This window comes from Crinia signifera, chromosome 6 (genome assembly GCF_055691185.1).
Source record: "Crinia signifera chromosome 6, ASM5569118v1, whole genome shotgun sequence".
NCBI lineage: Eukaryota > Metazoa > Chordata > Amphibia > Anura > Myobatrachidae > Crinia > Crinia signifera.
The window spans coordinates 12,463,776-12,529,492 of record NC_139222.1 but is presented as its reverse complement, the minus strand read 5'-3'; the positions used below and the strand labels follow the sequence as shown (position 1 = coordinate 12,529,492).

The window sequence follows — 65,717 nt, the reverse complement described above, 5'->3', positions numbered from 1 at the left end:
TGACAGTTTTTAATGATTTCAAATAAAATATTGGAATTTTATTATAAACACAATTCTCTTACTCATTTCTGTGCGCCAACAAAGAAACACGTTCTTCTCTATCCTCTTCTTTCCACAGAGCCATGTACAGATCAGTGAGATATGTGCAGTTAAGCCCAAAAAAGTGTGTACAAGTGAAAGGAAAAAACAAAAACAAACGACAGACCCCTATATTCATGAAATCAGCACAGACTCTTGAACCAGTCCTGGTTCCAAAAATACGGGGAGAAAAAGACTGGGGGTGCCCCATATTTTGGAACCAGCACCAGGCTCCAACAGCCAGCAGTGTCATGCCACAGCTGGGGGACACTTTTTATGCACCGTAGCTGGTCAGCCCTGGACAGAGCAACTGGGGGGAGTGGGGACCCCCCCCCCCAATAAAAGGGTCCCCTCAGGCTTCACCCATACAGGGCTGAAGCCCGGGGCTGTCCTCCCCACCCCTGGGCTGTGGGTGGTGGGCTGATTTTCGTGATGTATAAAAAAACTAAGATTTAAAAAACACATTGGTTTTCACAGTAGAACTACAAATCCCAGAAGGCCTCCCCGCAGTGGTGTAACAATAGCCCCGCAGTCGCAGGGAGGTGCTGAGTAAGTGTGGGCGCTGGGGGTCTGCGGGGCTACCGATGCGTCCGTCACATGCACACCCCCTTCCCACTCAACGTTGAGCAAACCCCCCGGCAAGTGTGAAGCTCGACAAAGGGAAATATCAGCACTCACCTATTCAATGCCGATATTTTTCTTGGCAGTTGGAGCATTGAATTCCGCCTGTCGAGTTCCTGTTGGATCAGACGAAAAACAGGGCGGGATTCCGACTGTTGGGGCATTCCGACAGTCGGAATCCAAGATAATATACCCCCATTATATATAAACAAGCTGCCTTAACAGGTTTAGGTGACATACAGTAAAGGGTCTTACCCAGGGCCGGATTTCCCACTAGGCCCCTAGGTTCCATCCACTTTGCACCAGGAATGGACATGGGGAAGGGGGGGACACTTCTTGTGCACCAGTGACCAGCAGCCGCGATCGTAGCCCGGCGGGTGGACCACAAACATAAGAAATCAGAGCAGACATCACTTCTGCCTGCGCCTGAATCAATCCCCGCCCCTGTGGCCCTCAGTGTGCCCACCCGCAGTGTAGACGGAGGCGGCGCTTGGAGATTACATCATCTCCAAGCGCCGGGACCGCGGTGATCCCCGCCGGATACACCGAGCGCCGTTCTGGGGGCAGCCCAGCACCAAGGTAAGCTGCTGGGCTACCCCCAGCCGCTGTCCGGGAGGTGAATGCATGCCACACACAGCCATCGATTCACCTTCTCCCCTGCCGCCACTGCTGTCTGCAGAGTATAGCAGACAGCAGCGCAGGCTGTGTGTGTGTCCCCGTCCAACCTGCGGATGCTGCAGTCCACAGGTTGGACGTCCCCATTCATGTAAATGGGAGCTGGGTCATCCGACCCAGCGTACCCATTTACACCACCCTCTACCCAGGTCCTAGCCGTGTTCGGTAGAAGTCCCGTGTAAAGGGACACGGCATGACAGATTTACACCGCCTCTGACCCGCCGAAGACCCGGAGTTTTGAGGTGGTGTAAAAGGGGTATAAGACACATGGGACTATATTATAGCATGTATAAGTGTGTCACGGCATAGTGACAGCTGAGTGCACAGCTCTTCGTCCACATTGCATGGGGGGTGCATGGGGTGGACCAACCTGAGCCAGGAGGAACACTGGGGGCTGCTCTCCCCTGGCCAATCTGACTGTGCTACAGAGCCGCTCTCGTGCACAGTCCTCAACCTCCTCTCTCTCTCTTGCTCCCTTTCTCTCTCTCTTTTATCTCCCTCCTTATAATAGGTCGGGGGGAGGGGCGGCGGCAAAAAATGTGGTGCCTATGGGCGGTCAGACACTTAAATCCGGCACTGGTCTTACCTGTGTGGTGGGTGTAAAATGTGTAGTACTTGTGTATTTTGGCGGCGCCCATCGCATCGCAAACCATAAGGCATGCAATGGTATGCGATGTGACGCGATATTGCACGATATTGTACAATGCCATACAATTTTAAAATTGTATGACATTGTATATGGCATACAATGGGGCGCTTACAATGTTAAATGCACCCCCACGCCACCCCCCCCCCCCCCCCCACACTATAAACGTGAACCCAAAGCGTGGCGAGCGCAGCGAGCCTGCGAGGGGCGGCTGTACGCGTCCTCCGACCTTTTCATACCCCCACTATCCACGTCGGCGTGGAGTTGAGAATAGAAAGTGTGGCGAGCGCAGCGAGCCACCGAGCCCGAAGCGTGGCGAGCGCACGCGGATACCTGTGAAGCGCGCGAGGGGACGCCGATACCTGTGAAGGCATCCGCGTTCCCTCGCGGGGCTCGCTGCGCTCGCCACACTTTCTATTCTCAACTCCATGCCGACGTGGATAGTGGGGGTATGAAAAGGTCGGAGGACACGTACCGCCGCCCCTCGTGGGCTTGCTGCGCTCGCCACGCTTCGGGTTCACGTTTATAGTGGGGGGGTGGCGTGGGGGTGCATTTAACATTGTAAGCACCCATTAGGGTGCTTATACAATGTTTCATCGCATAGGGGGCAAAAATCGCGTCGCATCGCATGCCATCGGGTGCATGGCATGCGATGCGATGCGCTTAAAACATTGCGCGATGGAGATCGCGGGCACCGCCAAAATACACAAGTACCAAATGTGTCCCTTAATTCAAAATATACAGTAGGGACAATAGCGGCGGTGAGCAATATAAAATTAAAAACCGGATTAGCTCTTGTTAGGGCTTAATACATCTGCCCCAGTGTGTGAAGAAGAGGATTTACACACTGATGGAAGTGAGGAATCGGAGGTCGAGGATTACTAGATCTTGCTTCTGTAGAGCCAGTTTGTACTGAGAGAAATCATTGAGAAAACGTGGCAAATCCTGCCACAGAAATGAATGATTTGTTAAACTATGCCATGTCATGTTTAATGTATACAAGATATGGGTGATAAATGTATTTTTTATTTTGTACTGTTTGGAATATTGATTTATAGTTTATTAAACACCTAGTTACCCTTATCGACACACTCAGGATACTAGTCCTGGGTTTTCTTTCTTCTTGTTCACACAGGACATTATCACTGACATATCTTGTCACGAATTCACAATGAATGTCGACAGCACTATATCGAATCAAGATGTCGACATTGCTACTTGTTTCACCATTCACTGTGTGTTAACTTTTTTCTTTTACATCGTGTGTATGCTCACAGATTTTTTCTTGTATTCATATGTATGTATTTATTTATATATTTCCAGTCCATTTTGTGTAAGGGTCACTTCATCCCAATCCGCACTTCTTCCATCTTGGATCCCTTATGGGTCCATTTCTCTTTATTTGTGTATTATTCAACTACTTTCATAACTACTACAGACTGGTGATTCCTCACCTCACGATATCACCAGGACACCAGCCAATACAGCATTTTTATATGCCATACACTGACATGAAAATTGGGTATTACTTCACTCAATTATATTATATTTTTTTCTTTTATCAGAGGATGTATGATGTAGGATTCTCACAAGCGGTAATTTTTACCTAACCATCCCCGCTTTCCAGACTGCTGGTACCCCTTAATTATAGGGATATAAATATTCTGCAGGAATGCAGGAATGTATACCGATGCAGGCGTAATGATAACCCCGACTTACGTCGACATTTTTACTGTTGACACACGGGTTACCACATTACGGAGATAAACATGTATGCGTACATGCACTGATACAATACCCACGGATACACATATGGGGGATGCACCGGGAACTACTGGTCGACGCATGTATGATAACCGCAACAGACTTTGATATACCTACAGTTGACACACTGGTCGACATATGACTAGGTCTGTCATATGCATGGACATCTCACTGATGCAACATCTGTGGACACATCTATTGGTGAATATAACCACCGATACTCAGAATGATGCTGTGTGCAAACACACTGAGACAGTAACCATTAGCACCAATACGAGGTCCCTAATCAATCCTATGAGAGATTGTTAACAAAATACTTACCCTCCTTGGCAGAATACACCTACAATAAACCTACAGATTTGCGCAGACAAGGAATGATCTTCCCCAGTGGCGTAAATTGCGCAAGGCAGCCCCCGCAACTGCTTGGGGGAGCGGGGGCTGCGTGGGCGCCTGCTCCCGCCTGGGGCACTGAGCAAAGCGAGGTGGCTGGTTTGTGCTGCTGGTGACCGTGCGCCGCGCCGCACAGGAGAGTCGGCCGGGGCACGGGCGCAGCCATGACAGTCTGACAGACTCAGTGTCAGACTGTCCAATGGGAGGGTAGGCGTCAGGCGGCTGTCCAATGAGCAGGCGGGGGTAAGGCAGCAGCAGTGACTGCTGGTTACGCTGCCCCCTCCCGCTTGCCGCTGCACTGAGCACTTAGCTGATGAAAAAACCTCCCTTTGTAGTCGCCGCCCCGCGCACACTTACGCGTCACTCTCTCTGCCTGGCGCCATCGCCGACGCCAACCCCCTCCCTCTCCTCCGCATGCCATTAGTCCGCAGCGCGCGCCATTACACACACAGCGCGCCTGCCACGCCACCTGCGGCGAGCTTGCACAAAGAGGCCTGGACCTAGGGATGCCAATCCCGGGGCATTTTTTCAATCCCGGATTCCGGGATTGAAAAGTGCTCAATCCCGGGATTCTCGGGATCCCGGGATTGGCATCCCTAAAAGAAAAACACACCCTGTCCACCCCTATATGGGCGGGCAGGTGCGTGGCAGCCGGGAGCGGGGCAGAGCAGCGCTGCGGGGGTGCAGATTTACTTACAGGCTGGCGGGAGCGGGGCAGACAGCGGCGCTGCGGTGATGCTTGCCTCCCTCCGGGCAGGTAGCGGCGGCACCAGAAGCAGGAGGGGAGGCTAGGAGTCGTCCGGGAGCGGTCCTCTCCTCTGTAGCAGGATGCTGGCCTGCGCAGCGTGACGGTCAGAGGTCACGCTGCGCAGGCCGCACGCCGGGGTCGGGAACAGCCGGGCAGCTTCTGAGCGGGTGCTCAGAAGCTGCCCGGCATTAGACTGCGCATGCGCAGTCTAATCCCAAAATCCCGGGATTGGATACTCCAATCCCGGGATTGAAATCCCGGACATTTTGGGGCCAAATCCCGGTATCCCGCCGATCCCGATCCCGGGATTGGCCACTCTACCTGGACCGTGTCAGAGTGAGGGGAGGCAGCTTACCCCGTCCCTGTTCCAGTCCGACTCCCAGTCCCCAACAAACGGAGACAGATGACAGACTACTGGCACAGGCACTGCGGGACCGCCCAGCATCTAATTAGTGAGTATCTGTTAGTGACTCTGTGACAGTGGCCTGCCAAGACCCCTGGAAAGGTGCTGCTCGCTTCTGGCAGGCATGGCAGTGTGGGCATCAAAGATTGGGCTGAGCATCTTATCGTGCCCAGGTACAAGGTTTCACTGAGTGTGCGGCTGACAGTCTGCTGCTAAGAGCAGGGGTGGAACGGGACTGGCTGGGATGCACCTGACTGCCCCCCAGGGAAAAGTGCATAAAATTCCCCCTTTGCAACCAGCATGAAATGCCCTCTGGGCAACCAGCATACAAACACCCACCCCACAGTGGCAACCAGCATGTAACTCCTGCAACCAGCATGTAGGTAAGCAGCACTTATCTGGTTTAATGTGTACTGGGCATTACGGTGTGTGCTATAATGTGTACTGGGCATAACGGTGTGTGCTAAAAGGTGTACTGGGTATAGCGGTGTGTGCTATAATGTTTACTGGGTATAGCGGTGTGTGCTATAATGTTTTCTGGGTATAGCAGTGTGTGCTATTGTGTTTACTGGGTATAGCGGTGTGTGCTATAATGTTTACTGGGTATAACGCTGTGTTCTATAATGTGTACTCGACATAAGTGTGCCATAATGTGTACTGGGCATAACGGTGTGTGCTGTAATGTGTACTGGGCATAACGGTGTGTGCTATAATGTGTACTGGGCATAACGGTGTGTGCTATAATGTGTACTGGGCATAACGGTGTGTGCTATAATGTGTACTGGGCATAACGGTGTGTGCTATAATGTGTACTGGGCATAACGGTGTGTGCTATAATGTGTACTGGGCATAACGGTGTGTGCTATAATGTGTACTGGGCATAACGGTGTGTGCTATAATGTGTACTGGGCATAACGGTGTGTGCTATAATGTGTACTGGGCATAACGGTGTGTGCTATAATGTGTACTGGGCATAACGGTGTGTGCTATAATGTGTACTGGGCATAACGGTGTGTGCTATAATGTGTACTGGGCATAACGGTGTGTGCTATAATGTGTACTGGGTATAGCGGTGAGTGCTATAATGTGTACTGGGCATAACGGTGTGTGCTGTAATGTGTACTGGGCATTACGGTGTGTGCTGTAATGTGTACTGGGTATAGCGGTGAGTGCTATAATGTGTACTGAACATTATGGTGTGTGCTATAATTTGTACTGGGCATAACGGTGTGTGCTGTAATGTGTACTGGGCATAACTGTGTGTGCTGTATTGTGTATGGGCATAACGGTGTGTGCTGGAATGTGTACTGGGCATTACGGTGTGTGCTGGAATGTGTACTGGGCATAACGGTGTGTGCTGGAATGTGTACTGGGCATAACGGTGCGTGCTGGAATGTGTACTGGGCATAACGGTGCGTGCTGGAATGTGTACTGGGCATAACGGTGTGTGCTGGAATGTGTACTGGGCATAACGGTGTGTGCTGGAATGTGTACTGGGCATAACGGTGTGTGCTGGAATGTGTACTGGGCATAACGGTGTATGCTGGAATGTGAATTGGTACTACTATGTGACCACACCACTTCCCCCCCCAAAAAATGCCCTAAATTTTTAGCGCGCGCCTTCGGCGCGCACTGTCCCTGTTTTCCGGTTTATATTGTTTTTAGTATATATGTATCTTTATGCGAGTGGGCCAATTCATACTTCCCCCCCGACCCACATATGCCATGCTGGGAAGAAGGGGAGAGGAGGCTTTATTCCGTTGGGACCCAGAAAAGGTCAGGTAGGACCCCAATTTTAAGAAGTGAAGAGTCCCCGGGACCCACTTTTTTGGGTGGTTTTCGCAAAATATATTATAAAATATATATATAGGGGGCGCAATAAATTTTTTGGCAGGGGGGAGCAAAATTTATAGTTACGCCACTGATCTTCCCGCATCTCGCAACAAGCCGCAGAATAGAATCTCGGATTTAACATATATGCGGACGCATAATAAATTACTTATGACACCCTTAATAGGGAACGGATATTCACAATTGGATAGGGCACCTGTTATATTTGGTACAACAGTTCTTTATTTCAAAGACATGGCGATTTGACTTACACAGAAATTGAACTTCCCGCACTCCGTAGCCAGCCTCTCCGAGTGAGAGGATTCTGATTGGCGGACATTAACACAGAGGGGTATATAACTCCTGTCAAAGCTGGTGTCTGGTTGGCCCTGAAGAAGCTGACCTGCGAAGCGCGTGCCGGCTAGCGGTGCGCAAGCAGATTTAGCTCTCTCCTACTTTATTACTTTTCATATTAGGATGTATTTTGATTGTGTTTTTCACGCTGTGCCACAGCCCTTTTGAGGGTAGTGGTCAGTAGCAGGTACCTGTACCGACACCACCGCCCACCAATGTGCTTAGCCACTGAGCATAATTGACAGCACACGAGAGAGGCGGGCGGCCGTCCACAGTAACTCTGCCAGTATTAACCGGCTTGAGAGCAGTGTCCAGTAGCCAGCACGCGATCTACAGGCACTGTGTAATCACAGTTGTCTGGGGCTCCGGTCATTGGCAATACCTCTGCCGTGTAATATACCATATCCAGGTTCTAACTGGCATCATACCGTTGGTGGCATACAAACACCGACGGTGAGCGACGGTGAACCGGTGTACAGGCTAAGGTGATAGTCCATTTGCGGGCCCGCAGTGGACTCTGTACCAACCACGCGGAGACGATACCCAATACTGACCCCTAGATATATCCCATTAATATTTGGGTAACTGGAAACAGTCAGTTACATAGGAATATCGTCTGCAGCGTCATGCACGTACCTGATAAAGGGCATTTTTACAAGTGATTAACCCATTAAAGGTTGCATTTACATTAATCACTTGCCCTAATAACGTATAAACACACCCACTGATTTAGATTATCCGGAACATCTGTGAGAGAGCGATCTACTTGCCACCTTTATTTTAATTACGTGTGATTTCCTACTATTATTGTTGTTTGTCCCTACTATACTTTTTAAATGTATTTCGCAGATTATTTTACAATTGTTTATTAAAAGTTACTTTTTATTAGCACTAGGTGCACCCATATTATAGGACATTCTTCTTCTCTCTCTATCTAGTTTATTAAACTTCCACCCTGTCTGGAGGAAAACAATATTATTGTAAGCTGTGAGGTCATCCAAATTGACTAGAAATTAGTGGAAATTATTAATAATATGTTATTGACGTCAATAATTCCATAGGAACAAAAGCAGGCACAAACTCTGTTTTTTATGAGGTTTTTTTAAATACAGATCCAAAACCAATTACAGAGGCCCGGCTCACATCCCTAGTATTTTAGAAACATCAGTGGTTCAAAGAGTTTTCAGCCGGTTCTGCAGTTTTTATTTATTTGTATTTTTTCGTTGACTTTTAGACACAGAAGCACTGCATGGATGTGACTGAGACGTGCGATGCTTCATGTTGTACAGTGTTTGGCAGCCAAACACGAATCAATGCACCATCAGAAAATACAAATACTGAAAACATGGAAGGATATTCAAACACCAGAATGTTTTTTTTGTTTTTTTTTTAAATAGACCCATGTACTTTTGTAGCCAGCCAAGTTGCAACTCGGCATAAACACAAGAGCTTAGTAAATTTACCCACTATTGTGAACATTATTAATAAATCTACCCTGTGTGTCTATGAGAAAATCTTATGTGTCCAAAGTACATATTATTCCATCTCTTTGGCAGATATTTATCAAAATTGGAAAAGAGAAAATGTAGAGATTACATACCAACCAATCAACTTCTAACTTTCATTTTCCAAGCGCAACAGGTAAAATGAAAGTTAAAAGCTAATTGGTTGGAAGATTATTTCTCTCCAAGGTTGTATATAAATAATTACCTTTATCCTGTAGTAAACATTCTTGTCAGCCGTCTTGTCTGCACCTTCATCTGGACTCCTAGGTAAGACTGACATTGACCCTCAGCGTATAGTGTATATGACAGTATCTCTCTCAGGGTATAGTATATACTGTATATGACAGTATCTCTCTCAGCGTACAGTGTATATGACAGTATCTCTCTCAGCGTATAGTGTATATGACCGTATCTCTTTCAGGGTATAGTATATACTGTATATGACAGTATCTCTCTCAGCGTACAGTGTATATGACAGTATCTCTCTCAGGGTATAGTATATACTGTATATGACAGTATCTCTCTCAGTGTATAGTGTAAATGACCGTATCTCTCTCAGCGTATAATGTATATGACCGTATCTCTCAGTGTATATGACAGTATCTCTCTCAGGGTATAGTATATACTGTATATGACAGTATCTCTCTCAGCGTACAGTGTATATGACAGTATCTCTCTCAGGGTATAGTATATACTGTATATGACAGTATCTCTCTCAGTGTATAGTATATATGGGAGTAACTCTCAGTGTATAGTATATATGACAGTATCTCTCTCAGTGTATAGTATATATGACAGTATCTCTCTCAGTGTATAATATATATGACAATAACTCTCTCAGGGTATAATATATATGACAGTATCTCTCTCAGTGTATAGTATATATGACAGTATCTCTCTCAGTGTATAGTATATATGGGAGTAACTCTCTCAGTGTATAGTATATATGGGAGTAACTCTCTCAGTGTATAGTATATATGACAGTATCTCTCAGTGTATAGTATATATGGGAGTAACTCTCTCAGTGTATAGTATGTATGACAGTATCTCAGTGTATAGTATATATGACAGTCACTCTCTCAGTGTATAGTATATATGGGGGTAACACTCTCAGTGTATAGTATATATGGGAGAAACTCTCTCAGTGTATAGTATATATGACAGTAACTCTCAGTGTATAGTATATATGAGAGTAACTCTCAGTGTATAGTATATATGACAGTATCTCTCTCAGTGTATAGTATATATGAGAGTAACTCTCAGTGTATAGTATATATATGACAGTATCTCTCTCAGTGTATAGTGTATATGACAGTAACTCTCTCAGTGTATTATATATATGACAGTATCTCTCTCAGTGTATAGTGTATATGACAGTATCTCTCTCAGGGTATAGTATATACTGTATATGACAGTATCTCTCTCAGCGTACAGTGTATATGACAGTATCTCTCTCAGGGTATACAGCCTACCAGCTCTTTCTACCCGGCTGTCATTTCTTTAAATTGTTTGTGCGGCAGCGGCCTGCAGTCTAATTTGTGTTCCGGGGCACTCCCGGACCACCCCTTAGATTGTACCGATTTTCGGGTCCTGTCCCGCTGTCCCACCCGCGGCAGGCATTGTCCCGCTGCGGGGGATGGCAGTTGGGAGACCCCCCAATCTAATAGCATAGACGCTGTGCTCATGCACACAGCGTCTATTCTCGTATGAAAATGAGGTCGCGGCTAATTAGCATAAGCCGTGCCCTCAATTGCATACGCCCCGCCCCCTTTCCGGATGCTCGCGCGGCTTCGCCGCGTGAGTGCCCCTATTTCATCAGCACAGAAGTTTGGAGGTATGGTATTGTTTCGTTGACTTTTAGACACAGATTTAGTTTTTTTTGTAAATAGACCCATATAATTTTGTAGCCAACCAAGTTGCAACTCGGCATAAACACAAGAGCTTAGTAAATTTACCCACTATTGTGAACATTATTAATAAATCTACCCTGTGTGTCTATGAGAAAATCTTATGGGTCCAAAGTACATATTATTCCATCTCTTTGGCAGATATTTATCAAAATTGGAAGAGAGAAAATGTAGAGATTACATACCAACCAATCAACTTCTAACTTTCATTTTCCAAGCGCAACCGGTAAAATGAAAGTTAAAAGCTAATTGGTTGGAAGATTATCTCTCTCCAAGGTTGTATATAAATAATTACCTTTATCCTGTAGTAAACATTCTTGTCAGCCGTCTTGTCTGAACCTTCATCTGGACTCCTAGGTAAGACTGACATTGACCCTCAGCGTATGACAGTATCTCTCTCAGGGTATAGTATATACTGTATATGACAGTATCTCTCTCAGGGTATAGTATATACTGTATATGACAGTATCTCTCTCAGCGTACAGTGTATATGACAGTATCTCTCTCAGGGTATAGTATATACTGTATATGACAGTATCTCTCTCAGTGTACAGTGTATATGACAGTATCTCTCTCAGCGTATAGTGTATATGACCGTATCTCTCTCAGCGTATAGTGTATATGACCGTATCTCTCTCAGGGTATAGTATATACTGTATATGACAGTATCTCTCTCAGCGTACAGTGTATATGACAGTATCTCTCTCAGGGTATAGTATATATGACAGTATCTCTCTCAGCGTACAGTGTATATGACAGTATCTCTCTCAGCGTATAGTGTATATAACAGTATTTCTCTCAGGGTATAGTATATACTGTATATGACAGTATCTCTCTCAGTGTATAGTATATACTGTATATGACAGTATCTCTCTCAGCGTACAGTGTATATGACAGTATCTCTCTCAGCGTATAGTGTATATGACAGTATCTCTCTCAGGGTATAGTATATACTGTATATGACAGTATCTCTCTCAGCGTACAGTGTATATGACAGTATCTCTCTCAGGGTATACAGCCTACCAGCTCTTTCTACCCGGCTGTCATTTCTTTAAATTGTTTGTGCAGCAGCGGCCGTCAGTCTAATGTGTGTTCCGGTGCACCCCCGGACCACCCCTTAGATTCGCCTATGGTGGCCGTGGGGATGCTGCCTCCTCCTGGGTGTGTGACAATGAGGATCTGTATGCACCTGGTTGTTGCCCCTGTGCAGTGGGTGGTGGGGAGAGCACTCGCTGCTCTGGGCATCTCTGTGGCCCTCTGTTTGCTGCCACTTGCTGTGTACATGGGTGTGCAGCCCAGCTGTGATGTTTTCAGTAACCCCATTTGCATAGTGCATGCTGATTGGTTGATTATGATGAACTCCATATGGGATTGGGCGATGGTGAATATAAGTAACCCTCCCAGGAGACCTGCACTAACTAATAGTGACAACTGCAGAAGAATTTGGCCAGCGGTTGATGGGATTAGCGCGCGACAGACAGACAGATGCACCTCAAGGACTTTGCTTTATATTACTGTATGTAAGGAAAGATACGCCGCATACATACACTGAGTATACTAAGGGGGTGATTCAACACCATTCGGATTGTTCTGATGGTGGGGGCTTGCACATCCGCAAGGGCGTATTTGTGCATGTGCAGTCCCGGCAACGTACAGCTTCACGTAACATGTAACTCGCTGGCCAATTCGTTGCGGGGATGGAGAGTCGGGTGCGGACGGCGGCAGGAAAGGGGCTCCTCCATGGGCACACCCAGCATTTTCTGGGCATCCCCATGAAACCACTGAGTGTTCCCACAGGAGCGCACATGGGCTGAAGCCTGCCACGCCCGCCTGCGGACAATGAAGGAAATAAAAGTCAGTTGCGACTGGCTTTTATCTCTGAAGGGTTAAGAAATTATTCGTTGGCCGCTGACCACGGGGGCAGAGCAAGGCGCCGTCACAAGGACTCTGTAAGCCGCGAGCTTCGCAGTGCTGTGCATCTCAAACATGCACTGATAATAACAGCTGTCGGTGCTGCTTTGCAGCTTGGAACAGGGACAGACCGAGGCTGGGGGCCCGGCACTGCCTGGCAGCTGTGCGGAGGGATCCAGATTGCAGGAACCGATTTGGCCCCCGGGTGAGATTGTGGGGGGATTGGACCCGGGTTTGATGTTGCTTTGTAGATGCTGCCCAGTTTGGGGGGGGGGGTTGGGGCAGCGAGGGGGACCGGTGGCGACAGCGGGGGAAGCAGTGGGGACCCTCGAATATCTGCTGGAAGTAATAATTGGCCCCCCAGCTGAAATAATTGCCCACCCCTGTTAGATCATCCCATGCACATATAACAAACCATTATTCTAGATCAGTCTACAAAGATTTCTTATGATATGTCCATATAATGCTTTCCTCTGTATATCTTTGACATTTAGGTGCCTGGCTTCTAGAAATGGCCATGAATCCGAGTACCATTCAATCGATGTCTTTAGGTTCTGAACACTCAGACAGAACAATAGATACACGGGCCATGGAGATTACGGCTCTTGGACGTCCGTTCTCCCTCGGGATGCTGTATGACTGCCGTGATGATAAGCTCATCCCAGGTAAATATATATATATGTATATATTGTTTTACACCTAGTATTCAGGAATAAATAACCCCAAATACATCATAGGAACGTAGAGTAGGCTAGGCATATACTATAACAAGAGTCATAAAGAATGTGTACAACACCATATACAAGAAATTAGGTGGGAGCAATAGTGTCAGGAAACGTGGCACTTGCATTGGTCAGTACTGTGTCACAGATCTGTTGCTGGCATCAGCACTGCCACAGACTGGCATGATGTATACCGTCACCTCATCGCTGTATTCTGGGTTGCGGCCTGTCATCCCATGCTGCCGTGCTGCCGCATGGGCGCCGCCATGACACCCGGGGTCAGCTGACCCCTGTGCTTCATTGCCCAAAGCCCAGTGTATGTCACATGATGCGGGTACATTGTAACCTGTGTGAACCTTGCTGTCCAATCCCAGACCAATCTGCAATCACATGACAGCCCTCCTATCAGCTGCCACTGGATAATGCTGCCATAAGGAATGAGTTTAGAACAGCTCAGGGCCTTGAACAATTGTCTATCTCCTGAGAGAGATCCCAGAGTCTGATTCCACATTACCTGACTGGAATCAGCTGACTCCAGAGTTACCTTGTCCTGCTGCTGATTATCTCTGGCCTTCCATCACCTGCCTGGTAATCTGCGATTACCACCTTCCGCTACCAGAGTTACCATCAGTTACCAGATAGCAGCACAGGATCCTGAACCATCGGTTCCCAGACCGACTTAAAACCATCGGTTTCCAGACCGACCCAGAACCATCAGTTCTCACACTGATCCAGAACCAACGATATCCAGACTTACACACATAGAAATCTGAATCATGCACCAGTCCAGAATATTATACCAATGATCCTCTTTTCTCCAAATGATGATGGTTTCTGTGGAACAATGCCTTTCAAGTAAGATTTGGAGGTGCTACCCACTGCTTATATATAAACCTGAAACACCCATACAAGAAAAAGTAAGCAGTAGTATGGGTGCACTAAGAGTAGTATATTAAAATAAAATATAACTTTTATTGTTTTTGATAAAAATTGTGAAAAAAAAAAAAAAGTGTGGCAAAATCAGTGGCCACTGCCTACATTCAGTGTATTAGGGATGATATGTTCCCTATATGTGCTTAATGTATGTTAATAAACCCTGCCCAATTAAACACTGTATCACATTGTGTGACTGTGTCAAAAAGTTGTTTCAGTTTCTTCCACTATTAGTATAGTTACATTGGATGTATATCATTATAGTATTGACAATAACTATGTCATCCAATTATACGCATTCATACCACACATTTGCATCGCTTTTATTTCTACATACTTTATTTGTCAGTGTGTTCACAAATTATTAGGTACAGGCTGGAGCTAGAGGAATGGGTACATCAGCCTTAGAGGGATATTCAATCTCCCACAGCCATCTCCGATGGGGGAGATGGCCGCCGGGCCCTATTCAAGGCTGTCTTCCCCGACAGCATTGAGCAGGGGATCTCGGCAGAATGAGCCTGACTTCACAAGCAGTCGGGCTCGTTCTGCAGAGAACGGCAGGGAAGTGACAAGCTGCTGGCTGCAGCTCGCCTCTTCCCGGCCGCAGCTCACGGCCACTCCCACTTCTCATTTTGCTGCAGATGGGACATTGAATCCCGCCTACAAATTCTCAGTCGAGCAGACCAAGAACGGGACAGGGTCATGGCTGTCGGGCCAGCTTGACAGCCGTGACCCAAGATTGAATCACAATGTTTATCTCTGTACCATTTATAGTGCTGTTTTACTGCCTTCAATGCTATTCCCAGCACGTCAGGATGCAGCACTATTACAGGGGCAGAGGATATTAGCATGTTGGCTAAGCTCTCAGCCACCAAGTAAATTCTGCGCTCTCTGTGTCCCTCCCTGTTATATAATATGTTGCTGATATAATAACTGTGCAGTGGTTTCAATAGCTCCAGTGCTGGCTTCGATGCTGCCGGGTAGGCTAAGTGCTGCTGCACTGATTTCCCCTGCTAGTATGATGTAGTGTAAGGGCACTTGATAAAGCTTATGTGAAACGGTCGTTGTCTCGGTGTAGCCACTGCCCTAACAGAATAAAAAAGCTATAAAAAAAATGAACTTGTGATTATGTGAATTTTAAATGTGATTGCACCAGAGATATAAGCGGTGTAACTCCGGTAATTAATTGGTTACCAAAGCACAATGTAGCTCTTTAGTAGTGATTTATGTTGATAGCTGGAGGATTAGTGTAAAGGCCCATACACGCTCATTGTTAAAGATACTGACATCTTCTGGACATACAGGTCAATCTGCCAATATTGCTCGTGCACCCATCGTTCAGTGTGGATGCACAACATCTTTCATGATCAGCTCAAGGGAAATTGTTCGCCAATATCTGTTGTCTTTCATATCTTCTAGTGTGTATGACCAATTTGTCTGTAGGACCAATTTGTGTATTTTATCCATGTTTAGGAGCAAATGGTCAATTGTCATTCGAGCCAAACATTTCCAGATTTTCCTTCCAACCCGCCAGATTGGAAAGATAATTTTCTAGTGTGTATGGGGCTTTAGTTAGCAGAAAAAGTGCTTAATACTGTATACCCGGTGGCAGTAAGCCGTAACGATGCACTGACAGTCTCCAGCTGCAGACTAGACATTGCATGTACCGGGCAGCAGGGAGAAATGTAGAACTAACAGGGACAAACAGGGGGGTGCGAAGACGGCATACTACATAACAGGCAGTATCGCTGATAAACAGGGAACCTCTGCCCCGACATTTATAGTTGTGCCTGCAGTAATAAAGCAATTGTAATCAGGGAATACAGATAGCGCACTGTAAACTCGGCAGTACACGACATCATACTACAGCAGCACTTAGCCCACGTGGCAGCTTCCAAGCCAGCACTGGAGCCTTTGAAACCACTGCACAGTTATAATAGCAGCAACATATTATAAAACAGGGAGGGAGACAGAGAGCGCAGAATATACTTGGTGGCTGAGAGCTTAGCCAACGTGCTGATAACCTCTGCCCCTGGAATAGTGCTGCGTCCTGACATGTGCTGGGAATAGCATTAAACTTATGAGCATCTGAGACTAATAAACCCAACCCTTAAAGCTCCCCCCTCCCTTCCCCTTCACGTGAAATAATCAAACTGAGTCATTTATTTATGGTGAACTAAAGGTCACATTTATTAATCAGATTACAAATATAATCTTACTTTCTTAGGTGGCGGAGATAGCACTGCGGTCCACCAGCCCTCTAACGCAACTGAAAGTAAAAACCGCAAAAACCTCACCGGGTTCACGGCTAGACCTGGCCCTTTATGAAGGAGGAAAAAACAGGGATCCCCTTCCGTCCCCCAAATTCAATGTTGGCAAGAAGTCTATCTTGGGAGACCCCCTGCGCAAGAAGGGTGTTTTTGAGAGAAGATGTATTTTTTGTAGCTAGCTAAGCACCACCTGCCGATGCTCTTTATCACTCTCTCCGAGCACCCTGCTTCGAATGCCGCAGTGGCTGCGCCAATTCTAAGAGTGCATGCCAAACTCCCTTTCCTGCCAATCGTTTGCACCCACACATCACTTAAACAGGGTTTTAAATTGGTATACTGTGAGCGGGGACTCTGCTGCGCTAAAAAGCCTCTCCTTTGCCTTCACTGGTCCTGAACGCTAAGTACTCCTTTACCAACCTAACGGGGCATGTCGCTGGGTTATTTCCTTCCTGTACTTTACTTCCATTTTCCCTTGCCTTTCTGGGCCATCTTGGACCTGTGTATTTTGCAGGCCACTACTGTCTTGCTCACTGATACGTTGCGTGCAAACATGCCTGAACCCTTGCAAGCCTTGGATGTAGCCACCAGCTCGCTAACTCTAAATGCCCCATGGAAGGCCATTGCAAATGCCACCCCTTTGCACACGTACTTCGCTGCCGCCATGAGCCGTCTAGCATCAGGTTCCGTGGGGCTCCGCCTGCCCCAACCTTTCATCATTTGGCTGATGGTAAAGCTCTTTGTTATGTCGTCTTCCCCTGCGACATTTGTAAAGAAAGCAATGGCTGCCAGCACCACCCTCGCCTGTTTCCTAGACTTCCAGTCGTTTTACATTCCCCCCAGAAATTCTTTTAGGGCTTTGCTTTCCCGCTTACCCTCTCGCCGCTGTTTTCTTATGTTTTACCCATTCCTCCCAAGCTGCCCTGTAGCTTCTCCATGTCACAGACGCTAGCGAGTCTTTCACCAGCTTGTTCACGCCATCTTGACAACCTGCCAAAAATCAGGTGGACTTGTTAACCCTTGCAGCTGCGCATGCGGTGCCGCCTCCCTAAAGGCTTCCTACTTTCCCCTTGAGTCTGGTGTGAAAGTTAATGTTGTGCCGCAGGCAACCAATACCAAATGCTTTATCAGATTGATCGCTGGCAGAGAGGAGGCACTCTGCCTGTTGACCACCTGGACCACCCCCAGGTTGTCGCACCAGAAGGTTATTTCTTTGTTGGCTAACCTGCTACTCCACAACTCCATCGCTACTATGATCGGCAACAGCTCTAGCAGCAGCATGTTCCTGGTCAGCCCTGCTCCGACCCAGCTCTGCGGCCACTGCGCTGCGCACCATTCTCCCTTGAGATATGCACCCAAACCACAAGATCCTGCTGCATCAGTGTACAGCTGCAGCTTTTTGCTCGACACAGGTGGTGCCAGCCAGGTGGTGCCGGGCTGGCCAGATGCGAATACAATTGAATCTCATTAGAAATGCTTCCCACATTAACATGTCTTCTCTGATTTCCGCTGTCAGCTTAATCGGATGATGTGGCTTTCTTACCCCTGCTGTGGCCCTTTCCAGTTTACGGCAGAAGATTCTGCCCATTGGGATAACCCTGCATGCGAAATTCAGTGACCCCAGCAATGATTGGAGCTGTTTTAGGGTAATCTTCTTTGCTCTGGCATGCTCTCCATTCTGCTCCAATCAAGGCCAGCAACCTTGTCCTCTGGTAACCTACACAGTCTGTCGGTGGTATCTATCTCTATTCCCAGATGCAAAACTTTATTTGTAGGCCCCTCTGTTTTTTATGTTGCTATGGGGACCCCAAAAGTGTGGAACAGCGCCAGCGGCGTGGATTTTATCAGTCGCTCGCATGCGTCAGTGTTCGCCTGGCCGACCATTAGAAAGTCATCCAGATAGTGCGCAATTGTCTTGCATCCTGTTTCTGCCTCAACGCACCAGTGCAGGAACGTGCTGAATCTTTCATAGAAAGCGCATGAAATGGCGCAACCCTGGGTAAGCATAGGTCAATATAATAACTGCCCCCGAACTTAAGGCCCATGAATCGATGACTATGGGGGTGAAGAGGGAGGAGTCTAAAAGTGGATTCAATATCTATCTTCCCCAATTGGGCCCCTACCCCGCAGCTGCACACTATTCTGAGTGCATCTTCAAACGACTGGTAAGCGACACTACATTTTTGCTTTTCCAAGGCGTCATTCACTGCTGGGTAAGACATGTGTTGGATGAGCCTGAATTTCCCAGGTGTATTTTTTGGTACCACTCCTATGGGGGACACTATTAAATGCTGAAAAGGGGGTTCTGGGAAGGGGCCTGCTATGCGCCCCGCTTCTATCTCCTTGCTCTCTCCCAATATATTTAAATTTCACAACTTTACTGAGCCTTCGACTTCCCCTTCAATGGGTAACTTAAATCCGTCCCTGAACCCTGTTTTTAGAAACTCTGCGTCCTCCTTATTGTGGTACCACCCTAGCCATTTCTGCACGCTGATCTCCTTCTGCCTGTGCAGAAACCCCCGTTGCCCTTGGGGTTGAAGCCCTGGGTGGTGAGAGGGTGCTATGGTTGAGTTTGGGTGCAGGGAGGGTACGGGTGTGAACTGTGGGCCAACCGCTTGTGACCATGTGACTGGGTGTCTCTGTGCTTGTTTGCACAGTTGCAGCGGGGATGGGCCATGCATTACTGGTTGGCTCATATGGCATGTGGCCAGGTAAAATCTGTGGGAAATGTAGCCCTGTAGGGTTTGCATGTTGGAGTGCGGGGCCTAGCTGGAGATAACAACCAAATGCCCCGAATTGGTAGGGAGCAAAAGGCACTGCCTGTAATGAGATGCCAGGTGTGGGACATGCTGTGGAGAGGTACCTAGGGTGGTAGGGCTGGGTGTGTGCAGGCTGACCTATTGTGGCTGGCCTGCCCTGATAACCTGGGATTGCAACTGGCTGCATAGACCCTTGCTGCGCTGCAATTGCCCGCTGGGTGCTGACAGTGTAAAATATCCCTGCGTCACAGGTGGTTGAAGAGACCAAAGCTGTCCTATCTGGGAAAAACTGCCCTGTATTAGGGGATTACTCTGTAATGCCACTGGCTGGCCGCTAGGGGGGAGCAGCTGGCTGTGATGCTGCTTGCTGAGATTGGAAACTGCCTGGGAGGGGATGAATGACAGGGGGAGGGGCGAGCTCTGAATACAAAGGAACTTGTTTGTTCCCTCTCCCGTCCCCTCCCGTATGCATTGCTGCTGATTGCCTGAACTGGCTGTGACCATGTAGCTGGGGGGAGGGGTTTGGGTGTGCCGGAGTAGCCTCAGTGGCCTGGACCCCATGTTGGCCACCTTGAGTGGGGGGACCGCTAGGCTGCGTGGTTGCCCAGGGAGGAAAAAGCTCGGGGGAATGAGTGCAAGAAGCGCCGAATATAGGTAGTGTCCGAGGGATGCCGCCAAGAGGTGGCTGCTGCTGGATGGCGCTGCCTCCTCCTGGGGGTAAAGCACTGCGCACTATGGCCCTTATTCTAGTTGATGCGTATTTTGGACAGGAACCAAGTGTTCTTAGCCCCGCCTACCTACGGATCGCTCACAACATCCGAATGCGGTAAGATGCCGAGTGTACAGATCGCGAGTGGATGTTTCATGTGAACACCTCCTCCATCAGTGGGAACCTCCCCCATCCTCCGATGCTGCCAAACCGAGCAGTCAGACAGCACCGAGTGCTCTAGACCACTCAGACATTTCTCCGTATGAAAGCAGGGATATGGGCGGGCAGCTGACATCCGTCTAAGTCAGTTGTCCGCCCCCCACACGTGCGTCACAGCCGCATTACCATAGATACGTCCAGTGTTTTCACCCATGAAACGCGGGGCGTACGCATATGGTAATGAGCCCAAACAGCCCTTTATGCCCCTCTCCACCCCCTGCTCGGATGGTTCCGTACGATCGTTTTTTGCACGGATCTCACTCCATGTTCGGACGTGCGAGGCATTCACACATGCACAGATACGCCTCTGCACATGTGCAAATACCAAACATCGGCCGTCCGACCACACACGGAGCCGTCCGACCCAATCAGAATAAGGGCCTGTATGCGGTTGGGCAGCCCCCATTCCTCTAGCTCCAGCCTATACCTAATAATTAGTGAACACACTGACAAATAAAGTATTTATAAATAAATGTGTGGTATGAATACGTATAATTGGATGGTCTAGTTATTGTCATTAAGGAACAATACTATAATGATATACATCCAATGTAACTATACTAACAGTGGGGCAGATGTATTAAGCCTGGTGAAGAGATAAACTGGAGATAAAGAGGAAGGAGATAACACACCAGCCAATCAGATCCCAACTGTCATATTTCAAACACAGCTGATTGGCTGGTGCGTTAACTCTTCCAAGTTATCTCCACTTTATCTCCAGTTTATCTCTTCTCCAGGCTTAATACATCTGCCCCAGTGTCTGCCTTCCGGTTCACATGACTGGATCCATCTGACTGTAGAATTTAGCACAACGTCCCCTATCAGTACAATCAGTGGCATAGCTATAAATTTTGCTCCCCCCTGCCGCATGCCGCAGGTGAGTGTTCACCTGTATTAATTTATTGTGTGGGGGCGGGTTCTTGTGGGGGTATTTGTGTATCACTGTTAATGTTCATGTTTATCCCTGAGGACGGGCCTGTGTTGCCCGAAACATGTCGGATAAAAACACTTATTTTGCTTTTCAAAAAATCCTGTGTGTGGGAAATTTCCATGCTGGAAGGCACCAGAGTAGTACAAGAAGTATTCGACGTGGAGCGCCGGACCCCAAAGTAAGTCATCTTTTAAGTGGGCATACAGCTGTGGCCGCTAACCGCGTAGATGGCGGTCCACGGCCCAGCAATGGAGGTTGAGCGGCCTCATATTAGCTTAATTGAGCCGGCCCACTGGGAAAATACCCGGTTTCCCGGCAGGCCAATCCGCCCCTGCGCCACTAGTACAATATAAATCCCAGTACCTAAATCAAAATTCACATTTAAACACTCCTATGGCATATTGAAGAGCCAAAGAAAATAGATACATAATAGATATTGTTATCCTGCTAAAATGTTTCATGGAAGAAACTGAAACAACTTTTTGATCCAGTCACACATTATCTAGATTCTAGAGTAATTCCTGCTAGAAATAAAACAGTGTGATACGGGGTTTAATTGGGCCGGATTTATTAACAGATAGTAATAATAGGAGAGATTAAGCACATATAGGGAACATACTATCCCTAATACAGTACACTGAATATAGGTCACTGATTTTGACACACTTTTTTTTTGTCCTTTTTCACTTACTGTATTTTAATATTTCACAATTTTTATCAAAAACAATAAAAGTTATATTTTATTTTTATTATACGACTCTTAGTGCACCCATACTACTTCTTACTTTTTCTTGTATGGGTGCTTTAGATATCCAGACTTACCCTAAACCAACCGTACTAGCGCAGTTAGGTGACAGAGGGCCGCTACGGACAACATATCCATTATTTCTTTAGAAGGTTTTCTACATCTCCACCATAATCCCAATTATAGGCCAGGTTTTTAATCTAGATGCAGGATCTTTACAAACTGGTTTAGAGCCTGATTGGACACAAGAGTGTATCCCATACATGGGGAGCATGATTGGGTCAAGTCTCTGCGGACAGATCGTTGTGTGATTATTGGTGAGAAGTTGAGGTGATGGTCATTGGGAGGGTGGAGATGACTTTGGAGACATAAGTGGAAAATTACTAAGATGGGAGATCTATTTCTGAAGGGATGTTGCTATTGGATACCAATCAGAATCTACTTTTTATTTATTTAGCATCTTCCAGAAGATAATAGTTGCCCATAGCAACATTCCATGGGAAATAGGAAATAGGAAACTCCCATCTTAGTAAATTTCCCCCATATTGTGGGTTGGAGTAGCTGAGGAATTTTATAAGTTAGGGCTAGAAATGTAATTGGACTCTGGAGCCAGTATAGAGTTGGCAGTAGGATGGAAGGCAGTAGGAGAGCTGCACCACTGAGGATTGATGTAAGGAGAGGTGGGTGAAAACGAGGCCGGAGAGTGAGGCAGGAAATAATTATAGCCTGGATAAGAGTTTTGGTAGTGTCAACAGTAAGGACGGCCCTAATCCTGGGGATGTAGGGTGCAAGCTTGAGGAATAGATGGGTTGGTGGTAACCAAAGAAAGGTTAAAGCCAAGCCAGACACCCAAGATGTCAGGAGCAGAGGAAATGCTGTTGTCGTTGGACAGACAGATTTGGGGATTTTAGAAACTCTAGATGAAATTAGTTTTTACCCTCTTTGAGCTTCAGTTACAACTGTTATACGAGTAAGTTGAAGAGTGCAAAGAGGAAAAATGGGATGAAAGGTGGTAAAATACTGTAAGGACACCTTGATCACTGAAGGCAAAAACCACAATTCTGATCAACGCTAAATCAGGCCTGCATTACGGCACGTTTGTTGATATTGCTGTTTTATATGCAGCGGCCAAAGATGCTGATAATTGTCGGCTTTGTAAACCCACTATTTATTAAAAATGCCTCTTTAAATACATTTCTGAACAAAAAGGCAGAGCTATAGGTTGAAAGAATGGTTCGAAGGGGCAGAGGCCAAGGTTAAAGTTAGATTTGTTCCTGCAGATCAGAAGCACTTAAGCAAGTAACAGGTCTACACGTTTAGGTCTCAGGTGGCTATGATATCACATACGATAAGGGAGGGTAGCAGCTAGTTTCCAGGCTGTGAATGTAGTTTGGACCACGTGCAGTGGCAGCAGCAAGGTCGGTGGAATGCCAATTTCACTATTCACACCACCACCGGTTGCCTTTAGTAACCAGGTGGTGAGCGAAGTCTGGGCCCAAAGCGTGGCGAACAAGTCTGCAAGGGTACACTTTGTGTGTACTGTTGGATTTTATGCCCCCACTGTATTCTCAGCACATATGGTATGTCCTGTCATCCGGAACATTTGCTTAAGAGGATGTGTATCCAACCAACAAGGGAGAGTAGTCAGGATAGGAAGAGGATTATCAAGTATGCAATGTTATCTAAGAACCAGGTGGAAGGAACAAGTATGGTAGATCAATGCAAAGGTGGACTGTACAGAAATAATTTATAGAATTAACTCATGGATTGGAAAAGCAAGGGGGCAATTAGAAATTACTTGGGGAGGTGCAACAGGGAGAGGGTAGAATGGCCATGCAGCTGCCTTGTCAGACTCTGACTCTGGTGGTGTCTCAGAAAGTGAGTCTTATAAAGAGAGTTCCAGGAGATGTGGTGTCAGCATAGGAAAGATAGATTTCAGACACAGCAAAGAGTTGAATAAACAGAGTTGAACAGTTAAATAAGTTGAAGATAAAGAGTAATGGAGACCAGTTTATTGTAGACATATCTGGTATTTCAAAAGCACAGGGAAGGAGGGAGAAGGAAGAGTATAGGTACACAAGGGTGCCAAGATTTCTGAAGGACCTCGGTTGGGAGATACAGGTGGAGCCCTCCTCATTTAGGGCCTTATTTTGGTTCATTCTTTCTGGCAAAATCCTTCTTAGATGGGCAAAACCATGTGCACTGCAGGTGGGGCAGATGTAACATGTGCAGAGAATTAGATTTGGGTGGGGTTTTACTTCAAAGTGAGATCTATATTGCAGTGTAAAAATAAAGCAGTCAGTATTTTCCCTGCACAAAAACAAAATTACTCACCCAAATCTAATTCTCTCTGCACATGTTACATCTGCCCCCCCTGCAGTGCACATGGTTTTGTCCATCTAAGAAGGATTTTGTCAGAAAGAATGAACCAAAATAAGGCCCTTAGCCCTTTAGTAGGATTAAATGAGTAATAGGATTACTCTGCTAATCCCCTACTGTATTGTTCTATGTATTGTATTGCTGCTGAGAACAACAGGATAGCCATGGTTAGCCACGACCTAAGGAACAAAGTTGAGAGGGGCTCCAACTGTATGTCCCAGGCAACCTGAAGAAGGAGCATAGTAAGTATTACAGAGGGTTACTGAAACAGATATGAGTGAGAGGAGGTGCTGGTGTGAAAACATGAAGACCGTAATAGAATTAGGAGTAGTGAATGAGGAACATTTGGGTATGACCATGATATACAGGAGAAAATTGGATAGGAATTTAAAAATTTGGTACACCAAAAAAGTTTGAGAAGATTCATCACAGTATAAGTGTATATATTTTTTATTATACAGGTGTCACTCTATGGAACCGTGAGACATTAAGAACGCATGTGGCATCAACATCTCAAGATAATACAGCATTTGAATGTATAGCGTCAGATACAGTTTCTGATAAGTCATCAGCTCTGAATATCTCAGCATCTTTAAAAGCCAGTTTCCTCTGTGGTCTGATAGAAGTTGGTGGATCTGCCAGTTATCTAAATGACACAAAGACATCTAAGAACCAAGCCAGAGTCACTCTGAAGTACTCAAGAACCACAAGGTTTGAGCAGCTAAGCATGGACCATTTAGGTGTCCAGAACATGACCTACCATGATGTGTTTAACAAAGGGACGGCCACCCATGTGGTCACTGGTATATTGTATGGTGCTCAAGCCTTCTTTATATTTGACCGTGAGGTGTCTATATCAGAGAGCACTCAGGATATACAAGGAAATCTTCAGGTCATGATTAAAAAAATACCCCTAATTTCAATGGAAGGACAGGGAGATCTGAAGATGAATGATAAAGAGAAGGAAGATGTTAAAACATTTAGCTGTAAGTTTCATGGAGACTTATCCCTGGACAGAAATCCGGTCACATATGAAGATGCTGTAAAAATTTATACCGACCTCCCAAAGCTACTAGGAGAGAATGGAGAAAGGGCCGTACCTGTAAAAGTCTGGCTGTATCCACTGGGTAAACTGGACAGCAAAGCCGCCCATCTGGTTCGAGACATTAATTCAAATCTTGTATACAAGACAGAAAAGGTGATAGAGCAAATGATAGACGTTACCATGCATTGTAATGATCTGATGAGACATCCGGCTGCAGAGACCTTTCCGGATCTAAAGAATACAATCTTACTGTTCAGAGAGCTGTGTGAGCAATTTACCCTCACCTTTCAGAAGCAGCTTGCACAGACCCTCCCCTCTATCCGTGGTGGGGGATTGGAGGAAGCCGCACTTGCTGACATTTTAACAAAAGTAAAACAATCTCCATTTGGAAATGTCCACATTACACAGTTTTTGAGCAGGAAACAGCAGGAGATGGATACTGTGAGCTCCTATCTGAAAGTTCTGCCCAACATCAAAGTATTACCAACGGAGAGTGAAAGGACCAGACTAATATCTGACCCTATGATTGACTATGTTGTGTGTTATCAGTTTACATCATTAAATGAGGAGGAGACATATCTTTCTGATATGGGTAATTGGCTCCAATCACCTGGACACAGTGTCTATGAGAGTAAAAACATCTTACCATGGTTCAAGGACAGAGATATCTCTATGAAGGCCAGAAGATGTGTGAGAGCATTTCAGGAATTTTCTTCAACTAATGCATCCACTGTGGAAACTCAATTCATTGTCTCATCTGTCCCAGACCAGGGCAATCCTGGAGCCTCTATTTATCTGTATGATGGTGGGGAATTAGTGAGTAAAACAATTATGCCTCCAACTAAACCTAACCCCCCAGTTATCAGTGGTAGGACCCATGATAGTGTGGAGCTCATCCTCAGCCCTGCAGACTTTGGGAAAGAGTTCATAGAAGGTTACCACATAGAGTATAGATCTTCTGAGGAGGAGAACTGGTCACATTGTATAACAAAGAATAAAGACCAGAAGGTCACAGTTACAGGACTAACTCCTAATACAAAGTATAAGCTCAGATACTCTGCAGTGTGTAACCCAGGACTCAGCACCACCAGTGATGCTACAGAAGATGAGAGAACTCTTCCCACTAGTCCACCTGAAGCCAAAGTGGTCACTGCTGAACCATCTTATATTATATTACATGTCAAGGAACCAACTATAATCGGAGATGGGGCCACAATAACTGAGTATAAAGTAGAATACAAGGTGGAGGCTGAAAAGCAAGATGAGAGGTGGTTGGAGTCTAGATCGGGAAGGAAAGTAGAGACTTGTACTATTGAGGGGCTAAAACCAATGACATCCTACATAATACGTGTGTCGGCCATATGTGGTGACTCTGGTGACAGCGCTCCCAGTGATGAGATTGTAGTGATGACAACAAAAGAAAACTCCACTAATTTAAAAACGCAAAAAAAAGAAAACAGCATTCTACTAAAGGAAAGGGAAAAGGGAAATCCTTCTGTATATCAGCTGGGCATGGATCTTTCTGACTCTGGATATCGTACATACAGCCTGGGAAAAGAAAACCTACAGACACCCAATAAAGTGATTCTATTAGTAGGAGCCACAGGAACAGGGAAAACAACCCTGATCAATGGGATGGCCAACTACATCTTGGGTGTGGACTGGAAAGATGACTTTAGGTTCCAACTTGTTCACGAGGTTACAGATAAATCTCAAGCTCACAGCCAAACCTCTGTAGTTACAGCCTACAAGATAAACCATGAGAGTGGCCACCGAATCCCATATTCCCTCACCGTGATAGACACACCAGGGTTTGGGGACACACGAGGAATAAAGCAGGACAAGAAGATCACAGAGGACATCCATGCATTCTTTACAGTGGACAATGGCATCGACCAGATAGACGCTGTGTGCTTTGTAGTTCAGGCATCTCTGGCTCGGCTGACGCACACCCAGAAATATATTTTTAATGCTGTGTTTTCTATCTTTGGGAAAGATATCAGAGACAACATCCTGATCCTGATCAACCACTCAGATGGAGCAAAACCTCCAGTACTGGAGGCCATCAAAGAGGCTGAGATCCCCTGCCCACTGGACAGCGATGGTGACCCTGTTCACTTCAACTTCAACAACTCTGCTCTATTTGCCAACAATCAGACCAGTGACACGAGCATTAATGAGATGTTCTGGCATATTCTGGAGCACAGTATGAGAAAAATTTTCAATGATCTGAGTAAAACAGAAACCAGAAGTCTGACTCTGACCAAGGAAGTCCTCAGGGAACGGAAAGAACTTGAGATTATGCTGCAGGCCTTACAGCCACAGATAAAGGCTGGACTTATAAAACTGGATGAACTAAGTAAAACAATGGAAGTTCTGCAGCAGAACAAGGCCCGTATGGATGCTAACAAAGACTTTGAGTGTAAGGCCAACACAACTGTCAAGGTACAGAAAGAGATAACAACTGGCTTAGCAAAAAACTGCCAACAATGTCACATTACCTGTCACTATTCTTCTAACAGTTCTTTTTTTTTTAGAAATACAATAGGGAGAGGTAGAAATTCACATGCTTTCTTGAGTAATATATGCTGTAGAGTGTGCCCAGGTAAATGTGCCTTGAGTGCTCATGACTATGAGAAGTATAAGTGGGAATATGTGACTGAAAATAAACCTGTTGATCAGTTGAAAAAAAACTATGAAGAAGCCTCTAGAGAGGTGATGACTGCAGAAAAGCTGTTAAAAGAACTAAATTCTGCATATAATGATGTGAAGGAAGCAGTGTGTGACCTTATAAACAAGTCCTCCCAGAGCCTGAAGCGCCTCCGTGAGATCGCTCTAATACCAAACCCTCTGTCAACCACTGAACACATTGACCTGATGATACAGAGCGAGGAACCAGAAGCCAAAGCAGGATACCGGGAGAGAATCAAGTCATTGGTGGAAGTCAGAGATCAGGCAGAGTTGATAGAAAAGATCCAGAAGGGAGAGGAGCTGCTTCCTGATGAGCCTAATCATTTCTCCTGCATAATGTAAAGAGTTTGGTCCATTCCTTTTCCAAGTAATTAAAAAAAAAAAAGGACGCATTCTGTACTGATCTGGTCTATGGAGCAAACATCTGGAGATCGAGCAGGAAATGCCTCAGATCATACTTGGAGAAGAAACCATTAAGGGGCAAATTTACGAAGATGGGAGTTCTATTGAAGATGTGATGAAGCCCATGCAACCAATCAGACTCTACTTTTTTATTTAGCATCTTCTAGGAGATAATAGATAGCATCTGATTGGTTGCTATGGGAAACATTCCGTCTTCAAAGGCCCACGCATATGTAAGGTTGCTCTGAGCAACCTTACATATGCGTGTCCACTTAGGGGGGAAGTAGGCGGGCAGCTTACATCCGGTGATGTCATCTGTCTGCCCCCTGCCTGTCCGTTGCCCTCATTACCATGAGAACGTCCAGCGAACACCCATGAAGCGCTGGTCTTTCCCATATGGTAATGAGGCTGCCTGGAGCCTCATGCCCCTCTCCGCCCCACTGCCTGCTGTGTAGGGTACGTTCACTTGACAGAATGATTGCCGTTGGTGCACGCACCCTGAGTATGCACATTCACGGAAATGTACATGCGCACAGCCTGACCATCGGACGGGCTGCTAACGTATTCAACCAGAATGCATTTACTTCTCCCGAATTGCGGATCTTATGCAGCACTACAAAATGATTAGAGTGCATTAATTGTTCTGTTTATGTAGAGCCATCATCACATCACATTTAATGACTGTACAAGAAAAATAGTAAAAAACAGTCCTCTAAAATCAATGAGGGGGCGATTCTGACCCCATCCCCGATGGTGGGGGTCTGCGCATGTGCGATTATGCGCATGTCAAAACCCCTGCAGTGAGCACCTTTGGCTCGCTGCCGACGGGCCCGCCCAATGTTTCATGGGCGTGCCCACAAAAACTGGGCGGGTGCTGACGTCATGTGATGTCAGCCTCCCCCTTCCTGAGCAGGCATTGGCCCGCCTACGTTCCCAGGGGAATGCCCAGCATGTTAAAGGGGACGCCCATAAATGCATTCCCTGCCCCTGCCCAGTTTTCGCCCCCTCTATAGAGGGCAGTATTACACTACATAACATAACTACTACAAGTTAATGAGGCATCATTTAAATCCTTTTCTTACCTACAGAATAAACAGTATACCATCCAATAATAATAATTGGTCTAACATTCTTCCTTTTGTCCTTACGCACTACATACTAAAGCATGGTAAATATAATTGCTATACATTGCTACGCTATCATCTAGTTAGATTCTTTAAACAAAAGCCCAATTCTTCTGTTGTCCTTAAGTAATCCTTAGTACATTTGAATAAAGCAGAATATCATCTTTTAAACTTATACAAAAATGGCAGCAAGGAACAAGATGGCTGCTCTGAACATTTCTGGTTTCGGTAATTATATTGGCCTATTAGCTTGGTAAACACCGATGCTACGCTTCTGGCTAAAATAATTGCATATAGATGACGGGCAATGTACTCGATTTGTTTACCCCACACCAGCTGGGATTTATAAAGAGACGATATTTGGTGACGTGGTGATTACCGCGGTTCCAATGTACTTTCTGCTAATAGTACCTTGTTGAGTCTCGATACAACTCACGTCTTTGATGCAGTCCTTCGGCCCCACCTCATCACAGTCCTACATAACCGTGGACTTGATGTCTTTTTTCATAAACATTAATAAATATCTATATACATCCCCAATAACTAATAATATGATAAATGGCCACTCTAATGCTCCTTTGGAAATGTTTAGAGCGACTAGGAAGAGTGGCACCCATGTTACCTTTGATTGGTCTGTTAGAGAAGGACGCGATATTCAAAGGCATTGCTATAGGCTCATGAACAATCAAATTAACGGTGTTGGCAGACAATATAATTGTTATATATCACATACTTTCCTTAGTAAGTTAGCTCTCCAGGAGAAGCTTGGAGAGGAGACACTACAGGGCACTTCAGGGGCTGAATGGGGTTGACACAATCTAGTCATTTATCCTGTGATTGATGGTGGGTAACATACCCTCCTGCCCACTTCATCAGCAAGTGTGCAGGATGTTGGATTAGCCGCCTACTCTTCCGGGGCTGCAGCCATCACTGTTTACAGCAGAAGATCTTCTTAAATCCCTAATGTCTCCTGTAAAACTTACCTACTCTCCCAGAAGTTGAAGGAGACATGCTTTTGGGGTGGCCCACCTCATCCCTGGAAGAGTGGGTAATCCTCCCACATCCCACCCAGTTGATAAGGAAGCGGGCAGTATATACAGAGTAATTGTGACTCCTCTCAGAGTTGGCGTGGCTAAAATAGCACAAATCACCATTTTAGCCCCGCCCCCTTCTCAAGGACCCGTGATTTTACCATCATGCATGCAAACATTTAAGTTTGTTCACGCTAACCAGAGTGACGAAGGGCGGCAGATTTTTGGGTATGGGTGTGTGGGGATTACTGCGAGAGAATGTCCACGGTTATTAATTTCCTTTTAATTTTTAATTGGATTGGATTAATGTATAATGTATAATACAATAACAGAATTATGTTGTAAATCAGAACATTTGCGGTATGTTGTCTGACTTTTGTATCCTCTGACGAGTTGTCACACAAATGATCGCTTTGTATTTGTCTGATCCATGTATGCATTTAACGCTTCAATAAAAAATGTTTTTAAAAAAATAAATAAAAATAAATCTTCTTTTCCCTCCTTCTGCCAGAATCATGCTGCACATATGAGAAAAGTACAATTTGTGTACAGAATCGTAGCGGCGGTGGCATTTACTGTACGTCGGTTTTTGAATGAAATCATAGAGTCCACTGCATGATAGTCGACAAACATTGGGTCGACCATTGACAGAAATAGGTCAACAAGGCTAACATTGACAGGGTTGTAAGGTTGACACACGCATTAGGTCAACAATGGGAAGGTCCAATGTTTAAAAAGGTTGGCATGAGTTTTTCAAGTTTTTTGACCCGAATGTCAACATAGTCGACATGGACACCGTCCCCTTACGTGGCTCGATACACTCGGCACACTTTTTAAATCTCCCACTATGCCATAGTGGATGGTAGGGTATGAAATTCCACCTGTCGGCACATGTCGGCTCAAATAATAATAAAAAAAAAACTCATGTTGAAATTTTGACTATGGACCTTCCCATTGTTGGCCTGATGCTTATGTCGATCTTCCAACCCTGTTGACCTTAGCCATGTCATCCTATTTCATCTCTCGATCTTACCTTCAAGCTGTCCTCCTGGGATGTGGTCAATATGCCGACGGTCGGAATACAGACGCCGGAATCCCGACCGCCGCAATGCCGGCACTAATATAGTGTCGGCATTGCAGTGGTCAGCATTCCGGCGAGTCGGTATTTTGACCGCCGGGATTTCGACCGCTGGCATTTCATACCGACCCGTCCTCCTAATGCTGACCATATCTTCCCACAGACTAACCGTGACCACCCCCGCACTATAGCGTAATGCTCATTCTCTTATTTTATTTAGTTTAATAGTTACCCATCCTCTTAGGCATGCCCATTTTTTAGTGGTCACACCCCCTGGCCAATTGTGCCTCTGGTCCGAGTCTTCCCTGTTTAAAGAAGAAGAGGCCTATGGTATGCGAGGGAGAAATATTACGGACATTACTGACTTCGGCAGGATTAATGTCCCAAAATAAACCAGACAAATTTCTCACTAAAGCAGCGTGATGCTATAAATGCCAGCAGTGCACCACCACCTGGAAAAACAGACACTTTGCCCAAGAGGATCATACTATCAATCAGCTAAGACATCAAGGGCGAGATGTAATAAGGTGCGATTTTTAGTCATGTTTTAAAATCGCACTAAATCGCATGCAAAAAAAATTGCATTTTAAAAAAAGTCGTCATTTGCATGCGATTTAGTCAGGGCTGAGTGGCTTCCCTTGATTGGCTGAAAGTATCTCCACGGAGAGGCCTACAGCCAATCAGGGACGAGTGCGTCTATAACACTATGAAGCGGGGATCCCTGCTGTCATTAGTGCGAAGGATGCCTGGGACAGCCCCAGGCTTCAGCCCTAGATGGGTGAAGCCTAGGGGGAACCCCGTTATTGAGGGGTCCCTACTCCCCCAGGCTCCTCATCCAGGGCTGACCAGCCACGGTGTTCATGGAAAGGCCGGGGGTCCTTACGTAAAGTGTCCCCCGGCTGTCGCATGACACTGCAGGTCTGTCGAACCCGTTGCTGGTTCCAAAATATGGGGGACCGAGTTTTTTTGACTCTCGCATTTTTGGAGCCAGGACCGGTCCAGGTCCCGCTCAAGTTCCCAGGGCCGGTTAAGCTCAGGAGGGGGGACCTCACTCCATTTTTTTATTTTATTTGAACTTTTACACCTTTTTTAAGACAAAACCATGCACAGATCTCACTGATCTGTGCATGGTTCTGTCAAATTCACCAGCCAGAACCTGGTCTATTTTTTTTTTGCGATTATTGGTAACATATACAATGATCATTCCCCATTTGTATTCTCACATTCATCCCTTGTTATTTTCCACGCCCCCACGATTCCGGCCTGAGGACCATCATTGGTGGGACCAACCATAAAGGAAAATTTCTAAAGATACCATTATAAGAGGACCACGGCAAATTGCTGTGTGAGTATGGTACGCATACCATTGTTAAGACTGGGATTTGGTCAATTACTATTCGCTCTACCAACGAGGTGACCCTTAAAGATACCTTTATACACACGTTCCTCCCTTCCTCTGTGTGAGTTACAATACACCTTCTTGTTTCGTGGATTCTATCTCTAAATTATCTTTGAGCATTTTCCTTGTACATTGTTTCTTCCATTTAATTTTTATGTGATTGAATTGAACATTACCACCATCCATGAGAAATACACCTAAAGCTTGAAAACTGCATTCAGCGCCATCCGCCATTGTTCGTTGTATACTGTGGGGGGAATTTTCTAAACTAAAATTGTAAAAAAAAAATCGTATTTTTATAGTAAAATACTATATATTTTTTTTTGGCGTATTCATATTTTTGGCATTTACTATGGCAAAAATACGATTATTCGCGTTCGTATTGATGGGACATTCGTATTTGTATTTACAAATACGAATGAATACACCATCGATAGAATACAAATAGGAATCACCATTCAAAAGAATGGTGATTCTAAATTTACTAGACTACAGATGGAGCGGCTGTGTTCTTTGCAGGGGATGGCGGAAGAATCGCCAGCCGCCATCCCCCGTCAGCTGCCATCCCCCGCCAGCCGCCATCTGATCTGCGAAAGGGGACGCTCGCGCACGAGGCTTCAGCCTGGCCAGGTGAGTCCTGGAGGGGGGGATCCCTTTATTGGGGGGGGATCCCCACTCCCCCAGGGCCCCTGGCCAGGCTGACTGGTCGGTAGGGTTAATGCTTTGGCTGCGGGACCTTATATAATAAGTGTCCTCCAACTGTGGCATTTACCCTGCTGGCTGTTTGGGCCTGGGGCTGGTTCTTAAAATACGGGGGACCCCTAGTCCTTTTGACCCCCATATTTTGGGAACCAGCCCCGGTCCTGGGGCTGGTTTAAAAAATTCGGGGAACCCCGATTTGGCCGGTTTCCTGATTTTTTATTACCAGCCCCCGGCTCTTTCAGCCTGGTGCTGGTTATGGCCGTGGGGGGGGGGGGGGGGGGGGGCACGCCGTTTTATTTCTTTCTTTCTTTTTCTATATTTTTTTACACATTGCAGCCTGCACGGATCTGACTGATCCGTGCAGACTGCCTATACAAATTCATATTAGAGGCCGTATATACTGTATGGCCGCTAATACGAATCAATATGCCATCGGGGGTTTACAAAGTAGTCGTATTTGACTGCTTTGTAAATAACCCTCCGGAACACGAATTTGCATACGGCTGAAACAGCCGTATCCAGTCGTATTCATTCATATTAAGAATACGAATACAATATATCGTATTCTTAGTCAATTTCCCCCTGTATGTCCATTTGTTAAAGGATTTTCTGTGGTCCTTTTCTGTGGTGAGGCTGCAACCAAATACATTTGCGAGTTGTATACTTTATAATGGGAAAACATCTGGATGCGAATTGAAGTGAAACCAAAAATTAAGGTTAAAATGTGGGAATTTTGGACTTCCGGTTCCTGCCTCCATGGGACCAGCAGCAGAGTGCTGAGCTCCCTGACCGCCCCGGCCAGCCAGCCACACTACGCCGCACAGGACCCCTCAAAACGCACCAGAAACCTGCAGGAAGCCCCTGCCGGCACCCCAACCCTGCCGATGCAGAAATTATTTGCCCAGGGGAGACTACAGCAGCACTGCCAGACTGCTGCTACGCTGGACGCCACATCCAAGATGGCCGCCGCCACACAACATTCGAGGCAGCAGCCACAAACAGCGCAGACTGAGAAGGGTGAGATGTCTGCCCAGCCCCTACAAGGTCCCACCAGCACCCCAAGCCTACCAATATCAAAATCCCTGCCCCAGGGGAAGCCACAGCAGCAGCGCCAGCCAGCTACAGCACAGGGTGCCACATCCAAGATGGCCGCCGACACACAGCTCACAAGGCAGCAGGCACAGAGAGCACAGGCTAAGGCAGAGGAAATGTTTGCCCAGCCCCAAGTAAGTGCTGGAGAGGCCCCCTTTATACCCTCCACCCAGATAGATATGTTTGCTCCCTCCCCAACACCACCCCTGGGTTCAGCATTATCTTATGCAGATGTGGTCAGAGCCATACAGGACACTATAAACCCCATTCTGGATGCACACGCTGCTAAGCTGCAGCAATCTGTACAGGACATTAAGTCACAACTTAAGCAGGTCTCCAAAAGGGTTACTGCAAATGAGACTCACCTGGGAGAAGCTTTCCAGGACATCTCAGCTTTAAAAACCACCACGGAATATCTGCAGAAATCCTCCTATTCCATGCAGAATAAACTGGACGATCTGGAAAATCGTTCCAGAAGGAATAACCTCCGTATTATAGGACTCCCTGAAACCTTAAAGGGCCCTGACCTATATGCCTTTCTCTCATCCACCCTCCCTGATCTACTGAATGTTACAGAGGCCTGCACGGGCATAATCATTGAGAGGGCGCATAGGCTAGGCCCACCTCGCGATGACCGCACCAACAGACCCCGCCCGGTGATCTTTAAATGCCTCAACTTCCAACACAAAGAAGCCCTATGGATGGCATTTAGGCAAAACCGATCCCTTCAGTGGAATGGGAATAAGCTTCTGATTTTCCAGGACTTCTCCGCAGAAGTCACGAGAGCGAGAAAGGAGTTCTCCCCGTTATGTACCAGACTGGTAAAAGACAGAGTGAAATTTGCGCTACTATATCCCGCTAAGCTGCGTCTGTTTTCAGGAAATTCTTTTAAGGAGTTCAGTACAGTACAAGACGCAGAGGCCTACCTATTGGAGCAAGCCCAAGCCTCCTTTTCACCGGCGTGCCCTGACGACACCGAAACTGATTGTGGCCAGTGACTTCATCTGAAACCCACTACCTGACGTCCAATCTACAACTGCCTTATTGTCCACCCCCATCTCATTCATCAGGGGACACACATCTTAGTCACTCCCACGCTGGACGTGGGATCGTTACTTACTGGCCCTAACCTGGATTCGTCCCCCCCCCCCTCCCCGTGAGTCACTGGACTCTTTGGCTCTACGAGACTTATCCATGTGGACGGCAGCTTCCCCGATCACAGAACTTACTTAAGTTCTATTGCAAAAGTTCCAGGTTTTCTTTTTTGTGCGAATTTATTTTTGCATCTGATTTCCACCAGCTTTATACTGTTTGTCTTTCTTAACGTATATTGATAAGTATGTTATATTTAGCGGTTTTGTTTTGGCGCCAGTTGTGGGGCCTGGAGACCACGTTGGTCCCGACCTCAAGCTGGCCCTGAAAAATTATATCTTTTATGGCCGGGGCGAGCCTTGTGGCTCATGTATCTGTTTCGCTTCCCCCCCAGGGGGCATGGTACCCAGTGGCCGTCTCTGCCGCTGGGACTCCAGAAGTCTTTTTGTATGTTTTGCATTGTTTGTTTTCCTTGAGGTGCTAGGGTGCGGAGGGGAAACCACCTTGCCCACGCAAGATCTACCCATTCTTACTATGTTAAACTTGTGGGTTCCGCCTCCTACCCCCTGGTTGCTCCTATTCCCCCTCCTTTCCTCGTGTTCTTCCCTTCTGTCTTCTCCCCATGTCTTTTTGATAATATGTCTAGAGATGATCAGATTCATTTTAATACACAGTGTTGTGTGGCTCGGATATTGGGCGGTTGCACTGTATGGAAATTCGGTCAGCTTTTCCCACTCATTAGATGATAATGGCTAATTTGAAGGTGGTAACATTGAATGTAGGTGGCTTCCACGTCCCTTCTAAGCGTAAGAAGACATTGCTTTACCTTCATAAGCTACAGGCGGATGTGGTGTTTCTCCAGGAGACGCACCTAACCCCCCAGGAAACTTTAAAATTGAACACAATGGGTTGGTCACTTTTGGCAGCATCCCCATACAACTCAAAATCTAGAGGGGTTGTCATTTTAACTAACAAGAGCGCCCCAACTCAGGTGCACTGCACTGTTACTGACCCGGAAGGTAGATGGGTACTCGTGGACGCCACCGTACACTCAACTAGGATCACGATGTGTAATGTATATGCTCCTAATACCTTTTCCAAACTGTTTTTTAGGAACTTGGTTACCCTGTTAACACCATATATGGATACTACTATTGTATTGGCAGGTGATTTCAATGTTGTGGCCTCCAATGTGCTAGATAGGGACTCAGTAGCCAAAACCAGACGTCCCCCCCCCAGCCATGGGATCCAATATCTGATGTCTAGTCTTCACCTGACGGATGTCTGGAGGGCTTACAACCCAGTAGAACGTGAATTCACATGTCTGTCTGCAGCACACAGAACACTGTCTCGAATAGATTACATGTTATTATCCACACAGGCCTTTCCCCGGGTTCAAGATACTAAAATTGAAACGATCACCATATCGGATCACGCTGCATGCTGGCTTACCTTACACTCTTCCCAAGACAGGGGCACATACATAAACTGGAGATTCCCTAGCCACCTAGCTAACTCTACTAAATTTAAATCCCTACTTGAATCCACATGGATGGACTACAAACAAAATAATGAATCCACGTCCATTGCCTCCCCCCTCATGTATTGGCAGGCATCTAAACCTGTACTGCGGGGTGCAGTAATCTCCTACACCTCCCACTTGCGTAAAGAAAAAACTGCGCACTATTTAGAGGCGCAGGCATCTTTAACGGCAGCCTATCAGATTTTTAAAACGTCACCAACCAATGCAAACAAAATAGCGTTTACCCAGGCCAAAGCGATATTTGATGCCCTTCTGACTAAGCTCGAGACTAGGATCTCCTTCCAGACCCAAAGCAAATACCATAGATTTGGAGGTAAATCCAATCGGCTTATGACTAATCTACTACAGGGCCAACACCCCCCTACCACTATCACCGCCCTAAAGGATGATATGGGCACCCTTCATCATAAAGGAAGCGACATCTCAGCGGTCCTACATAAATTCTACTCGCAGCTATACACCGCCTCACCTGTAGACCAGGCTGGTAAAACGGCCTTTTGGGCCTCAACCTCAATCCCGACCCTAGGGACTGACCGTGCCACCAGTTTGTTGGCAGATATTTCGGAGGAAGAGGTATCTAGGGCAATTGGTCTCCTTAAGCCAGGAAAGGCACCGGGCCCTGATGGCCTGACAAGTGAGTACTACAAATTATTAGCTCCCAAACTGGTTACCCCATTAACAACCCTCTTCAACTCTTTCCTCAAAGGCACTCCTCAACCCCCATACTTTAATTCGGCACTCCTCAAGCTTATTTTAAAACCAGGCCGAGACCCCACCCTCCCCTCATCCTACCGACCAATATCACTTCTAAACACTGATTACAAGATCTACACGAAAATTCTAGCTGATAGGCTAAAAATTCTACTCCCTGAGATCGTTCACAAGGACCAAACGGGCTTCATATGGGGCAGACATTCGGTCTTAAACATTAGGAAGCTCCTCACAGTCATGCAATACCACCAGTCATTGAAATCCCCATCACCTCAGGCCATCCTCTCCCTAGACGCCGAAAAGGCCTTTGACATGGTCTCCTGGGACCATCTTATCACCACACTGCAAAACTTTCAGTTCCCAGAACCATTTATAACCGCAATTATGAATCTCTACTCCCAATCTACATCCCAGATTCTGACCAATAATTACTTGTCTCCCCCGTTTAATCTGAAGCGAGGCACTCGACAGGGCTGCCCTCTCTCCCCACTCCTTTTCGCTCTGGCCCTAGAGCCCCTGGCTATTAAACTAAGAGCCTCCTCCGCGGTAACAGGAATTAAGGTTGGAGCCAGAGAGGTGAAGCTAAGTCTGTTCGCAGACGACATGCTTCTTTTCCTATCGAACCCCCCCAAATCCATCCCGGAAGCCATGGCAATCATAGACCATTTTGGATCCTTCTCGGGACTCAAGGTTAACTATGAGAAATCCCGTATTCTACCCCTAGCCTGGCCCCCATCATACACCGATTCCTTCCCAGCATTGAGTCAGTTTAGCATTTGCACGGCCCCTATGAAATATTTAGGCATTATGATACCATTGCACCTTAATGCACTATACACTTCCAATTTTAAACCTGTATTGCAGGCCATTGCAAAACTATTAGAAAGATGGCACACTCTCCCTTTATCCCTCTATGGCCGAATCACGGTGATCAAAAGTGTAATTTTCCCTAAATTGTCTTACCTGCTGCAAATGCTCCCCCTCGCCCTCACTAAAGCAGATCTTTCCCGTTATAATACTATGGCCAATAAATTTATTTGGATGGGGAAAAAACCAAGAATGCCCCTTACCAGGCTGTTTCTTCCTAAAGCTGAGGGGGGATTTGCCTTACCCCAAGCGCAAAACTTCTCCCAAGCCGCCCACTTCAGATACGCCACAGATTGGCTTCTGAACAAGTCGTCATACACCAATGAAAACCTGGAACGTGCCCTCTTCCACCCTTTTGCTCCAGCAGCCTTGCTCCATACCCCACGCACCAAGCTTCCAAGCGTTATAAAAGACAACCTCCTTTTCAAAGAAACATACACAATGTGGATCACCATCCATAAAAGATTTGCTAGGAACCCAACTAGTAGCCCCCACGCTACGTTCTGGGGCAACCCGTCCTTTGCCCCAGGTCTAAATAATCACTTATTTCTGGAGTGGCGTCAGAAGGGCATCGCAGCTATCTGCAATGTTTTTGACCCAGGTGGAAAGATTCTCTCTTTCACAGAACTGGCCGACAAATTCCATCTCCCGCGATCCCAATTCTTTATGTATCTGCAAGCCCGTCACTATGCCCAGTCTTTACCCCCACCTTTTACATCCCCAGTCACCACAGATCCTATCCTTAGTCTACTAGCCCCACACCACGTCCTGGGCTATAGAATAAGAAATCTATACCAGTCACTCATTATACTCCCAAGAGACAAGCTCCTCCAAGTGTTGGAAATTAAGTGGAAAACTGATATCCCCTCACTCCCACTGACCCAATCATTACTAAAAAATCTCCCCACCACTCTCAAACACTTGCAGTCTGCTTCTCTTCAGGAAACCCACTTGAAATTCCTTAACAGGGCCTATGTATCACAGCGGCAAAGGAGTCACTTTGTTCCGGGAGATCTGGGTCTCTGTCCTAAATGCAAGATAGTAGGTGCCACCCTTTTCCATAATTTTTGGGAATGCGGCAAGATTAGAATTTTCTGGAGGAAAGTCCTGGGTTTCCTGAATACCTTATTTAACCTGCAACTCACATATGATCCCATCCCCATCCTTTTCCTTAACTTTAAAAATTGGACACTTGGACCGCATAAAAAAAGGATAATACCACTTCTTAGCTTGATACTGGTCCAGTCTAAAAAACTGATCCTGACCCACTGGATCCACAGGGTTACCCCGTCGCTTACGGAGTTGAAACACTCATTACTGAAAATCATGTATTATGAACGTCAGGCATCCCTACATGACATTGAGAAAGGTGTGATTCGTTTCTATGCTAAGTGGGACTTCTTTATTCAATCATTAGACCCAGAAATACAGTCTTCTATTCAGAAGATTTTCGAAAATACCACTTGGATCATGCTACGCCAGATTACATAGTATTGATCGTACTCTGAACCCCCACCCCCCCTTTTTCTTTATCTCATAGTGAATGCTGTATTGTCTCATTTATTTGTCATCTTCCCTTCCTTGTCCTCCCACCCCCCTTTTTCCCCTTCCTCCCCTCTTTGTTCGTATGTGTTTAAATGTTCAGTTGGCGGTTTATGGCCAACGTTATGTTATGTTGGAGGAAAAGTCCAATTTGAAATAATGGCGGGAAATGAACCACCGTTACACGGTAGGGTGCCACATATGTGGTCACCCCTGAGTTACTTCTCCATCTCTCCCTCCTAGCTGGACCTGTATTAGTCTCAAAACTTTATACGGTGGCTTTGTCTACTACCGACAAGTTATGCTTTAGTAATTTATATTCATAGTTTGTGAGATAGGCAGACCGGAGATTGTGTACAATGTATGCCGGAGACCTCTTCTGATGTAACAGTTTACCTGTATTTGTATTTTATTATTATTTGTTTTGTTTTCTCTATTTAAAAAAAAAAAACTACAATAAAACGTTTATAAAAAAAAAAAAAAAAATGTGGGAATTTTGCAAGGAAAAAAGTGCAATTTTTACTGCAATTCGCACCAAATTTATAGCTCTATTCAGATCTGTGCTCAGTACAAATTTTTGTGGAAAATGGGCAAAACCATGTGCACTGCAGGTGGGGCAGATGTAACAGGTGCAGAGAGAGTTAAATTAGGGTGGGGTGTGCTGAAACTGAAATCTAAATTGCCGTGTAAAAATAATGCAGCCAGTATTTACCCTGCACAGAAACAAAATAACTCACACAAATCTAACTCTCTCTGCACATGTTACATCTGCCCCCCTGCAGTGCACATGGTTTTGGCCATTTTCCAAACAAAATTGTACTGAGCTCAGATCTGAATAAGGCCCTAAATGTACGATTTTTGGAAAACGTGCAAATTCACCCATTTTTTACCAAAAAACGCACATGTCTAATAAATCACACCATATTACATCTCACCCCAAGTGATTGACCATATACCGGTAAACCTGCGAGAAAATGGTACTTGTGTACTAGCACGGCGCCCATCGCATCGCAGACCATAAGGCATGCGATGGGATGCGATGTTATACAATTTTAAATTGCATACCATCGCATTGTATGGCATTGTATCGCATATACAATGGTATGCGATTTAAAATTGTATGAGCACCCTAATGGGTTTTGCAATGTTAAATATGTCCCCTATAACATAATTAAACGTGATGGGTGCTTATTATGTTAAAAGCACCCCCAACGGCACCCCCACTATCAACGCCAACCCGAAGCGTGGCGAGCGCAGCGAGCCCACGAGGAGCGGCGGTACGCGTCCTCCGACCTTTTCAGACCCCCACTATCCACGTCGGCGTGGAGTGGATTTTATATAGTGTGGCGAGCGCAGCGAGCCACGGAGCCTGAAGCGTGATGAGCGGACGCAGAATACATGTAAAGTAATATGCGCCCGCTCGCCATGCTTCGAGCTCGGTGGCTCGCTGCGCTCGCCACACTATGTCAAATCAACTCCACGCCGACGTGGATAGTGGGGGTATGAAAAGGTCGGAGGACGCGTAACGCCGCACCTCGCAGGCTCGATACGCTCGCCATGCTTCGGGTTGGCGTTTATAGTGGGGTGGCGTGGGGGTGCATTTAACATTATAAGTCCCCATTAGGGTGCTTATACAATTAAAAATTGTATAGGGGGCTTATACAATTTAAAATCGCATCGCTGTGCATCGGGTGTATGGCATGCGATGCGATGGGATGATATGTCGTACAACTTAATATCGTGGGCGCCGTGATAATACACAAGTACTGAGAAAATTGCTACAAGTATTGAAGCGTGATGGATGTACGAGTTAAACACCATTCATCCGATGGGCCTTAATGAAAAAATGTCTTGGAGTGTTTTTGGACTTCCCAGTTTTTCCGTAGATGTTCTTTTGTTTTGTGTTGGATGTCTTACAATAGTTGTCGATCTGTTTAATAACAAATCACATGGTGCAATAAGAGTTTGTTTACACTGTGCGCCACTGTAGCCGGGGACGCTGTGAACCACACGATAGCAAGGATCCGGTCCGGAAGTGGGAGTTTCGGTATCCGGCGCCCGAGCTGCGCGCTACACGGAGCTGGTGGGACTGTCATGTCTTCTTTCTCCATCTACTATTTAAGGTACAGTAAGGGGGGTCTGTTCTTTTTTTCACGCCTATTCTCCCTTTTTTCACAACATCTATATGGCGTGATATTAGTTTGCTATTCAATTCTTCCCCGTCTTTTAAAAGTTGACAGTTTTGGTACTCTTTACCTAGAACGGCGCCCGCGATTGGCATCGCGGGCGTCGGGGGTAAAAAATCGCGGGCATCGCGGGCATTGATGCCCGCGATTTTCCCATAGGGATCAATGTTAAAAGTCAGATTGGACGCGATTTTAGTGTTAAATGCCTCAATGGCTGCGATTTTTACATAGGAAACAATGTTAAATGGGCCACAGAGCCCTAATAGTCCCCCTGAAGTCTTAAATGGCCCCCACAATTTTTAACGCCACCCCACGATCAACGTGAACCCGAAGCGTGGCGAGCGGCGGCGGTACGCGTCCTCCGACCTTTTCATACCCCCACTATCCACGTCGGCGTGGAGTTGAGAATAGAATAGTGTGGCGAGCGCAGCGAGCCACCGAGCCCAAAGCGTGGCGAGCGCACGCGGATACCTGTGAAGCCCGCGAAGGGACGCGTTTACCTGTGAAGGTATCCGCGTGCGCTCGCCACACTATTCTATTCTCAACTCCACGCCGACGTGGATAGTGGGGGTATGAAAAGGTCGGAGGACGCGTACCGCCGCCCCTCGCGGGCTCGCTGCGCTCGCCACGCTTCGGGTTGACGTTGATCGTGGGGTGGCGTTAACAATTGTGGGGGCCATTTCAGACTTTAGGGTGACTATTTGGGCTCTGTGGCCCATTTAACATTGTTTCCTATGGAAAAATCGCGGGCATTGAGGCATTGAACACTAAAATCGCGTCCAATCTGACTTTTAACATTGATCCCTATGGGAAATCGCGGCCATCGCGGGCATCGCATCGCACCCGTTTTTTAGTGCATACGATGGTCGCGATGGTCGCGATGGGCGCCGTTCTAGGTAAAGAGTACCACAGTTTTTTAAACATCTTTTACTTCACAGTCATTTTCATGGGCTTCGTATTCAAATGTTTGGTGAGAAGTTTCACGTCTTTTAATAGTCGTCTAAAATTGGTCAATTTCTCGTCATTTTATTCACCTGGGTGTCAGGCGGTGATAAAAGTGGTATTTTTTTTTTAAAATTTTTTAAATGAATGGCTTATTTAATGAGATTTCCTTTTTTATAAGGGGATAAGGATACACTTTAAAAATAATAAAATGCAATAGAACAGGGGTTCTCAAACTCGGTCCCCAGGACCCCACACAGCTCACATTTTCCAGGTCACCCGGCAGGTGCACAGGTGCACTCATTGCTCACTGACACATTGTAAAAGATCCACAGGTGCAGCTAATTATCTTACTTGTGATTCTGTGAGGAGACCTGGAAGACATGCCCTGCGTGTGGGGTCCTGAGGACCGAGTTTGAGAACCTGTGTAATAGAGTATAGGCACACATCCCCCCATAGAGTATAGGTACACCTCCCGCATAGAGTATAGGCACACATCCCCCCATAGAGTATAGACACACATCCCCCCATAGAGTGTAAGCACACATCCCCCCCATAGAGTATAGACACACATCCCACATAGAGTATAGGTACACCTCCCGCATAGAGTATAGACACACCTCCCACATAGAGTATAGGCACACCTCCCACATAGAGTATAGGTACACCTCCCACATAGAGTATAGACACACCTCCCACATAGAGTATAGGTACACCTCCCACATAGAGTATAGGCACACCTCCCACATAGAGTATAGACACACCTCCCACATAGAGTATAGGTACACCTCCCACATAGAGTATAGGCACACCTCCCACATAGAGTATAGACACACATCCCACATAGAGTATAGACACACCTCCCACATAGAGTATAGACACACCTCCCACATAGAGTATAGACACACCTCCCACATAGAGTATAGACACACATCCCCCCCATAGAGTATAGGCACACCTCCCACATAGAGTATAGGCACACCTCCCACATAGAGTATAGACACACCTCCCACATAGAGTATAGGCACACCCCCCACATAGAGTATAGACACACCTCCCACATAGAGTATAGGCACACCTCCCACATAGAGTATAGACACACCTCCCACATAGAGTATAGGCACACCTCCCACCATAGAGTATAGGCACACCTCCCACATAGAGTATAGACACACATCCCACATAGAGTATAGGCACACCTCCCACATAGAGTATAGACACATATCCCCCCCATAGAGTATAGGCACACCTCCCACATACAGTATAGGCACACCTCCCACATAGAGTATAGACACACCTCCCACATAGAGTATAGGCACACACCTCCCACATAGAGTATAGACACACATCCCCCCCATAGAGTATAGACACACCTCCCACATAGAGTATAGGTACACCTCCCACATAGAGTATAGACACACCTCCCACATAGAGTATAGACACACATCCCCCACATAGAGTATAGACACACATCCCCCCATAGAGTATAGACACACCTCCCACATAGAGTATAGGCACACCTCCCACATAGAGTATAGGCACACCTCCCACATAGAGTATAGGCACACCTCCCACATAGAGTATAGGCACACCTCCCACATAGAGTATAGGCACACCTCCCACATAGAGTATAGACACACCTCCCACATAGAGTATAGGCACACCTCCCACATAGAGTATAGGCACACCTCCCACATAGAGTATAGACACACATCCCCCCCATAGAGTATAGGCACACCTCCCCCATAGAGTATAGGCACACCTCCCCCCATAGAGTATAGGCACACATCCCCCCATAGAGTATAGGCACACATCCCCCCATAGAGTATAGGCACGCATCCCCCATAGAGTATAGGCACACATCCCACATAGAGTATAGACACACATCCCCCACATAGAGTATAGACACACATCCCCCCATAGAGTATAGACACACCTCCCACATAGAGTATAGGCACACCTCCCACATAGAGTATAGGCACACCTCCCACATAGAGTATAGGCACACCTCCCACATAGAGTATAGGCACACCTCCCACATAGAGTATAGGCACACCTCCCACATAGAGTATAGACACACCTCCCACATAGAGTATAGGCACACCTCCCACATAGAGTATAGGCACACCTCCCACATAGAGTATAGACACACATCCCCCCATAGAGTATAGGCACACCTCCCCCATAGAGTATAGGCACACCTCCCACATAGAGTATAGGCACACCTCCCGCATAGAGTATAGGCACACCTCCCGCATAGAGTATAGGCACACCTCCCACATAGAGTATAGGCACACCTCCCACATAGAGTATAGGCACACATCCCACATAGAGTATAGACACACATCCCCCACATAGAGTATAGACACACATCCCCCCATAGAGTATAGGTACACCTCCCACATAGAGTATAGGCACACCTCCCACATAGAGTATAGGCACACCTCCCACATAGAGTATAGGCACACCTCCCACATAGAGTATAGGCACACCTCCCACATAGAGTATAGACACACCTCCCACATAGAGTATAGGCACACCTCCCACATAGAGTATAGGCACACCTCCCACATAGAGTATAGACACACATCCCCCCCATAGAGTATAGGCACACCTCCCCCATAGAGTATAGGCACACCTCCCACATAGAGTATAGGCACACATCCCACATAGAGTATAGGCACACCTCCCCCATAGAGTATAGGCACACCTCCCCCATAGAGTATAGGCACACCTCCCACATAGAGTATAGGCACACCTCCCACATAGAGTATAGGCACACCTCCCACATAGAGTATAGGCACACCTCCCGCATAGAGTATAGGCACACCTCCCGCATAGAGTATAGGCACACCTCCCACATAGAGTATAGGCACACCTCCCCCATAGAGTATAGGCACACCTCCCCCATAGAGTATAGGCACACCTCCCGCATAGAGTATAGGCACACCTCCCCCATAGAGTATAGGCACACCTCCCACATAGAGTATAGGCACACCTCCCACATAGAGTATAGGCACACCTCCCGCATAGAGTATAGGCACACCTCCCGCATAGAGTATAGGCACACCTCCCACATAGAGTATAGACACACATCCCCCACATAGAGTATAGACACACATCCCCCCATAGAGTATAGACACACCTCCCACATAGAGTATAGGCACACCTCCCACATAGAGTATAGGCACACCTCCCACATAGAGTATAGGCACACCTCCCACATAGAGTATAGGCACACCTCCCACATAGAGTATAGGCACACATCCCACGTAGAGTATAGACACACATCCCCCACATAGAGTATAGACACACATCCCCCCATAGAGTATAGACACACCTCCCACATAGAGTATAGGCACACCTCCCACATAGAGTATAGGCACACCTCCCACATAGAGTATAGGCACACCTCCCACATAGAGTATAGACACACATCCCCCCCATAGAGTATAGGCACACCTCCCCCATAGAGTATAGGCACACCTCCCACATAGAGTATAGGCACACATCCCCCCATAGAGTATAGGCACACCTCCCACATAGAGTATAGGCACACCTCCCACATAGAGTATAGGCACACCTCCCGCATAGAGTATAGGCACACCTCCCACATAGAGTATAGGCACACCTCCCACATAGAGTATAGGTACACCTCCCACATAGAGTATAGGCACACATCCCACATAGAGTGTAAGCACACATCCCCCCATAGAGTATAGGCACACCTCCCACATAGAGTATAGGCACACCTCCCACATAGAGTATAGGCACACCTCCCACATAGAGTATAGGCACACCTCCCACATAGAGTATAGGCACACCTCCCCCATAGAGTATAGACACACCTCCCACATAGAGTATAGGCACACCTCCCACATAGAGTATAGGCACACCTCCCACATAGAGTATAGGCACACCTCCCACATAGAGTATAGGCACACCTCCCACATAGAGTATAGGCACACCTCCCACATAGAGTATAGGCACACATCCCCCCCATAGAGTATAGGCACACCTCCCGCATAGAGTATAGGCACACCTCCCACATAGAGTATAGGCACACCTCCCACATAGAGTATAGGCACACCTCCCACATAGAGTATAGGCACACCTCCCACATAGAGTATAGACACACATCCCCCCCATAGAGTATAGACACACATCCCACGTAGAGTATAGACACACATCCCCCACATAGAGTATAGACACACATCCCCCCATAGAGTATAGACACACCTCCCACATAGAGTATAGGCACACCTCCCACATAGAGTATAGGCACACCTCCCACATAGAGTATAGGCACACCTCCCACATAGAGTATAGACACACATCCCCCCCATAGAGTATAGGCACACCTCCCCCATAGAGTATAGGCACACCTCCCACATAGAGTATAGGCACACATCCCCCCATAGAGTATAGGCACACCTCCCACATAGAGTATAGGCACACCTCCCACATAGAGTATAGGCACACCTCCCGCATAGAGTATAGGCACACCTCCCGCATAGAGTATAGGCACACCTCCCACATAGAGTATAGGCACACCTCCCCCCATAGAGTATAGGCACACCTCCCACATAGAGTATAGGTACACCTCCCACATAGAGTATAGGCACACATCCCACATAGAGTGTAAGCACACATCCCCCCATAGAGTATAGGCACACCTCCCACATAGAGTATAGGCACACCTCCCACATAGAGTATAGGCACACCTCCCACATAGAGTATAGGCACACCTCCCGCATAGAGTATAGGCACACCTCCCGCATAGAGTATAGGCACACATCCCACATAGAGTATAGACACACCTCCCACATAGAGTATAGGCACACCTCCCACATAGAGTATAGGCACACATCCCCCCATAGAGTATAGGCACACCTCCCCCCATAGAGTATAGGCACACATCCCACATAGAGTATAGGCACACCTCCCACATAGAGTATAGACACACCTCCCACATAGAGTATAGGTACACCTCCCACATAGAGTATAGGCACACCTCCCCCCATAGAGTATAGGCACACCTCCCACATAGAGTATAGACACACCTCCCACATAGAGTATAGACACACCTCCCACATAGAGTATAGGCACACATCCCCCCATAGAGTATAGGCACACCTCCCACATAGAGTATAGACACACCTCCCACATAGAGTATAGACACACCTCCCACATAGAGTATAGACACACCTCCCACATAGAGTATAGGCACACCTCCCACATAGAGTATAGGCACACCTCCCACATAGAGTATAGGCACACCTCCCACATAGAGTATAGGCACACCTCCCACATAGAGTATAGGTACACCTCCCACACAGAGTATAGACACACCTCCCACATAGAGTATAGACACACCTCCCACATAGAGTATAGGCACACCTCCCACATAGAGTATAGGCACACCTCCCACATAGAGTATAGGCACACCTCCCACATAGAGTATAGGCACACATCCCACATAGAGTATAGGTACACCTCCCACATAGAGTATAGGCACACATCCCGCATAGAGTATAGGCACACCTCCCACATAGAGTATAGACACACCTCCCACATAGAGTATAGGCACACCTCCCACATAGAGTATAGACACACATCCCCCCATAGAGTATAGGCACACCTCCCACATAGAGTATAGGCACACCTCCCACATAGAGTATAGACACACCTCCCACATAGAGTATAGGCACACCTCCCACATAGAGTATAGGTACACCTCCCACATAGAGTATAGGCACACCTCCCACATAGAGTATAGGCACACCTCCCACATAGAGTATAGGCACACCTCCCGCATAGAGTATAGACACACCTCCCACATAGAGTATAGGCACACCTCCCACATAGAGTATAGGCACACCTCCCCCCATAGAGTATAGGCACACATCCCCCCATAGAGTATAGGCACACCTCCCACATAGAGTATAGACACACCTCCCACATAGAGTATAGACACACCTCCCACATAGAGTATAGGCACACATCCCACATAGAGTATAGGCACACCTCCCACATAGAGTATAGGCACACCTCCCACATAGAGTATAGGCACACCTCCCACATAGAGTATAGGCACACCTCCCACATAGAGTATAGGCACACCTCCCCCCATAGAGTATAGGCACACATCCCCCCATAGAGTATAGGCACACCTCCCACATAGAGTATAGGCACACATCCCACATAGAGTATAGGCACACCTCCCACATAGAGTATAGACACACCTCCCACATAGAGTATAGGCACACCTCCCACATAGAGTATAGGCACACCTCCCACATAGAGTATAGGCACACCTCCCCCCATAGAGTATAGGCACACATCCCCCCATAGAGTATAGGCACACCTCCCACATAGAGTATAGGCACACCTCCCACATAGAGTGTAAGCACACCTCCCACATAGAGTATAGACACACCTCCCACATAGAGTATAGGCACACCTCCCACATAGAGTATAGGCACACCTCCCACATAGAGTATAGACACACCTCCCACATAGAGTATAGGCACACCTCCCACATAGAGTGTAAGCACACCTCCCACATAGAGTATAGACACACCTCCCACATAGAGTATAGGCACACCTCCCACATAGAGTATAGGCACACCTCCCACATAGAGTATAGACACACCTCCCACATAGAGTATAGGCACACCTCCCACATAGAGTATAGACACACCTCCCACATACAGTATAGACACACCTCCCACATAGAGTATAGACACACCTCCCACATAGAGTGTAAGCACACCTCCCACATAGAGTATAGGCACACCTCCCACATAGAGTATAGGCACACCTCCCACATAGAGTGTAAGCACACCTCCCACATAGAGTATAGGCACACCTCCCACATAGAGTATAGGCACACCTCCCACATAGAGTATAGGCACACCTCCCACATAGAGTATAGGCACACATCCCACATAGAGTATAGGCACACCTCCCACATAGAGTGTAAGCACACCTCCCACATAGAGTATAGGCACACCTCCCACATAGAGTGTAAGCACACCTCCCACATAGAGTATAGGCACACCTCCCACATAGAGTGTAAGCACACCTCCCACATAGAGTATAGACACACCTCCCACATAGAGTATAGGCACACCTCCCACATAGAGTATAGGCACACCTCCCCCATAGAGTGTAAGCACACCTCCCACATAGAGTATAGACACACCTCCCACATAGAGTATAGGCACACCTCCCACATAGAGTGTAAGCACACCTCCCACATAGAGTATAGACACACCTCCCACATAGAGTATAGGCACACCTCCCACATAGAGTGTAAGCACACCTCCCACATAGAGTATAGACACACCTCCCACATAGAGTATAGGCACACCTCCCACATAGAGTGTAAGCACACCGGCAAATCGCGTATGGTCATTGGGTCGACCACTGAAGTTCAACAGGGCTTAGGTCGACACTTGGAAAAGGTCAACATGGTTAAGGTTGTCAGGGTGAAAAGGTCGACACGTGCATTAGGTCAACACTGGGAAGGTTGACCTTTTGACTTTTTTTGTCCCTAATGTTGACATACACTAGTCGACATGGACACTGAAAAAGTGCCCTGCGTGTGCTCGCCATGCTTCGGGCTCGGTGCCTGCACTCAGCGCACTGTTATATTCTCCCTCGAGTGGATGGTAGGGCATGAAATACCGCCTGTCAGCACATGTCGGCTCAGAAAAACCCATGTCGACACTTTAACTATTGACCCTTCCCAATGTCGACCTAATGCTTGTGTCGACATTTTCCATGTTGACCTAAGCCCTGTTGACCTTCAGTGGTTGACCTAATGACTGTATACAGGCAACCCCCCCCCCCAACTCCTTCACACACAAGTCTCCCAAGTGTGTGTGAGACAGACGGATCACCCTGGTGGGTCAGCGGCTGCCGGCTCCCTGCACAGCGCAGCGGCTCCTCTTCTCTCCTCTGGGCGGCAGGCTCCGGCTCCCTGCACAGCGCAGCAGCTCCTCTTCTCTCCTCTGGGCGGCTGCTGGCTCCATGCACAGTGCAGCGGTTCCTCTTCTCTCCTGTGGGCGGCAGGCTCCGGCTCCCTGCACAGCGCAGCGGCTCCTCTTCTTTCCAGTGGGTGTCAGGATCCGGCTCCCTGCACAGCACAGCGGCTCCTCTTCTCTCCTCTGGGCGGCTGCTGGCTCCATGCACAGTGCAGCGGCTCCTCTTCTCTCCTGTGGGCGGTAGGCTCCGGCTCCATGCACAGTGCAGCGGCTCCTCTTCTCTCCTGTGGGCAGCAGGCTCCGGCTCCATGCACAGCGCAGCAGCTCCTCTTCTCTCCTGTGGGCGGCAGGCTCCGGCTCCCTGCACAGCGCAGCGGATCCTCTTCTCTCCTGTGGGCGGCAGGCTCCAGCTCCATGCACAGCGCAGCGGCTCCTCTTCTCTCCTGTGGGCGGCAGGCTCCGGCTCCATGCACAGCGCAGCGGCTCCTCTTCTCTCCTGTGGGCGGCAGGCTCCGGCTCCCTGCACAGCGCAGCGGCTCCTCTTCTTTCCAGTGGGTGTCAGGATCCGGCTCCCTGCACAGCACAGCGGCTCCTCTTCTCTCCTCTGGGCGGCTGCTGGCTCCATGCACAGTGCAGCGGCTCCTCTTCCCTCCTGTGGGCGGCAGGCTCCGGCTCCATGCACAGCGCAGCGGCTCCTCTTCTCTCCTGTGGGCGGCAGGCTCCGGCTCCATGCACAGCGCAGCGGCTCCTCTTCTCTCCTGTGGGCGGCAGGCTCCGGCTCCCTGCACAGCGCAGCGGATCCTCTTCTCTCCTGTGGGCGGCAGGCTCCAGCTCCATGCACAGCGCAGCGGCTCCTCTTCTCTCCTGTGGGCGGCAGGCTCCGGCTCCATGCACAGCGCAGCGGCTCCTCTTCTCTCCTGTGGGCGGCAGGCTCCGGCTCCCTGCACAGCGCAGCGGCTCCTCTTCTTTCCAGTGGGTGTCAGGATCTGGCTCCCTGCACAGCACAGCGGCTCCTCTTCTCTCCTCTGGGCGGCTGCTGGCTCCATGCACAGTGCAGCGGCTCCTCTTCCCTCCTGTGGGCGGCAGGCTCCGGCTCCATGCACAGTGCAGCGGCTCCTCTTCTCTCCTCTGGGCGGCTGCTGGCTCCATGCACAGTGCAGCGGCTCCTCTTCTCTCCTGTGGGCGGCAGTCTCCGGCTCCCTGCACAGCACAGCGGCTCCTCTTCTCTCCTGTGGGTGTCAGGATCCGGCTCCCTGCACAGCACAGCGGCTCCTCTTCTCTCCTCTGGGCCGCTGCTGGCTCCATGCACAGTGCAGCGGTTCCTCTTCTCTCCTGTGGGCGGCAGGCTCCGGCTCCCTGCACAGCGCAGCGGCTCCTCTTCTCTCCTGTGGGCGGCAGGCTCCGGCTCCCTGCACAGCACAGCAGCTCCTCTTCTCTCCAGTGGGTGTCAGGATCCGGCTCTCTGCACAGCACAGCGGCTCCTCTTCTCTCCTCTGGGCGGCTGCTGGATCCATGCACAGTGCAGCGGTTCCTCTTCTCTCCTGTGGGCGGCAGGCTCCGGCTCCATGCACAGTGCAGCGGCTCCTCTTCTCTCCTGTGGGCGGTAGGCTCCGGCTCCATGCACTGTGCAGTGGCTCCTCTTCTCTCCTGTGGGCGGCAGGCTCCGGCTCCATGCACAGTGCAGCGGCTCCTCTTCTCTCCTGTGGGCGGTAGGCTCTGGCTCCATGCACAGTGCAGCAGCTCCTCTTCTCTTCTGTGGGCGGCAGGCTCCGGCTCCCTGCACAGCGCAACGGCTCCTCTTCTCTCCTGTGGGAGGTAGGCTCCGGCTCCATGCACAGTGCAGCGGCTCCTCTTCTCTCCTGTGGGCGGTAGGCTCCGGCTCCCTGCACAGCGCAGCGGCTCCTCTTCTCTCCTGTGGGCGGTAGGCTCCATGCACATCGCAGCAGCTCCTTTTCTTTCCTGTGGGCAGCAGGCTCCCTGCACAGCGCAGCGGCTCCTCTTCTTTCCTGTGGGCGGTAGGCTCCATGCACATCGCAGCAGCTCCTTTTCTTTCCTGTGGGCAGCAGGCTCCATGCACAGCGCAGCAGCTCGCCGTCTCTCCTGTGGATGTCAGGCTCCGGCTCCATGCACATCGCAGCAGCTCGTATTTTCTCCTGTGGGCGGTAGGCTCCGGCTCCATGCACAGCGCAGCAGCTCGTATTCTCTCCTGTGGGCGGTAGGCTCCGGCTCCATGCACAGCGCAGCAGCTCGCCGTCGCTCCTGTGGGCGGTAGGCTCCGGCTCCCTGCACAGCCCAGCAGCTCGTCTTCTCTCCTGTGGACAGCAGGCTCCATGCACAGCACAGCGGCTTGTCTTCTCTCGAGTGGGCGGCAGGTTGCAGCACACATTCTCTGCTCTTCGTCTTCTCCAGCAGCGTCCTGAATGTGGCATCCGCCTGCTCACACATCTGCTTTCCAGAATCGGGTGTGGTATAGGGTTCCGACAGTCGGGATCCCAACAGTCATTAGCCCGACGTCGGGATCCCAACTGGCCGGACTCAGACAGCATGGTGAGCGCAACAAAGCCCCTTGCGAGCTCGCTGTGCTCACCACCTATTCTATTCTCCCTCTATGGGGGTCGTGGCACTTTGAATAAGAAAAAAGAAAAACATCGTTTTGCTGTTCCATCGATGGAGGGAAACCATCTGGTTCTCCCCCATCGATGGCAAAAGTATTCAACATCGGCCATTTCAAATCATCGATGGTCGATGGCCATCCCTATCACAGACAGGATGCCAATAACCACCCAAGACATGCTGCTCCCCCCTGCAAACAGCCCCTGTGCCTTTGACACTCCACGCCACTCCCCCCTGCAGCTGTTTCCAGTGTGGGACGCAGCTGTTTCCGCTGGACGCTCAGTTGCGCCGTGGTGAAGAGACAGCTACAAGAACCGGAGCTTCGGCTTGTTCAGTGTCAGCAGCGATTGTGCGTGTGCGGGGACTTAATAATCCTTTTTCGTGCCTGTCTCCTCTGCCCCCACAATAATAGTACTGGTCCCTTCGCAATCGCTGCTGACAGCCTGACACAGCCGCGGACACTGCACTGAACAAGCCGCAGCTCTGGTTCCCATGGCTGATTTAGGTGATAGGCTGAGGGAATGGAGGGGAGGACAGCGGGGACAGGAAAGGAGGAACGGCTGGGTAGAGAGGACAGAGGAGAAACAACCAGTATGAGCAGCCGAGCAGAAAAGACGGATGATGTGACAGCGGGCACGAGCGTTTTTTATATCACGGATTGCATATATATTTGCGTGCCATTTTATTATTTTTTTATTCCCTATTTTGTTCCACCTGTTTTTACCCTGCCATCTGCCCAGTCATACAAGTTTGTCTCCATTATAAGAGCGCCCCTCACCCCGTTAAGCAGACGCCATTTAATTTGCACGGCTCCCTGCACAGCACAGCGGCTCCTCTTCTCTCCTCTGGGCGGCTGCTGGCTCCATGCACAGTGCAGCGGCTCCTTTTCCCTCCTGTGGGCGGCAGGCTCCGGCTCCCTGCACAGCACAGCGGCTCCTCTTCTCTCCTCTGGGCGGCTGCTGGCTCCATGCACAGTGCAGCGGCTCCTCTTCTCTCCTGTGGGTGGCAGGCTCCGGCTCCCTGCACAGCGCAGCAGCTCGTATTCTCTCCTGTGGGCGGTAGGCTCCGGCTCCATGCACAGTGCAGCGGTTCCTCTTCTCTCCTGTGGGCGGTAGGCTCCGGCTCCCTGCACAGCCCAGCAGCTCGTCTTCTCTCCTGTGGACAGCAGGCTCCATGCACAGCACAGCGGCTTGTCTTCTCTCGAGTGGGCGGCAGGTTGCAGCACACATTCTCTGCTCTTCGTCTTCTCCAGCAGCGTCCTGAATGTGGCATCCGCCTGCTCACACATCTGCTTTCCAGAATCGGGTGTGGTATAGGGTTCCGACAGTCGGGATCCCAACAGTCATTAGCCCGACGTCGGGATCCCAACTGGCCAGACTCAGACAGCATGGTGAGCGCAACAAAGCCCCTTGCGAGCTCGCTGTGCTCACCACCTATTCTATTCTCCCTCTATGGGGGTCGTGGCACTTTGAATAAGAAAAAAGAAAAACATCGTTTTGCTGTTCCATCGATGGAGGGAAACCATCTGGTTCTCCCCCATCGATGGCAAAAGTATTCAACATCGGCCATTTCAAATCATCGATGGTCGATGGCCATCCCTATCACAGACAGGATGCCAATAACCACCCAAGACATGCTGCTCCCCCCTGCAAACAGCCCCTGTGCCTTTGACACTCCACGCCACTCCCCCCTGCAGCTGTTTCCAGTGTGGGACGCAGCTGTTTCCGCTGGACGCTCAGTTGCGCCGTGGTGAAGAGACAGCTACAAGAACTGGAGCTTCGGCTTGTTCAGTGTCAGCAGCGATTGTGCGTGTGCGGGGACTTAATAATTCTTTTTCGTGCCTGTCTCCTCTGCCCCCACAATAATAGTACTGGTCCCTTCGCAATCGCTGCTGACAGCCTGACACAGCCGCGGACACTGCACTGAACAAGCCGCAGCTCTGGTTCCCATGGCTGATTTAGGTGATAGGCTGAGGGAATGGAGGGGAGGACAGCGGGGACAGGAAAGGAGGAACGGCTGGGTAGAGAGGACAGAGGAGAAACAACCAGTATGAGCAGCCGAGCAGAAAAGACGGATGAGGTGACAGCGGGCACGAGCATTTTTTATATCACGGATTGCATATATATTATTTGCGTGCCATTTTATTATTTTTTTATTCCCTATTTTGTTCCACCTGTTTTTACCCTGCCATCTGCCCAGTCATACAAGTTTGTCTCCATTATAAGAGCGCCCCTCACCCCGTTAAGCAGACGCCATTTAATTTGCACGGCTCCCTGCACAGCACAGCGGCTCCTCTTCTTTCCAGTGGGTGTCAGGATCCGGCTCACTGCACAGCACAGCGGCTCCTCTTCTCTCCTCTGGGCGGCTGCTGGCTCCATGCACAGTGCAGCGGCTCCTTTTCCCTCCTGTGGGCGGCAGGCTCCGGCTCCCTGCACAGCACAGCGGCTCCTCTTCTCTCCTCTGGGCGGCTGCTGGCTCCATGCACAGTGCAGCGGCTCCTCTTCTCTCCTGTGGGCGGCAGGCTCCGGCTCCCTGCACAGCACAGCGGCTCCTCTTCTCTCCTGTGGGTGTCAGGATCCGGCTCCCTGCACAGCACAGCGGCTCCTCTTCTCTCCTCTGGGCGGCTGCTGGCTCCATGCACAGTGCAGCGGTTCCTCTTCTCTCCTGTGGGCGGCAGGCTCCGGCTCCCTGCACAGCGCAGCGGCTCCTCTTCTCTCCTGTGGGCGGCAGTCTCCGGCTCCCTGCACAGCACAGCGGCTCCTCTTCTTTCCAGTGGGTGTCAGGATCCGGCTCCCTGCACAGCACAGCGGCTCCTCTTCTCTCCACTGGGCGGCTGCTGGCTCCATGCACAGTGCAGCGGCTCCTCTTCCCTCCTGTGGGCGGCAGGCTCCAGCTCCCTGCACAGCACAGCGGTTCCTCTTCTCTCCTCTGGGCGGCTGCTGGCTCCATGCACAGTGCAGCGGCTCCTCTTCTCTCCTGTGGGCGGCAGTCTCCGGCTCCCTGCACAGCACAGCGGCTCCTCTTCTCTCCTCTGGGCGGCTGCTGGCTCCATGCACAGTGCAGCGGTTCCTCTTCTCTCCTGTGGGCGGCAGGCTCCGGCTCCATGCACAGTGCAGCGGCTCCTCTTCTCTCCTGTGGGCGGTAGGCTCCGGCTCCATGCACTGTGCAGTGGCTCCTCTTCTCTCCTGTGGGCGGCAGGCTCCGGCTCCATGCACAGTGCAGCGGCTCCTCTTCTCTCCTGTGGGCGGTAGGCTCCGGCTCCATGCACAGTGCAGCAGCTCCTCTTCTCTTCTGTGGGCGGCAGGCTCCGGCTCCATGCACAGCGCAACGGCTCCTCTTCTCTCCTGTGGGAGGTAGGCTCCGGCTCCATGCACAGTGCAGCGGCTCCTCTTCTCTCCTGTGGGCGGTAGGCTCCGGCTCCCTGCACAGCGCAGCGGCTCCTCTTCTCTCCTGTGGGCGGTAGGCTCCGGCTCCATGCACAGTGCAGAGGCTCCTCTTCTCTCCTGTGAGCGGTAGGCTCCGGCTCCCTGCACAGCGCAGCGGCTCCTCTTCTCTCCTGTGGGCGGTAGGCTCCATGCACATCGCAGCAGCTCCTTTTCTTTCCTGTGGGCAGCAGGCTCCATGCACAGCGCAGCAGCTCGCCGTCTCTCCTGTGGATGTCAGGCTCCGGCTCCATGCACAGCGCAGCAGCTCGTATTTTCTCCTGTGGGCGGTAGGCTCCGGCTCCATGCACAGCGCAGCAGCTCGTATTCTCTCCTGTGGGCGGTAGGCTCCGGCTCCATGCACAGCGCAGCAGCTCGCCGTCGCTCCTGTGGGCGGTAGGCTCCGGCTCCATGCACAGCGCAGCAGCTCTTCTTCTCTCCTGTGGACAGCAGGCTCCATGCACAGCACAGCGGCTTGTCTTCTCTCGAGTGGGCGGCAGGTTGCAGCACACATTCTCTGCTCTTCGTCTTCTCCAGCAGCGTCCTGAATGTGGCATCCGCCTGCTCACACATCTGCTTTCCAGAATCGGGTGTGGTATAGGGTTCCGACAGTCGGGATCCCAACAGTCATTAGCCCGACATCGGGATCCCAACTGGCCGGACTCAGACAGCATGGTGAGCGCAACAAAGCCCCTTGCGAGCTCGCTGTGCTCACCACCTATTCTATTCTCCCTCTATGGGGGTCGTGGCACTTTGAATAAGAAAAAAGAAAAACATCGTTTTGCTGTTCCATCGATGGAGGGAAACCATCTGGTTCTCCCCCATCAATGGCAAAAGTATTCAACATCGGCCATTTCAAATCATCGATGGTCGATGGCCATCCCTATCACAGACAGGATGCCAATAACCACCCAAGACATGCTGCTCCCCCCTGCAAACAGCCCCTGTGCCTTTGACACTCCACGCCACTCCCCCCTGCAGCTGTTTCCAGCTGATAGCTGGCAGATGCCTTCCGCTGGACGCTCAGTTGCGCCGTGGTGAAGAGACAGCTACAAGAACCGGAGCTTCGGCTTGTTCAGTGTCAGCAGCGATTGTGCGTGTGCGGGGACTTAATAATCCTTTTTCGTGCCTGTCTCCTCTGCCCCACAATAATAGTACTGGTCCCTTCGCAATCGCTGCTGACAGCCTGACACAGCCGCGGACACTGCACTGAACAAGCCGCAGCTCTGGTTCCCATGGCTGATTTAGGTGATAGGCTAAGGGAATGGAGGGGAGGACAGCGGGGACAGGAAAGGAGGAACGGCTGGGTAGAGAGGACAGAGGAGAAACAACCAGTATGAGCAGCCGAGCAGAAAAGACGGATGAGGTGACAGCGGGCACGAGCATTTTTTATATCACGGATTGCATATATATTATTTGCGTGCCATTTTATTATTTTTTTATTCCCTATTTTGTTCCACCTGTTTTTACCCTGCCATCTGCCCAGTCATACAAGTTTGTCTACATTATAAGAGCGCCCCTCACCCCGTTAAGCAGACGCCATTTAATTTGCACGGCTCCCTGCACAGCACAGCGGCTCCTCTTCTTTCCAGTGGGTGTCAGGATCCGGCTCACTGCACAGCACAGCGGCTCCTCTTCTCTCCTCTGGGCGGCTGCTGGCTCCATGCACAGTGCAGCGGCTCCTCTTCCCTCCTGTGGGCGGCAGGCTCCGGCTCCCTGCACAGCACAGCGGCTCCTCTTCTCTCCTCTGGGCGGCTGCTGGCTCCATGCACAGTGCAGCGGCTCCTCTTCTCTCCTGTGGGCGGCAGGCTCCGGCTCCCTGCACAGCACAGCGGCTCCTCTTCTCTCCTGTGGGTGTCAGGATCCGGCTCCCTGCACAGCACAGTGGCTCCTCTTCTCTCCTCTGGGTGGCTGCTGGCTCCATGCACAGTGCAGCGGTTCCTCTTCTCTCCTGTGGGCGGCAGGCTCCGGCTCCCTGCACAGCGCAGCGGCTCCTCTTCTCTCCTGTGGGCGGCAGGCTCCGGCTCCCTGCACAGCACAGCGGCTCCTCTTCTCTCCAGTGGGTGTCAGGATCCGGCTCTCTGCACAGCACAGCGGCTCCTCTTCTCTCCTCTGGGTGGCTGCTGGCTCCATGCACAGTGCAGCGGTTCCTCTTCTCTCCTGTGGGCGGCAGGCTCCGGCTCCATGCACAGTGCAGCGGCTCCTCTTCTCTCCTGTGGGCGGTAGGCTCCGGCTCCATGCACTGTGCAGTGGCTCCTCTTTTCTCCTGTGGGCGGCAGGCTCCGGCTCCATGCACAGTGCAGCGGCTCCTCTTCTCTCCTGTGGGCGGTAGGCTCCGGCTCCATGCACAGTGCAGCAGCTCCTCTTCTCTTCTGTGGGCGGCAGGCTCCGGCTCCCTGCACAGCGCAACGGCTCCTCTTCTCTCCTGTGGGAGGTAGGCTCCGGCTCCATGCACAGTGCAGCGGCTCCTCTTCTCTCCTGTGGGCGGTAGGCTCCGGCTCCCTGCACAGCGCAGCGGCTCCTCTTCTCTCCTGTGGGCGGTAGGCTCCATGCACATCGCAGCAGCTCCTTTTCTTTCCTGTGGGCAGCAGGCTCCATGCACAGCGCAGCAGCTCGCCGTCTCTCCTGTGGATGTCAGGCTCCGGCTCCATGCACATCGCAGCAGCTCGTATTTTCTCCTGTGGGCGGTAGGCTCCGGCTCCATGCACAGCGCAGCAGCTCGTATTCTCTCCTGTGGGCGGTAGGCTCCGGCTCCATGCACAGCGCAGCAGCTCGCCGTCGCTCCTGTGGGCGGTAGGCTCCGGCTCCCTGCACAGCCCAGCAGCTCGTCTTTTCTCCTGTGGACAGCAGGCTCCATGCACAGCACAGCGGCTTGTCTTCTCTCGAGTGGGCGGCAGGTTGCAGCACACATTCTCTGCTCTTCGTCTTCTCCAGCAGCGTCCTGAATGTGGCATCCGCCTGATCACACATCTGCTTTCCAGAATCGGGTGTGGTATAGGGTTCCGACAGTCGGGATCCCAACAGTCATTAGCCCGACGTCGGGATCCCAACTGGCCGGACTCAGACAGCATGGTGAGCGCAACAAAGCCCCTTGCGAGCTCGCTGTGCTCACCACCTATTCTATTCTCCATCTATGGGGGTCGTGGCACTTTGAATAAGAAAAAAGAAAAACATCGTTTTGCTGTTCCATCGATGGAGGGAAACCATCTGGTTCTCCCCCATCGATGGCAAAAGTATTCAACATCGGCCATTTCAAATCATCGATGGTCGATGGCCATCCCTATCACAGACAGGATGCCAATAACCACCCAAGACATGCTGCTCCCCCCTGCAAACAGCCCCTGTGCCTTTGACACTCCACGCCACTCCCCCCTGCAGCTGTTTCCAGCTGATAGCTGGCAGATGCCTCCCGCTGGACGCTCAGTTGCGCCGTGGTGAAGAGACAGCTACAAGAACCGGAGCTTCGGCTTGTTCAGTGTCAGCAGCGATTGTGCGTGTGCGGGGACTTAATAATTCTATTTCGTGCCTGTCTCCTCTGCCCCCACAATAATAGTACTGGTCCCTTCGCAATCGCTGCTGACAGCCTGACACAGCCGCAGACACTGCACTGAACAAGCCGCAGCTCTGGTTCCCATGGCTGATTTAGGTGATAGGCTGAGGGAATGGAGGGGAGGACAGCGGGGACAGGAAAGGAGGAACGGCTGGGTAGAGAGGACAGAGGAGAAACAACCAGTATGAGCAGCCGAGCAGAAAAGACGGATGATGTGACAGCGGGCACGAGCGTTTTTTATATCACGGATTGCATATATATTTGCGTGCCATTTTATTATTTTTTTATTCCCTATTTTGTTCCACCTGTTTTTACCCTGCCATCTGCCCAGTCATACAAGTTTGTCTCCATTATAAGAGCGCCCCTCACCCCGTTAAGCAGACACCATTTAATTTGCACGGCCCTCGCCCAACTACACCCTGATGTGTCCTGCACTGTGATTCTGAAGGGTGCCAGACGGGGTCCCGACAGTTGGGATCCCGACAGTCATTTACCCGACGTCGGGATCCCGACTGTTAAAACACTGACAGACTGGTTTTCACGGCCAACGGCTATTCTCTCTCGTGGGTCCACGACTGCGCTGTGCATGGAGCCTGCTGCCCACAGGAGAGAAGACGAGCTGCTGCGCTGAGCAGGAAGCCAGAGCCTGCCGCCCACAGAAGAGAATACGAGCTGCTGTGCTATGCATGGAGACGGAGCCTGCCGCCCACAGGAGAGAAGACGAGCTGCTGAGCTGTGCATGGAGCCTGCTGCCCACAGGAGAGAAGACAAGCTGCTGTGCTATGCATGGAGCTGGAGCCTACTGCCCACAGGAGAGAAGAGGAGCCACTGCACTGTGCATGGAACCTGCTACCCACAGGAGAGAAGATGAGCCACTGCGCTGTGCATGGAGCCTGCTGCCCACAGGAGAGAAGATGAGCTGCTGCACTCAGCAGGAAGCCGGAGCCTGCTGCCCACAGGAGCAAAGAGAAGAGGCTGCGCTGTGCATGGAGACGGAGCCTACCGCCCACAGGAGAGAAGAGGAGCCACTGCGCTGTGCATGGAGCCTGCTGCCCACAGGAGAGAAGACGAGCTGCTGTGCTGAGCAGGAAGCCAGAGCCTGCCGCCCACAGAAGAGAATACGAGCTGCTGTGCTATGCATGGAGCTGGAGCCTGCTGCCCACAGGAGAGAAGACAAGCTGCTGTGCTATGCATGGAGCTGGAGCCTACTGCCCACAGGAGAGAAGAGGATCCACTGCGCTGTGCAGGGAGCCTGCTACCCACAGGAGATAAGATGAGCTGCTGAGCTGTGCATGGAGCCTGCTGAACACAGGAGAGAAGAGGAGCCACTGCGCTGTGCATGGAGCCTGCTACCCACAGGAGATAAGATGAGCTGCTGCGCTGAGCAGGAAGCCAGAGCCTGCCGCCCACAGAAGAGAATTTGAGCTGCTGTGCTATGCATGGAGCCGGAGCCTGCCGCCCACAGGAGAGAAGACGAGCTGCTGAGCTGTGCATGGAGCGTGCTACCCACAGGAGAGAAGATGAGCTGCTGCACTCAGCAGGAAGCCGGAGCCTGCTCCCCCAGGAGCGAAGAGAAGCCACTGCGCTGTGCATGGAGACGGAGCCTACCGCCCACAGGAGAGAAGAGGAGCCACTGCGCTGTGCATGGAGCCTGCTGCCCACAGGAGAGAAGATGAGCTGCTGCACTCAGTAGGAAGTCAGAGCCTGCCGCCCACAGGAGAGAATACGAGCTGCTTGGCTGTGCAGGAAGCCAGAGCCTACTGCCCAGAGGAGAGAAGAGGAGCCACTGCGCTGTGCAGGGAGCCAGAGCCTACCGCCCACAGGAGCGAAGAGAAGCCGCTGCGCTGTGCATGGAGCCGGAGCCTACCGCCCACAGGAGAGAAGAGGAGCCGCTGCGCTGTGCATGGAGCCGGAGCCTACCGCCCACAGGAGAGAAGAGGAGCCGCTGCGCTGTGCATGGAGCCGGAGCCTACCGCCCACAGGAGAGAAGAGGAGCCGCTGCACTGTGCATGGAGCCAGAGCCTACCGCCCACAGGAGAGAAGAGGAGCCACTGCGCTGTGCATGGAGCCGGAGCCTGCTGCCCACAGGAGAGAAGAGGAGCCGCTGCACTGTGCAGGGAACCAGAGCCTACCGCCAACAGGAGAGAAGAGGAGCCGCTGCACTGTGCAGGGAACCGGAGCCTACCGCCCACAGGAGAGAAGAGGAGCCGCTGCACTGTGCAGGGAACCAGAGCCTACCGCCAACAGGAGAGAAGAGGAGCCGCTGCACTGTGCATGGAGCCGGAGCCTACCGCCCACAGGAGAGAAGAGGAGCCGCTGCACTGTGCATGGAACCGGAGCCTGCTGCCCACAGGAGAGAAGAGAAGCCGCTGCGCTGTGCATGGAGCCGGAGCCTGCTGCCCACAGGAGAGAAGAGAAGCCGCTGCACTGTGCATGGAGCCGGAGCCTACCGCCCACAGGAGAGAAGAGGAGCCGCTGCATTGTGCATGGAGCCGGAGCCTGTCGCCCAGAGGAGAGAAGAGGAGCCGCTGCACTGTGCATGGAGCCAGAGCCTGCCGCCCACAGGAGAGAAGAGGAGCCGCTGCACTGTGCATGGAGCCGGAGCCTGCCGCCCACAGGAGGGAAGAGGAGCCGCTGCACTGTGCATGGAGCCAGAGCCTACCACCCACAGGAGAGAAGAGGAGCCGCTGCACTGTGCATGGAGCCGGAGCCTGCCGCCCAGAGGAGAGAATAGGAGCCGCTGCACTGTGCATGGAGCCGGAGCCTACCGCCCACAGGAGAGAAGAGAAGCCGCTGCGCTGTGCATGGAGCCGGAGCCTGCTGCCCACAGGAGAGAAGAGAAGCCGCTGCGCTGTGCATGGAGCCGGAGCCTACCGCCCACAGGAGAGAAGAGGAGCCGCTGCACTGTGCATGGAGCCAGAGCCTGCTGCCCACAGGAGAGAAGAGGAGCCGCTGCACTGTGCATGGAGCCGGAGCCTACCGCCCACAGGAGAGAAGAGGAGCCGCTGCACTGTGCATGGAGCCGGAGCCTACTGCCCACAGGAGAGAAGAGGAGCCGCTGCGCTGTGCATGGAGCCGGAGCCTACCGCCCACAGGAGAGAAGAGGAGCCGCTGCGCTGTGCATGGAGCCGGAGCCTACCGCCCACAGGAGAGAAGAGGAGCTGCTGCGCTGTGCATGGAGCCAGAGCCTGCCGCCCACAGGAGAGAAGAGGAGCCGCTGCGCTGTGCAGGGAGCCGGAGCCTGCCGCCCACAGGAGAGAAGAGGAGCCGCTGCGCTGTGCATGGAGCCAGAGCCTGCCGCCCACAGGAGGGAAGAGGAGCCGCTGCACTGTGCATGGAGCCAGCAGCCGCCCACAGGAGACAAGAGGAGCCGCTGCACTGTGCATGGAGCCGGAGCCTGCCGCCCAGAGGAGAGAAGAGGAGCCGCTGCACTGTGCATGGAGCCGGAGCCTACCGCCCACAGGAGAGAAGAGAAGCCGCTGCGCTGTGCATGGAGCCGGAGCCTGCTGCTCACAGGAGAGAAGAGGAGCGGCTGCACTGTGCATGGAGCCGGAGCCTACCGCCCACAGGAGAGAAGAGGAGCCGCTGCACTGTGCATGGAGCCGGAGCCTACCGCCCACAGGAGAGAAGAGGAGCCGCTGCACTGTGCATGGAGCCGGAGCCTACCGCCCACAGGAGAGAAGAGGAGCCGCTGCACTGTGCAGGGAACCGGAGCCTACCGCCCACAGGAGAGAAGAGGAGCCGCTGCGCTGTGCATGGAGCCGGAGCCTGCCGCCCACAGGAGAGAAGAGGAGCCGCTGCACTGTGCAGGGAACCGGAGCCTACCGCCCACAGGAGAGAAGAGGAGCCGCTGCACTGTGCAGGGAACCAGAGCCTACCGCCCACAGGAGAGAAGAGGAGCCGCTGCACTGTGCAGGGAACCGGAGCCTACCGCCCACAGGAGAGAAGAGGAGCCGCTGCACTGTGCAGGGAACCAGAGCCTATCGCCAACAGGAGAGAAGAGGAGCCGCTGCACTGTGCATGGAGCCGTAGCCTGCCGCCCAGAGGAGAGAAGAGGAGCCGCTGCACTGTGCAGGGAACCGGAGCCTGCTGCCCACAGGAGAGAAGAGAAGCCGCTGCGCTGTGCATGGAGCCGGAGCCTACCGCCCACAGGAGAGAAGAGGAGCCGCTGCACTGTGCATGGAGCCGGAGCCTGCTG

General features: G+C 49.8%; 1 protein-coding gene across 1 annotated transcript; it reads left to right on the top strand.

Moving 5' to 3' along the window:
* Positions 1-13,417: 13,417 nt before the first annotated feature.
* Positions 13,418-28,574, top strand: LOC146009517 (uncharacterized). Its single transcript, XM_083149959.1, has 3 exons — positions 13,418-13,497; positions 24,958-27,986; positions 28,224-28,574. The coding sequence occupies exons 1-3, from the start codon at positions 13,422-13,424 to the stop codon at positions 28,572-28,574; spliced, it is 3,456 nt and encodes a 1,151-aa protein (XP_083006085.1). The 5' UTR covers positions 13,418-13,421.
* The last annotated feature ends 37,143 nt before the right edge of the window (positions 28,575-65,717 follow it).

Coding starts and splice junctions, on each gene's coding strand:
- LOC146009517 (XM_083149959.1), top strand. CDS start 13,422: ATGGAGATTACGGCTCTTGGACGTCCGTTCTCCCTCGGGATGCTGTAT. Junction 13,498..24,957: donor TGATGATAAGCTCATCCCAG/GTAAATATATAT, acceptor TTTATTATACAG/GTGTCACTCTATGGAACCGT. Junction 27,987..28,223: donor AGGCCAACACAACTGTCAAG/GTACAGAAAGAG, acceptor CCTGTTGATCAG/TTGAAAAAAAACTATGAAGA.